This window comes from Chenopodium quinoa, unplaced genomic scaffold, assembly GCF_001683475.1.
Source record: "Chenopodium quinoa cultivar QQ74 unplaced genomic scaffold, ASM168347v1, whole genome shotgun sequence".
NCBI classification, from domain to species: Eukaryota; Viridiplantae; Streptophyta; class Magnoliopsida; order Caryophyllales; family Amaranthaceae; genus Chenopodium; species Chenopodium quinoa.
This window is the reverse complement of record NW_018742914.1, coordinates 6,267,335-6,338,926: the sequence shown is the minus strand read 5'-3', so window position 1 is coordinate 6,338,926 and position 71,592 is coordinate 6,267,335. Positions and strand designations below refer to the sequence as shown.

The window sequence follows — 71,592 nt, the reverse complement described above, 5'->3', positions numbered from 1 at the left end:
TAATACATTTAAGTCAATAATACATATTGAAAACTATGCAATAATAGTTATCTAAATTGTTGACTTCTTTAGACACATAATAATATGTGACTAAAAACTATGAATACAAGGAAAGCAATATGAAACATATATCAATTTAAAATGACTTGTCTTACGTATGTATCTCATAAATTCAAACACATAACAATAATGGTTATTCCAAATATATTTATTTAGTGATTCACTATTAGCATCCTAATTTTGATTAGCAAAATGGTGCCTGGTTCACTATTAGCATCCTAATTTTGATTAGCAAAATGGTGCGCGCGCAACGCGCGCGGAGCACTAAACTAGTGTAAAAAATGACGGAAGGAGTAACTAATTAATCATTGTTTTTTTTCACTATCTTATTCTCTTTATTAACCTTGTAAAACCACCAAATGTGACCTTCTTTTGAGAACAGAGGAAGTGCTTTTTCAATTTAATTATCAACCTATTACAAATTAGAGAAACATCATTTTTATCTTTATCACACCTACTTTCTCTATCGTTAACCGATCTTTATATCTTCTTTATCCATATCTCTATATGGCTAGCTCTGCTTCTGGCCTTCTTGTTCCTCATGGTATTTTTACAAGACACTTCATTCTTCTAGTCTTTGTAACTGAGTACACACTTAAACAATCAAGCACTTATTAGTTTGTAAGTAAGTGAGGTTATGTCATCATCAAAATCATTAAGTCCAACAATATTGTCCCTTTTTGATGATGACAAACAAACCAAACTTACTTACAAGGAAACAGAGATAAACCATTTTATTCTTAAAGAGAGGAAATGCAAATCTTTGATCGTAAATATCTTTAATCCCCCCTAGAAAATATTATAAAAAATAGATATTAATAATGTACTCATCGAAACGAATAAAACTAAATCTCATATCACTATATTTTTCCTTATATATAGAGAGAAATTTAGAAGATTCCCCCTTATTTTTTCTTATTTTTTTAATAGTTAAAAAAACATTTTGAAACAGAACGAGTATATAAAAAAAAGGCATTTGCAAAGGCTTTATTTTAACCAATAAATAAAATAATTTGTTATTTATATTTTATTAAAAAATTAAATTGTCAACTAAGCAAAATTAAAGAATAAGGTTTGGGATTTTAAATTCAAGCGCCACCTAAAATATTTTATCCAAATATGTAATGAATGATTTTCATATAAAAAAATCTTAAATTAATAAAAAGATTTATTATATCTAGTAGAGTTTTATATTAGGTTGTATTTTGACGGCTATAAATATTGAGAAAATACATATTGGTAACATAAACAAAAGTGTTTACATATTATAATTGAAGCTATAATCCGATCTCCAATTCTTGTTTGAATCGTGATGAATTCTTGTTGTCCAGACTTTTCCGATATGTATAGTTCTCTGGCGCCGGAATCAATGCAGTACGCGCTAATTCGATTCGTGTCGGTGGGCTGGGTGCTTTATTTTCCATACAAAGGCGGAATATAAGGAAATAAAAGGCGGAATTATGCAAGGGTGTACCTAGTTGATATCCATACAAAGGCAGAAACTAAGTTTTTACCATACATGCTAATTGAGAATCATTCACATTTTAGTTTTCTTTTCTGTGTATTACATTCTAAAGGACTCCTTATTCCATGAAAAACACACTTATTTGCAGTAAAAAATCATGTAAATGCTAGATAGATCCTGTGCTATGTACTGTACTATTAGTTTTGTAAACTCTCCTATATACTATATACTTATGACTTCCTGTAAAAGAATTTCAGCCAATCCCATCTGGTAGCATTAGAACAGTATGAATTCGGCTAGAGACATCATGAAATTCAGCTACAAAATTGATATCACCCGATTAAGGTTCCAAGAAGTGAAAGAGATCACCCGAGAAAGCCTCAAGTCCTTCTACTGAATTATTCTCACGCACTGGAATTTCCTGGAGTGTTGCCATCTTGGGATGCATCAGATTTCTCCTTGTCACCTTGTATTTCGTCTGATAACATTTCTGTAGTAGACGTTAACATGTCTGTATCAGTTGCAGATAACACTTCCCCTGCAGCTATGCTGACTGGCCTGTTGGACTCATCACCAGCAGTGGTATTTGCTGAGATCGAACCAGGATCACTCCCAGTTCCTTGAGCCAGAGGAACAAAAGGCGGCTTTGCATCATCAGAATCACCTTTGTTTTCACCATCTTGAGCTCCCGAGAACAAAACCTTAGTTGAAGTACTTTCACCTCCCTCATGAATAACTATACCAGTAGAAGGCAATGGATCAACTGATGGAATCAAATTCTGCATATTTTCTTCTGATTCTTTCCTTCGTTTTTGCCTCAAATTTATCTCAGTATTGGTTGAACCAACTTCACCAGTAGGAGACAAAAGATCGGAAGGCACCTCTGCATCATCTGAACCACCTTCGTTTTCACCATCTTGAGGAGCTATTGAGGGCAAAATATCAGCTAAATTACTTCTGCTTCTCTTAAGACCAACGTGTATACCTGTAGAAAGCAATTAGGTACATAATAGTACAGATCAACTATCAAACAGATCCCAAGAAGTAAAACATATGTATATATGTACATGCTTAAAAACAAATATAAATCTCTAGCTACCCACCATATCCTGTCAACCATAAACCTTACATAAAGCCGTGACAGCCTCAGATCAGTAGTAAGGCGAATATAAAATTTCAAAAGGCTCTCAAGCATACCTGCATCAGGAGATACAGTCACAGATCCCGACTCAGTAACAGAAGCATCAAATGGCTGAAGCTTTAGGCTTGGTGGTGAACTTGATACTCCAGATAATTTTAGGGAATCAAAATCCTTCAGAAGCTTCTTTGTTGATTCTCGATCAATGACAGGTTTTGGACTTAATCTTGGTTGATTCAGAGAACCACGAATAGGCTGTAACTGATGCAACGGGTCTGGATTAGAAGCAGAACGAGGCGACAATTGATGTGATGAGACTTGAATACTTGTTGTAGACCTTGTAGGTGCCACTAGCTGCTGTGGTGCCTGTTCTACACCAGAATCTTCACCAGCTTCGGATTTCTATTTCAAATGTAACAAATTAAGACAGCAAGTAATTCAAGTAAATCCAACAAATAAAGACATGCCAAGTTGAATAATCCAACAAATAAAACACCCATATACTTCTTTCTCTTAATCATTCATTATTTAGTAATTCAGAATGTACAATTAACCCATAAACCCATTAAATCAAAATACAGTAATCAATTTCATAATGTACAACCAAGATTCATGTATTCAGCAGTAAAACTAATACCCAGAAATTGTTCTACACTATGACAAAATGAACAAAACAACAAACTAAACACCCATTTACTTTTTCCTCATAATCAACCATTATTTAGTAATAATTAACCCATTAAATCAGAAAACAGTAATCAATTTCATAATATAAAACCAAGATTCATATATTAAGCAGTAAAACTAATACCTGGAGATTGTTCTAGTGGCAAAATGAATGAACCAATAAATTGAACACCCACTTAACGTTTCTCACATAATTCGCCATTAAACAGCAATGAAGAATGATAATCAACCCAGAAAATCGAAAATGCAGAAAATAATAGAGAGATAATCAAATAAACTACTAGCAAAATTGTAATACTAAGAGTAGAAATGTCAAAATGAATGAACCAAATTATTAAACACCCACTAAATTTTCTCTCATAATCTGCCATTAATAAGCTATAAAGAATGTACAATCAACCCAGAAAATCAAAATTGCAGAAAGTAATAGAGATAATCAAAGCAAAACAGCAAGATTGTAAATTTGTAATAACAAGAGTAGAAAATGTCAAATTCTTACAGCAGAGTTGGTGGGTTTAGATTCTTGATCAGTGTTGTCATCGTCTTCCTCCATCTTTCTCTTCTTGCTTGCCATTGAATTTACAATTCTTGGAAGATTTTAGAACACAGAATTTTTGTTTTTTCTTTTGTATTTTTTGAGAGCAAAGAAAATTGAAGTGGGTTTTTGAGCGGTAGAATGTATGATGATATATCAGGCCACTGACTCGCGCTCTTTTTCAAAATAAAGATAAAATTTTATTAAATTTTTTCATTTTAATTTTTGGCAATTATAGGGCGTTTAGGGCTGTTCTAGACTGAAATGAGCTAATTTGAACTGAATTGAACTGAATATTTTATGAGATGATGATATTAGGAACTGAACTGAAATTAATTTGAAGAGAACAAGCCATTGGTCAAGGGTATTAATCAAGGGGTAAATAAATCAATTGATTATTCTCATTGATATTTCCGTTTTTATTAATGAATTAATTTTACTCTTTGTTTGTTTAGGTGTAGAGAGAGGAAAGTAAGGTAAGGGATTTGAATTATTTTTTGTTTATTTAGTAGAAGAATTAGAAAATTAGGGGGAATAAGATGATGGAGTAAAAGACATTTCTAAAATTAAAAAAAAAAAAAAAAAAAAAAGAAAGAAGAGGAGAGTAAAGGAAGGTGGGTTAAGCATTTAGAGTTGTTTATCGCCTTATCGGTCTAAGATTCTATAGACCAAACTAAAACAAAAATTTGAATTTTAAGAATTAGAGATCCAATGACCAGATTGAAGATCGGAAAAATTTATTTCTCGATCCAATAATTAGACCGATTCTTATTTCAATCTAGAGATCGGGCTTATATTATTTTGGTTCAGACGGGTTTTTGAACACCGTACCCCTAGGCCTTAGGGCAATTAAATACAAAGTATTCCCTAGACGTTTCCCTTTAATAGTTCCATTTCAATAATTTTTTAGATTAACATAATTATTTGCTTACACATCTCAGCTCCTCATACATGCATATTTTCCATGCAACTATGTATCTCCATTAATCCAAAATATTTTAATATTCCCCATACAACTTTTCCTAGCTATTTACAAAATAATTTACTTATTCCCAATGTAAAATTCCTATTTTCAAAGTTAATTAAATTCTTAATACTTTATACGAATATATGTACCACCTTCGTCCCTTTATTGTATTTCTTTTTTCCTTTTTGGGTATTTCAAAATTACATTCCTACTTGCAAGATCAACACTCTTTTCAGGTCCTTCTGCACTACCAAATATCCCAAATTGTCCCTATTTTTTCTGTTTTGTAATTAATGTTTTCTCTATTTTCTCACTCTTATTTTCTCACTCTCACTCTTATTAATGCCTTTAAAAAATTCATAATCCATGTGCATCACTTTAGATTGGTCCTTTCATTTTTTTGATTGGTCCTTTCATTTTTTACCAAAAAATGTTATTGGTCATTTTTCTTTTTGTGTATCATTAAATATTATTCATTCTTTGTTTTATTCGAAGACATCAATTAATGTCTTGTAATTCCCATTGTACTTTGTTTTATTGTTCTTTGTTGTATTCCAAGATCCTTAATTCCCATGTAATTTTAGAAATAGAAATGTAAAAAAGGACGGAATGAGTAACTAATCATTGTTTTTTTTTTTTACTATCTTATTCTCTTTATTAACCTTGTAAAACCACCAAATGTGGCCTTCTTTTGAGAACAGAGGAAGTGCTTTTTCAATTTAATTATCAACCTATTACAAATTAGAGAAACATCATTTTTATCTTTATCACACCTACTTTCTCTATCGTTAACCGACCTTTATATCTTCTTTATCCCTATCTCTCATAACAAAATCCCAATACATGATTCACCGAAAAGAAGAACGTAAAGTATGTGGACAACTCTATGATTGCATTATGTTTTTTGATTGGTTTTCTTCGACTGCTTATAGTGTGCAAATCGCCAAATGTGTAATGCATGAAGCTATAGTGCTTGTAATTGAAAATGTCTTGTCTTAATAACTTTATTTTCATTATGTATCTCTATATATGTTGCTATTTTGGGTATACGAAGCTATATTCATATGCCAAGATGATAATCACACATTATGTGAATAAATTTTAATGACCACATAACATTTCGCACAACCTATGTATATAAAGGTCCATAATTACATCAATTTGAATACTTAGCTTCAATATTTAGTCTACCAAAAAGGAAGTTTTTAACAGTTTTGTTGAAGATAGCTGCATGTTGCCTGCTGCCAGCTCAGCCTTACTACAGCTAACAGAATCTTTATTCTGTTATAAAGCTTTATCCTAGTCAGCAAAGTTTGTTAGAGATCATAACAGAATTCTGTTAAAATTGGAATCTTCTAGTTTTCTTTCTTCTCTCTATATATAGTTGATTATGATGTCAGAATTATGTATTCACAAAATATCTCAATTCTTACAATCAATAAAAATGCTCTCATTCTATTTACTTATTTAGCACCTAGTTTTTCCTCTGATTTTTCGTCTGAAATTCTTGCTGAAATACTCTGCTAAAATCCAGAAATTAACATGGTATCAGAGCTTGTTCGTTCGATTCTGACTCGCTGAAGAAGTTTTCTGATCTTCATTTTGCTTTGATCCAAATATAGATCTTCAGGTGTGATCTGGAACTTTCTTTGTTGTTCTGCAATTAATTTTTGATTCTGCTGAGTTTCTGCTGGTTTTTCCTGATTGCTGAAAATCTCTACCTGTTGAACTGCTTGATTAATTGCTGTTTGATCTAGTTGATTGTGAAATTTGTGGCTCGTTTTTCATCTGAGTTCTTTCGTTGAGATTGATTGTTGTTGCTTGTTCTTCTGAAAAATTCTTTGAATATGGCTGGAAATACTGAAAGAATCTCTTTACCTTTGAATCAAGATCCTACTAGCAAGTTCTATATTCATCCATCTGATGCTAATTCTGCTCAATTAGTATCTTTCAAGTTTAAAGGTGACAATTATCATGACTGAAAGAGGTCAATGATGATTAATTTTTCAGCCAAAAACAAATTAGGTTTTGTTACTGGAGCAATTCCTAAAACTAATTCTGAATCTGATCCTGAGCAGTATGTTGCTTGGGAAAGGTGTAATGATCTAGTTATGTCCTGGATTTTAGTTAATCTAGATCCTGTTATTGCCAAAAGTGTTTTGTTTTTCAAGTCAGCTGAAGATGTTTGGAAGGATCTGGAAGAACGTTTTGGTTTTGCTTCTATGGCACAAGTTTTCTCTCTAGAACAGAAACTTGCTCAGATTTCTCAAGGTACTCAATCAGTGTCTGAATTTTACACTGAAATCAAGACATTGTGGGATATAATCAGTGATGCACATCCTATTCCTTATTGTACTTGTAATAAGTGCACATGCAACTTGACACAGAAGATTTTCCAGAGAGAACAGGAGAAGAATCTACTGCAGTTTATGATGAAACTTGCAGAACAATTCTCTACTATCAGGGGGAATATTTTGATGATGTCACCTCTACCTAAGGTGTCTGAAGCTTACAGAATTTTTTCTCAAGAAGAAAGGCACAAAGAACTTACACAGCAGACTACTCAGACAGAATCATTGGCATTTGTGGCTGGTAGAAGAAACACTGATCACCAGACCAGGAATTATAGATCAACTGGAAACAATCATTTTCAGAAACAAGGAATAGCTGGGAATAACAATTATTCCAACAGTAATTTCAGGCAACAATCTGGTACAGAGATTTGATAGACCAGGATCAAAATTCTTCTGTACACATTGTCAAATTCCTGGACATAGTGTTGAAAGATGTTTTGAGCTGAGTGGATATCCACCAGGCTTCACTGGTTTCAAGGACAGGAAAGTAGCTGCAGTTGGTTTTGGTGATGCTGCTGATATTCCTGATAATCAGCAAAGGATCAGTACTGAGTCTCTTTCAGCAGAAGAATACAAAGCCTTTCTAAACTTCATTGGCAAGAATAATGATACAGAGAAGGTTGACACTAACCATACAGCTTTAATGACAGGTAACATATGCCTTATTTCCTTTTTTAATGCTAGTTAGTTACTAGATTCTGGAGCAACTGATCATTTATGTTCTGATTTGAGTTGGTTTAAAGATTTTAAACTGATAAACAACCCTAATTTCACTATAACAGTTCCTGATGGTAGAAAAGTGATTGTTAAATACATTGGTTCAGTGAGACTGAACAATAATATTGTGCTGCATAATGTCCTTCATGTACTAGAATTCAAGTTCAACTTGATTTCTGTACACAAATTATGCAAAGATATGAACTGTAGAGTCTACTTTACTCATAGTGAATGCTTCATTCAGGGTCATACTCAAGGAGAGACTTCGATGCTTCTTGGTAAATTGGAGAGTGGTTTATACAACAATGAAGACAAACACTCTGAAGTTTAGTCTAGCCCTAAGTGTCTTACTGCCATTGATGATGCTAAGTTGTGGCATTTGAGATTAGGTCATATATCTTTTTCTCAGATGAAATTTGTTAAACCTAGTAGTGGTTACAATAAATTCTTGAGTGACACAATCTGTCAAATCTGTCCTGTAGCCAAGCAATCTAGGCTACCCTTTCCCACTAGTCAAATAAAATTTGTAGCTCCTTTTGAGCTGGTCCATTTTGATGTTTGGGGACCATATAGTGTCAACACTTATTCTGGTTGTAATCAATTTCTCACTATAGTAGATGATTTTACCAGATTTACTTGGGTACATTTGCTTAGAAGTAAATCAGAATCAGTTAAAATTTTTTCTGATTTTTGCACTTTTGTTAAGACTCAGTTTGACACTAAGATTTTGTATGTAAGATCTGATAATGCCTTAGAGTTAAAAGAGGGTGAAATGAAGCAGTTTCTTTTGTCTGAAGGGATCTTTCATTATACTAGTTATCCTGCTACACCACAACAAAATGGTGTTGTGGAAAGGAAGCACAAACACCTTTTAGAGACTGCTATAGCACTTTTGTTCCAATATCATATTCCAGCTAAATTCTGGGGTGATTGTGTTATCTGTGCTGCTTATCTCATCAATATAATGCCCTTACAAGCTATTCAGAATGAGATACCCTATGAGAAATTGTTTAAGAAGCCTGTTTCTTTGGAACACATGAGAGTGTTTGGTTGTTTGTGTTATGTGAACACTTCTAAAGTTCACAGGGGAAAGCTTGATCCCAGGGCAGCTTCTGGTGTTTTTCTTGGTTATTCTGTTAGTAAAAAAGGATATAAGGTGTTGATTCTTGAGAGTAATAAAATCACCATTTCAAGAACTGTCACATTCCATGAAAGACACTTTCCCTTTCACATTTATAACAAAAACAAAAACAACAAATCCACAACTCTTTCCTGAAATTTTTCTCCCTTCTCAGACTTTTGATCATTTTTAGGATGATTATACTACTCATCTAGAACAGTTTTTATCTTCCCAAGTTCAATCAGATGATTCTCTCCCTGCAACTCCTCTTCTTTCTTTCTCCCACTCATCAAATTCTTCCACTCAATCCTCAGATTCTTCTTCTCATACACACATTTCTGATAACAATCTTTCTTTCACTCTTGTTTCTTCCCCTATTCCATATTCTGATCCTATTCATGACCAGCAACCACCAAGACAGACATCCAGACCTCATAAGAAACCTTTTTGGCATAATGATTATGTCTGTAACACCAGTATTTCAGATCACTGGTGCAATTTGGTCAGTTACACAGATTCTTCTCCTCATTTGGCTCTTCTTTCTCATATTACTCATGTTCAAGAACCATCTTCCTATTCTGAGGCAGTTTCTGATAGACATTGGGTTGAAGAAATGGAAAAAGAGATTGCAGCCTTACAGAAGAATGATACTTGGGATTTGGTCTATCTGCCTAAAGGGAAGAAAGCTATAGGCTTCAAATGGGTCTATAAAATAAAACTGAAAAAAGATGGGACTATTGAGAGATATAAGGCAAGGCTTGTTGCTAAAGGCTATAATCAGAAGTATTTAATTGATTATGAGGAAACTTTTTCCCAAGTGGTGAAGATGGCAACTATAAGGTGTTTAATTGCTCTTGCTGCAAGTAGACAGTGGAGTATTTTTCAGATGGATGTAAATAATGCATTCTTACATGGAGACTTGAAAGAAGAGGTGTTCATGAAAGTCCCAGATGGCATCCCCAACCCAGACAACAAAGTTTGCAGACTCAAAAAGGCTTTATATGGGCTAAAACAGGCTTCCAGTTAATGGTTTTCCAAGTTAGTTCATGAACTTACTCTCTTGGGTTTTACACAAGCTGATAATGATCAGAGTTTGTTCATTAAGAAAGTTGGGGATCACATTACTCTTGCAGCAGTATATGTTGATGATATCATCATTACAGGCAGTGATCAGGACACCATTGAGTTATTCAAGCAGCATCTTGATGCTAAGTTCAGCATCAAAGACTTGGGTTTACTTACTTTCTTTCTGGGTATTAAAGTTGGGTATGTTGCTGAAGGCATAGTCTTAAGTGAACTCAAGTTTGTAAAAGAGTTACTTGCTGATCTTCCATTTGATTTATCAAGAAAGGACACCACACCTTTGCCTCAACATCTCAAGTTGTCAGCAGACCTTGGTGTTCCTATTTCTGATCCTGAGCTTTACAGATCTTTAGTTGGCAAGCTGAATTACCTTACCAACACAAGATATGATCTGTCTTACACAGTTCAATGTCTCAATCAATTTTTGCAGCTTCCTAGGTCTTCTCACTTGGCTGCTTTACATCATACTCTGAGATACCTAGCAAGTACTCAAACTCAAGGTATTCTATTGAAAGCTTCTGATTCTTTGACTCTTCAGGCATTTTCTGATTCAGATTGGGGTGCCTGTTCTGATTCCAGAATGTCTGTCACTGGTTACATCTTACTCTTTGGGAATTCTCCTATTAGCTGGAAATCTAAGAAACAAGGGACTGTTTCTAAGTCCTCAAGTGAATCAGAATATAGATCAATGGCTGCTGCTTCTTCAGAAGTTGTTTGGGCTGTCAGATTACTTGAGGAGATGGGTGTTTCAGATTTAAGTCCTGTCACTCTTCATTGTGACAATAAGTCTGCCTTATACATTGCTAAAAACCCTGTGTTTCATGAGAGGACAAAACACATCAAAATAGATTGTCATTTTACTAGAGAGAAGGTGCTTGAAGCTTGATTCAGTTGACTTATTTGCCTACAAGATCTCAGCTGGCTGATGTTTTTACTAAAGTTTTGCCTGCCTATCAGTCTAAGGAGCTGTTATCCAAGCTGGGGTTAGTTGATCTTGAAGATCACCCACCTCCATCTTGAGGGGGGGTGTTGAAGATAGCTGCATGTTGCCTGTTGCCAGCTTAGCCTTACTACAGCTAACAGAATCTTTATTCTGTTATAAAGCATTATCCTAGTCAGCAAAGTTTGTTAGAGATCATAACAGAATTCTGTTATGATTGGAATATTCTAGTTTTCTTTCTTCTCTCTATATATAGTTGATTATGATGTCAGAATTATGTATTCACAAAATATCCCAATTCTTACAATCAATAAAAATGCTCTCATTCTATTTAGCACCTAGTTTTTCCTCTGATTTTTCGTCTGAAATTCTTGCTGAAATACTCTGCTAAAATCCAAAAACTAACAAGTTTGGTTCGATTTTAGACCTGCACACAACCTATGTATATCCCAAACTCTCCACAAAGATAATAACATTATATACTATATTCGTTTCTTATTATGGCTATGTTTATGTATCAATACCAAATTACCAATACTTGATCTCGTGTTTGATCCTTCATCCTCCATGCATTTTATTTTCCTAAGCTATGGAGTGCTAATAAATTTTCCAAGTTCTACAATTGTCGTACTTACACAATGATGGACAGCTTGCACTCAGTAAATGGGAGAAAAGGCCCAGGAGAGTATTGGGCAAAGAGGGTAAATGGGCAGTCCATTCCTGAAGCTATAAAAGAAATTTATAAATATGAGATTCCAAAGTGTTAGGCCCAATTACTTTATTAACAAGAATTAAGGAATGCATGATGGATTTGATAGACTGTATTAGCATGTTATGCTTGTCTATGTCCTTAGGGACTAGGAGGGTGTGTGGGTATATTTAAGCTTATAAGCGAGACAAATAAAATAAGTAAAATTGTATTGAAAATAATACTTTAGATATGACGTCTTGATTATGCATGTTGATAGAATCTTACGATTTTACGATTCGATTCTGATAGTCTTTTCCGATTGAAAGTAGAATCGCGATTTTAATAATATAACCCCTGACCGACTGAATAACCCCTAATTGAGCAGCCATTGACCAACCGAGTAACCCCTGATCAAATAATCTCTAACCGAGTGAGTAACACCTGGCTGATCGATTAACCCATGACCAAGTTATAGCCTTTTCCGATTCAAAGTAGAATCGCGATTTTAATAACATTGCCCCTGACCGATCAAATAACCCCTAATTGAGTAGCTCTTGACCAACTGGGTAACCCCTGATCAAATAACCTCAAACCGAGTGAGTAACACCTAACTGATCGAGTAACCCATGACCAAGTTAACCACAACCATTCCTTAAAAAAAAATTGTGTATAATCTACAATATGCAATATAATAAAGCACTTTTGTTTTTCACACAGATAAATCTTTGTTTCTTCGTCTAAAATGTCATATGAGATTTTTTTAACCAAGTTGTCTAAAAAGGTGAATTTAATATACGATGTAGTCAATAGACCTACAGTTTTAACACAAAAGGAGTCCCAATGTTTGCTCGGAGAGTATCCGTTGGAAAAAAAAAAAAAAAAAAAGAGGGTCCGTGAAACACGCGCCTCGAGAGAGGTCAGACCAAACATAAAATCTGGAAAATAGGCCAAGTCATTGAAAAGACAATCCCAACATCAAAACCCAAAACCAAAACCCAGAAACTCTTTCTCTTTGCTATTGTCAGTTTAAATATAACAACGGCCCTTCCCTCGACCCTCGTACTATGCACGCCTTTTACCTCACCCTCTTTGGATTCTCTGCAGATTCTAGCACGCGCGCTTTGTCTTCTTCCTTTTCCCCTCTTCTACTCTATTTTTTCTTCATACCACGCGCGCATTTAGGCCACTTGTACTTGTACTTTAGATTGTGTTACATACGACTACTTCGGATTTTTTATTTATTGAATTCATAATGATATTATTACGTCGGAAATTAACTTTGAACATAATCGTACTTGCGTTTCAAAGTTTTGGGTTTTGTACCAATCAAGTTATTGTGTCGTCAATAGAAATTGATCTTATCAGTCCAATTGGATTTAACTTGAAAAAACTTTATTAAAATTTCAAGTCGTTGTATGGACATATGAGAAATAATTTATTAATATGACTAGAATTTGAAACAAATATGACCGATCTCACCGAGTTAGACCCAAATACTGAATTCACACCTCAAGTCATCAACCTATATATACATAATTACTAGAGTATTAATTTAAGGAAATTGGAATTGTTGATATTCATTACACTTTAAACTATACTTTCTTTGTTTTTTTTTTTTTTAATGTTTTTATATGCATCAGTTTCACCGGCACATTTGCCGAGACGCTATTTTGACCATAAATAATTTTAATTGTATATTAGTAAAAATTGTAACAAAATTATATTATGAAACTAAACATGGTGATGAATCTAATGATATTTAATATAATAACATTTATTCATTTTTTGGAGGTGAAAATATTAAGTCAACTATAGTAAGTGAATAGTGCAATTGTCAAAGTGATGCATATAAAAAAAAACGGAGGGAGTACTACACTTTGACTAGCTTTGATAGTTTATAGCTACGAAAAAATATAATCATGTGAGATCTTGTTAGATTTGTCTCGGTTTACACTATTTTAATATCTAACATGTATAATTTTTACATATTGCTAATTAAAGATATAAACGATTGAAATAATGCATCGGCACGCGTGAAGATAGAAGTGTTGCAAGTATAAAAAAAAAAACAGAGGAAGTATTTTGCAAACACAATTTTCACTGAAAAGATTACTGTAAATTTATTTTTCATAATATGTATCTTTTACAAATTCACGAATGCACCCGTTGGATAAGCTAACTAAATGCCTGTTCACATTTACATAACTGAACTAAACTGAACTGATTGGAGCTGAACTGAACTAAACTAAACTGATTGGAGCTGAATTGAACTGAATAAAACTGAACTGAACTGAAATGAATATTTTATGAGAGAGGGATATTAAGAGCTGAACTGAAGTGATTTGAACTGAACTGACTGAACTGAATTGAGCTGAAATGAATATTTTATGAGAGAGGGAAACTAAGAGCTAACTTAACTGAACTGATTGCAGCTGAATTGAGCTGAGCTGAACTGAACTGAACTGATTGAAGCTAAACTGAACTGAAATTAAGCTGAAGTGAACAGGCCCTAAAAGTAGAAAGATTAAATTAAAATTAACATTAATTCCACTGATCGACGCGTGATTATATCATGTTTTCCCAAATTAATACCACTTAAAATAATATTTTTAATGCTCATCCAACGCCCCGGGGGCATTTGTTAGCAAGATCCTACATATGAATGAATTAATATTTTGAAGAAAAAAAACTTTGCATGTTGATTTGTTGTTTTTAAAGAACATACAGTATAAATAAGGGGTTGATTAAAAATTAAGAATCAATTTTATCAACGTAGAATAGTTTTAAAAACATTAAGAATTTGAAAATAGTAGTCGTTAGGATTAAGACAGTATTATTAGGAGATCACATTCTAATTGTGATCAAAGAAGCAGTTTATTCCTCGTAATAAATAAAAAAAAAAAAAAATTAAATGTACAATAAATATATTTTCTTGACGCTATAATTGCACTAGGCTGTCAGGAAAAAAAGCTTAGAAACTTAATTAGAGTATCATTGGTCCAAACAGCTGATCCAGTTGGATTTTTCTACACTTATACAGATTTGTAATCTTCTTTCACTCCCTTTTTTCTTATTAAGGAAATAGTGAATTAAAAAAGAAAACAAAAGTGAAAAACAGTGAATTGTTGTATGTACTTCATGCACAAATGGACTGTATTATGGCACCATTATTAGTCCATCATTAACATATAGCTTTACTTAATCACTTAAGTAATTTTTATAGCTTGTTTAAAGTAATTATAGCTTCAATAGGGATTTTAACTGAATACTTTAAAGTAAACCTCATGTAAACATAATGCCTTATAAATAAATTTTCTATTACTCTATATGATTTTATAACTTTAATTTTGAATTTATTTTTATATTGATAAAAAAAGAGAGTTAAATAAACATATAAAGAGGTTGTACATGTGTTTTTTCTTTTTTAAACCGCCCTAATATCATACGGAATATCATTAATACAGTCATAGATCATATTAATTTTACTCCCCTCGTTAGTTTTTAATTGTAACAGTTTGACTAAATAAGTTTGTCGCTGTACAATCTTGACCATTAATTCTTTAATTTTATACCGTATAAATTATAAAATGGTGATATTATGGAAAAATACATTCAATCACATATTACATTACAAAATTTGTTTTTTTTTAAGCCCATTACAAAATTTGTTTGTTACACATTAGTTATAATTAATGTGTAATTTGTTTTTTCTACCACAACAATTTTTCTCAAAAAAAAAAAAAAAAAAAAAATAAATAACACAGCAATTAATACGAGTAACATAGTAACAGTAACTATGACCAAAGACCAAACCACAAAAAATGTCAACAACATTCACACACAATGACACAAAACGTACACTTCCAATTCTACCTCTACCATTGGTCCTCCAATTTCCTCACGCGCTAAACGCGTGTACTTAACAGTTTAAACTCCAAATATTTTTTTCAAAAATCCCATCCATTTTCTCTCTCCTACCCTCCATCCTCTTTCTCTCTCTACTGTCACAAGCATTCTCTCCTCCTCTGTTACATCAACAAAAACACCCCCATTTCATTTTCTCTCTCCTAAAACAAAACACCCAAAAAAAAAAAAAAAATGAACAACAAAGAAAAACTCATAGTTGAAGTAATTGGAGCCCATAATTTAATGCCAAAAGATGGAGAAGGTTCATCATCTCCATTTGTAGAAGTAGAATTTGAAAACCAGAGGCTAAAAACCCAGGTTAAATTCAAAGATTTAAACCCTGTTTGGAATGAAACCCTTGTTTTTCATCTCAATGATGCTGCTAATCTGCCTTATAGGACGTTGGAAGTTAATGTTTTCAACGAGAAAAGGTCCAGTAATAGCAGGAATTTTCTGGGTAAAGTTCGGATTTCGGGTTCGAGCGTGGCCAAGGAAGGGGAAGAAATGGCACAGTTATACAGTCTTGATAAGCGGAGTTTGTTTTCTCATGTTAGGGGTGAGATTAGTTTGAAGCTTTACGTTTCGTGTCGTAATGACCTTGTTGTTAACACCAAACAACTCGTCCATTTCAACAACAATTCTAGTGATAACAATTCTATGAAGAAGAATGGTGGCGAGAATAACGTGCAAATTGTTGGGGGTAACAATGTCAAGAACAATAATAATAATAACAACAACAATAATGGAAATCATATTAAGGGAAAGAAAAAAGGGGGAAATTCTTCAATGGCGGCGCAAAATCAAGTGGGGGATAGTAATGTTAACAATGGCGGAGTTCAGCAGAAAGGTGGGGAGATGAGTGAGATGAAGCCGGTTGTCGTAACAACCCTTCAGAATCCACCAATGGTTGGGGGTGGTGGGAGGGGTAATTTGGGGATTTACCCAAATGGGATGTTGATGACAAGTGAGTATTCGTTGAAGGAGACGAGACCTCATTTAGGAGGGGGATTACAGAGTAAGGATAAGACGAGTTCGACGTATGATTTGGTTGAGCAAATGCAGTATTTGTATGTCAAGGTTGTGAAAGCAAGAGAGTTGAGTTTGTTTGGTGGAGGTGAAGTGATTTGTGAGGTTAAATTGGGGAATTATAAAGGGGTTACGAAAAGGGTGAGTTATAATCATGCTGAATGGGATCAAGTATTCGCGTTTTCTAAGGATTGTATTCAGTCATCAATGGTGGAAGTGTTTGTTAAGGAGAGGGAGAAGGATGAGTATATAGGGCGGGTTTGGTTTGATTTGAATGAGGTGCCGAAGAGGGTGCCACCGGATAGCCAGCTTGCGCCGCAATGGCTTAGGATGGAGGATAAACGAGGGGATAAATCGAAGGCGGGTGAGATTATGATTTCTATTTGGTTTGGGACACAGGCTGATGAAGCTTTTGCTGAGGCGTGGCACTCGAAAGCGGCCAATGTTCATCTTGATGGGTTGGGTTCGATTAAGTCCAAGATATACTTGTCTCCTAAGCTGTGGTACTTGAGGTTGAATGTGATTGAAGCGCAGGATATTGTGTTAGGGGAGAAGGGTGGTTCGATTATGAGGTATCCGGAGTTTTATGTCAAGGTTCAGGTTGGGAATCAGGTTTTGAGGACTAAGGTTTCGCCTGCTGGTGCGAATAGAGCAGTGTCTAACCCTTTTTGGAATGAGGACTTGATCTTTGTGGTTCCTGAGCCTTTGGAGGATTATGTGTTGATATCGGTTGAGGATCGTATAATGCCGGGGCGTGAGGAGGTTGTGGGGAGATTACTTCTTCCGTTGGGGGCTATTGAGAGGAGGTGGGATGATAAGACGGTTCCCTCTAAGTGGTACCATGTTGACAATCAGAATTTTGCATTCAGTAACCCTTCTGATCCTTCCAAGAGTCGGTTTGGGTCGAGGATTCATATTCGAGCTACGTTGGATGGAGGGTACCATGTTCTAGATGAGGCGACGATGTATAGCAGTGACCTTAGGCCTACTGCAAAACAGCTTTGGAAGCCTCACATTGGTGTTCTTGAGATGGGGATATTAGGGGCAACAGGGCTTATGCCAATGAAGATTAGGGAAGGTAAAGGGGGATCGACGGATGCTTATTGTGTGGCGAAATATGGTCAGAAATGGGTTCGGACAAGGACTGTGGTGGATTCGCTTTCACCTAAATGGAATGAGCAGTACACTTGGGAGGTGTTTGATCCTTGTACTGTGATTACAGTTGGTGTGTTTGATAACTGCAGGCTTGATAAGAACGTTGCTGCTGCCACAGGAGCAAGAGATTCGCGTATTGGGAAGGTTCGAATAAGGCTCTCTACCCTGGAAACTGATAGAGTGTATACTCATTCTTACCCTCTTTTGATTTTGCATGCTTCTGGAGTGAAGAAAATGGGGGAGCTTCACTTGGCTGTGAGATTCTCATGTGAAAATATGGGAAATATGCTTCATATGTATGCAATGCCTTTGCTTCCTAAGATGCATTATGTGAACCCTTTATCAGTGACTCAACTAGAGAGTCTACGGTACCAAGCTATGAATGTTGTAACTGCTCGATTTAGCCGAGCAGAGCCTGCTCTGGGCCGTGAGGTGGTGGAATACATGCTTGATCATGACTCTCACATGTGGAGCATGAGGAAGAGCAAGGCCAACTTCTTTAGGCTTATGAATGTGCTTTCAGGTGTGATTGGGATGGCTCGTTGGGCTGAGGCAATCCGGTCTTGGCAGAGACCTGTTTACTCGTCCTTATTTGTGTTGGTGTACCTTCTGCTGGTCACTTTTCCGGAGCTCATCATCCCTACAATGCTTATTTACATGGCACTTGTAGGGATTTGGAGGTACAGGTCTAGGCCTCGGCATCCTCCTCATATGGACACAAGGCTTTCACATGCAGAAAACGTGTACCCTGATGAACTCGATGAAGAGTTCGATACTTTCCCCTCAACCAGAAACTCAGAACTCGTGAGGATGAGGTATGACAGGCTTCGAAGTGTAGCAGGGAGGATACAAACTGTGGTGGGAGATATGGCAACTCAAGGAGAGCGATTTCAGGGATTGTTGAGTTGGAGGGATCCAAGAGCTACTTTCTTGTTTGTGATATTGTGCTTGTTTGCTGCCATCGGGTTCTACATGGTTCCTATTAAGGCGGTGGTTGCATTGTGGGGGATATACTATCTCAGGCCACCAAAGTTCAGGAGCAAACTGCCGCCGCAGGTCTTCAGCTTCTTCAGAAGGCTGCCTTCCAAGGCAGACAGCTTATTGTGAGAAGATTTGGCTAGGTGATAATTAACTGATTATGTTCAGCTGTTTTGTAATGTGTAATCTGGATATTATATAGGCTTAATTTAGACGAGGGTAAAAGCTGACTATTATTTATCTTTTGTAATTTGGCAGTAATTAGAATTAGTTATGTTGGTGTTGGCTTTTGTTTAATGATGTACTAATTGCCTAGATATTGTATGTAATTATAAGTATGGTTTAAGGTAATGTTGTGCTTAAACTAAGAATTAGGCATCTAATTCCGAGCAAGTAGAGGAAATGACAAGTAGACCTTCATTGATATGAGTTTGATTTTTGAAGATTTCATATTGACAGTAGTATTAGTATTACAGTTTTGAGTTTTGCTGTCAATTCAGATTTCTGCTACTCCCCATTCCCTCCCTTGTGCTTGCTTGCTGGAATTTGAGCTTTCGTATCTTTCAGTCAACATATATTGTGTTTCTATATTCCCGTGCTTTCAGATAATGTTTTATGGGTCTGTTCTCAAGAAAATTCATGTTTCTATAAATTTCATATTAGAAGTAATTCCAAAAAAAACTGAACTGATCAGTTTTGGACATCTTCTCGTGCATGTATGATAAGTGGTAACTTTAGTGTTACTAACAATTTGGGAGTTGGTTTATATATATTATTACTGTCAGTATATTTTTCTGCTTCATTATGTTGAATTCACCAAAGAACTTTGTTAGCAGGCGACGTCTATTTTATAATTTTTATCTCAGGCAGTTGCAATGTTGCATGCTCAACTGCAACTGCTGTGATTCTGTTTCAGAAAGATATTGGCTTAGCCCGCTTAGGATTATGCAGAGATGAACATATCAAACCGGGTAACTACAAAAGTGTTCCACGAAGGAGTTGAAATCACACCTTAATTACCAGGCAAAGGAAGGATATGAGCAGACTGTCACATAGAAGGCAATCAAGCAATAACAGAACATCAGCAGGACTAATTTTAAGTTCTGATGTAAGCCCTTAGCGAATGAATTGCAGATAGAAATTACCAGTAGTATAAAGGGGGAGACAACATGAGTATGCTGTCTTAATAGATTGGCTAATTTATACATTAAGATGCAAGTGAAACTCACAAAATCACAATCACAATACTAACAAGGAAAAAAAAAAAACCAAAAGAGCTACCTGGTGTAGATCTAGAAAGGTCTGACATAATCCCTATCAAGAATTCAAAAGAGAACTGGTAGTGCTTCCAATGAAAAATGACGAACAACAAAATAAGAATATAAAAAATTACGTAAAAGAGTTGACAACAGCAGCACAGATGATCACCATACAAAATCAGCCGATGCATTAATAGAAGTCAGTAATTAGAAATGCCAATTTGGGGCAAGTTACAACATAGTTATACAGGGTGGAAATGCCAAGTTGGGGCAAGTTACAAAATAATACAGGGTGGAAATGCACATTTTCTTGTAAGGTAATAAGGTATATACATTCATGGCACCAGACCAGCAATTTCTGAACCCTCGTGTAAAAATGGTGCAAGACGAGTATCTGAGTGACGGGGAAGACCTGACCGAGCTCCCAATGCTCTACAGCTACAGGCAGCCTAGTAAGAGAAATGGAATGCAGGGTGAGCATGTAAGTTGTCTATTTGGTAAATCTAACTTACTATGTTATTAATAGTCGGTACATGTTTTGACACAAAATAACAAGTCAGATATTAAATTGTTGAGACAACATGAAGAGTCCAAGTAACTGTCTTTCTACTTACCACTTGCGAAGCAAACGGCAACATCCTCTCTGGAGGCAACTTCACACATGAAGCTGTGAATTTGTGAAAAAAAAATTAGTACAACGCATATTAATGTATTAAATCATATTGCATTATAATGAATGAGACAAATTGCAGTATGCTAGGGGTTTGGGGAGAATGTTCCTCAGTGACTCAATAACACATGTTTGTTCAGCTTATGTCCTACTTTACATTTTGAAACTTAAAAAAAGCTGGTCATAGAGAAATACGTATGAGTATCAGATATATACCATAAAGAACTGCTCCAATAAATGCATCTCCAGCGCCCGTTGTATCAACGAGTTCGGAGGGTGGAATCTTTTCAGCTGTCCCCACGTGTAGCCTCCCACATAGTGTCCCAATCCCATCTGCTTTCAATGTGACCACAGACTGGACATTGACACAACAGAGGACAAAAGAGTTCTTATCAAATATATCAGCCTTGAATTGAAATTATCTACATGCAAAAAAGAGTAAAAGCGTATTAAGTTAACTTAAGATCATCAAGGAGCTTTGATAATACACTGCCAACTTTACTCAGCAGGTGGAAACTAAGCCAGCGCAGGAAGTTTGCCGGAAGGGCAGGGAAATTGTGCAAAGCTGAGACTTAAGTCATGCCACAGATAGCAGGAGCAAATATCGTACTTTTGGTAGTTCAACAAGTAGCAAGGTGGCCAAGGTCTGAAGGTGGACCTGGGGCAGCCGGGCAGGCAATACTATGTGCATCAACCATACAAACAAAATAATTCATACTTTATTACTTGACCTAATTTGACTTTTTCACTATTCACATGTTCTCTTTTGACCGTCTTTTGTTAGTTATAGTTAAGGAAAAACACTGTTAAGTGAGATCTTGCTAGAATCGTCTCAATAAATACTTTGATAATATATATATTATATAATTTTTACTTATTGAAAATTAAAGATATTGATGTTTGAAATTATGCATTGACAAATGTAATAAATGAAACAGTAAGTAAAAAAGAAAGAAGTAATAAATAAAAAGACATGACAAGCAATTGCATAAAGTTTTGTGTAACAGGAATATTATTTATACCGATGAAACACATGTTGGCTTGGAATCGTCATTGGGTGCCTTTTGCTTCAGAGATTCAAAAACTTCGTCAATACACATTTCCTCTGAATTTGAAGCTTCTGCATGATGTATAGTATAAGTTTAAGGCTGAAAGCCACAAGTCTAAATCTTATATGTTGGTTAAACTAATATCATCAGAATTCATTTTCATGAACCCAATTGATAAAGATTTGTTCTAAATGTAAGAAAGAAAAGACTCACTGTTGTGACTTCTTTCAAGCATGATACATCCATCTTCACCAAGAGTCACAATCACAAACTTAACTTTAGGTAATTTCAACAGCATGGAAAGAAGGGCTGTTGGTACAGAAGAAGCTTCTGTCCATACCTGTAAAATTGATGCAGGAAATCTCCTGATAAATAATCTAATAACCTCAAACAATAAACTTTAAAGTAGATGTCATTGTCAAGCAGAATATATCCTAATATTTTTTTTTTTTTTTTGGGGGGGGGGGGGGGGGGGGAGGAAGTCCCAAGTCTTGCCTGTGGAAATTTCGCAGTGCACACCACATAAGTGGCAAAACTCAAAAGCTCGTCCAGCCCATCTCTTTTCTTTTCTGCATCTACTAGAATAGGAATATTTCTACTAGTTGCCTGCGCTGGAAACAGATCAGACACTATGAAATGTTGATGTCATTCATCTTATGTGAAATTTTCGAGAGTTTGGAGGATGAGAGAGGATAGTCTTTACATCACATTCTACTTCAGAAAGATGTAGCACATAAACAAATCCATATCCCTCCTAAATTGCCATAGTCTATTTCTATGACAGTAAAATGAGCTCTACAGTAGAACTTAGCAAGTATCCTCAAGAAAGTAGTAAAAACACATATGACCCCATCTTTTGTAGTTCAGTCTATTAAGAAGCCACAGAAAGTTGTTAATTTTCCATCAGCATGGAAAACAAAGATATGTTTATGAAATACAAATCCTAAGACCTTTTAGTTACCATTATTAAATTTTAAACAGGCTTTTGAAGGAGTAGAGCCCAATATATCAATGATCTTAACATTTGGAACACTAAATTTGTTAGGAATAGAATAAAGATATCCTTAAGATTTAAAAAGCACATTGTACTTCCATAAACAGTGGGAGGGGAAAAAAGAAAGAAAGAAAGAAAGAAAAATTGAATAAAATAAAATAAACATCTGAATAAAAAACACTGTGAACAGACATTACTAGTATGAAGTAAACCAAGCCAAAAACTCTTTTAGGACCTCAGTTTCAGTAAAAGTATGCATTGTCCCTGTAACTGAATAGCATAAGGCTGACTATCCACATTCCAGAATGGAAACAAAACAATTTTGTAATTACCTCTTTTGCAACTACTAAAGCAGTTTCATGCAGCCTAACATCAAAATATACAAGCCCTGCTCCATCTATAGCAGATTCTAATTTTGACCGGGAGAGTTCTTCTGGTACCAATGGGGGGTACCCAGGAGTATGAATGCACGTGCGAGTCTTCCTAAAAATATCAAAATATTGGATACTTAGATATTTTTAAGAGTAACTATTACAACTTACAAGCACTTTAATATATACTGTATAACGTATACAAAGATTTTCTGCTGACCCGGTCATTTATGTTTATATAATCAGACAAAAAATAAAACTGCAAATAGTCTTGTTATGGCTCAATTTTGATCATCACTTTATACTTACAGTCTGTAGGCAATAGAACATTCAGAATTATATTTGGATTCAGAAAGCAATGAAGAATCTGATTTTCCTTTTTTACCAAATAAATTTATAAATATAAAGCTACAAAGTTCTATGTCAGATTATAGATATAAATTAGCTTGTTCTTAATAAGTCAACTTTTCTTTTCTCCTAATATGCAAACAACATTGCCAACAGATTAAAAAGTTATGAGTAGAACTCACGTTTCATTGTCGACAATGATATAGGTAAATGGTGAATTACCCTCTGGGGAGACCTGCAGAAAGAAGGGGTACGAAAAACAGATACAGATTAGAATGGCTTACATAGTTTTCTTAGTACTTTCATATGGAGTATAATGAACTTAAGGACATTGTACAAGCATAGCACAGTATTGTAGATTTAAATTATAATCATGATTTAAGGAACCATTACCAACAGCCAAGACTCAAGAGAAGGGGAGTTACAGAACAAAGGACCAAAAGTTCTTCAGTTTCTAGAACAGTGAAATTTAAGAAAATCCTTATCACATTTTACATTAGAAAAAGACGATCCAAGGATATCTCTGTGATTCTGTATGCATGAGAAGCTACAAACACTACTCTGAACTTCTTTACCCGGAATTTAAAGACACCTGATCTTTTTCAACCCCCCACCCCAAAAAAAAAAAAATAAAAAAAATAAAATGGTGCCTAGATTTATGATTATGTCATTACTTTTTTCCCTGGATCGCCTCAACAGAGGGATAATAAAATTAATATATATATATATATATATATATATATATATATAAGACTAGAACTGACACCTATACTGGATCAGAAAACAAAGTAAGCTGCTGGTACTTGTACTTTGAAACCCCAAGATATAAAGGGCTAATGGGAGTTTCAACAACTGAGCACAAATGAAAACAGTTTTTAGTTCCTCTGATAATGAATATATTATACTACCAAGTTGGACAAATTATCTGAAGAGGATTGGAAAGAAAGCATACTTATAGCTAAATAAAATAAATAAAAGTTCCAAAACAAAATTGGACAGAAATGCATGAGGGATTGAAAGGACAATTCTTTTGTGTGAAGTATACTGACAGTAAATATGATGAAGATGGAATCTAAGGCTTATCCTTTGTTGGTCACTAATAGTTGATAGCACCATATTTTCACAGGCTTTTAGCTTATTCACCCTTCTCACCCAAACCATTAAAAAACTGATACCTTGACAATTGATAGCACTATAGTTTCAGCCTTACAACTAGGGCACCCAAACTATTAAATTGAACTTTTAAAAAACATCATCCCTTTACAGAAATTTTTTTTTGTTTATTTATTTTATTAATTTTTTAAAGATTGAAACAGTGTTTGAGAAGGCACACTTATGCCCAAGTTCTGAAGCCCAAGCACTAAGAAAGTCCTGGCGAGGCATTTTCATGAGGTGTAGAAGCACAGTGGCTGCATAAATTTCACTCCAATCCACTTCTCCAGGCTTCTCTTACACAGAATCTTTGATGAGGCATGTACCACCTAAGTGCGCATTTGCGCCTTGTATCTACGACCCCTATTGCCCAAGAGCTCTTTGAGCCATTTCAAACATTGATCAAGAAGAGCAACAGTAGGTGCATTGGGATATTGCATAAATCAAATATTAACATTTTGAAACACTGTCGAATTAGGAGCCTTTTTAGTCAGAATTGAGAATGATACAAGTCTATTTCCTATTGACCCAAAATATTTACTCCAGCTTCAAATTTTAGTGGACTAATTCAAAATGGCTCATTGAGCTATTTGAAGTTTTGAACTTCTTAGTTAATGTGAATAAGCATTATTTAGTTGCATTAGAGAAGTCAAAAGTCAGATCTAGGATGTCATAGAAACAAAAACCTCCATTACTGAAGCGGTAAGGCTCCCTTTAAAACCCCCTAGCCCCCACCTTTTCTCACTCCTGACGGAGCCTCTATAGAGTTTTTCTGACTTATTGGCCAATGTTGATGTTAATCTAAGTTGAGTTTAGAAGGATAACAGGGGAAAGAAATGATAAATAAATATAGCAAAAAATTGTTTGCATAGTAAGCCAAAGACTGATCGTTTTAGAAAGATATAGTGTGTGTGTGTGTGTGTGTTTTTTTTTGGGGGGGGGGGGGAGAGGGGGGAGGCAAACATAAGAGGAAGAAAATCAATGAAGCAGTCTGGATTCACATCAAACACTTAGATATTCATGCAGATTATATTCTTCATTATTATGCAACAATAGCAAAATACATAATTAAGCAAGCAAAAATGTGATTAGATAAAAGGCAGTAACATTTAATTATATCAGCTTCAATCTGTATAGACAACGAAATGCGCCCATTGACCCTTCTTATTAAGCTATGATCCAACCACCCATTATTTTTATGGGTCTCTTTCTTTATACTCGTATGTAGCAGTTATCTTACTGCCAGAACACTCGATTTAAGAAACTGAAAAGTAGCAAAATAATAAGCTTACAACAAAGAAAGAAGTATCAACACCATCAGCTTCAAGCTCTTCAAGTATTCCTCTACCTTGAGCATCATCAGCAACCTAAAATAAAAATGTTACAAGTGCATTAAGATAAATTGATAAGATAAAACATCTGCTAAGCTAATCTATTACAAACAACAGTTTGAATGAGAGAAATGCAGCAAAAGCACATTAAAGACCTTGGATATTAGCCTTGTATGTAATCCCAGCCGAGCAGCACATGTCAAGGCATTTCCAGCATTACCACCTCCTTGAACCTATGAAAATATTCATCAGTGCATTTACAATAATATCAACTGGAAAAATTAACGTGGTAAAATTTTTTTTTTTTTTTTTTTTTTGAAAAACGTAGTAAAATATTTTAATATATACTAATATAATATTTTAGAAACTATCCTGGCAAGAAACAATTCCTTGACAAAATTGTTATATATGAGAAAGCAAAATGAAGCACAATAAAGAGATTGATTGAAACACCATTTAGACTGATGTATTAACAAGTATTTCAGTTGCAACTGAATGTTTTTCTGCCAAAGTCTGGGCAATGTAATAACAAATTAACAAAAGATCAGACACTAAAAAAGGAGAGAAAACAAGCACCTAGAAACCAAGATATGATGCAGTAGACCATGTATAGGACTGGTAATCACTGAAAACAAGCACCTAGAAACCAATAAGATATAATGCAATAGACCATGTATATGATAGTTCAAAGTCCATAAACGCTGTATTCCATCTTCCTTACCAAATAAGCCCTCCAATGGAACAAACCATCATCGTAGTTACTCTCAACAGATGCCTGTTGACTTTTGTTGACCGTCACATACCATCTTTTAAAAATATTCTAGAAAATAGTAACTTTAACTTTTGCAGTGAATTGGTGATTAAAATTAGTGCATATATACCCACTTCCCAGACTTATCTTTTGCTTAGTGGAGTGATATGTATGTCCATTGAGTGAATAAATATACAAATTAGTGAATTACGAGGAGATACACAGCATAGGGAAACCAGAAATTTGCTTTTGATTTCTCATAGAGTCTCACAATCAAAGTCCCTATTGCAACAGAGAAATTAAGTGAAAATTTGTTCTATCATTACGTACAGCTTAACTCGATTTTGCTCAAGATGTTCTATCTTTTATGTACAGCTTAACTCGAGTGTGGACTATAGAGTAACTTGCCTCGAGTGATTGCTACTTATTAATTTCCATACTAAATATTTCCAGAAAAAAGACTTGTACAATTTGTCCACAAAAAGGGTTATCCTTACACTAATCTACTATCCTCTAATATAACTCCCTCCATTCTGCAGAAAACCGACTTCCCGTCGACTGTCCAATCATAACCAATCAATCAAGCATAAAAAATTCTACTTGATTCAAATTCCACAATCTACATCAATTTCCTACTAATTCATTGTCCATAAATTCAATTTCTTGGTATACTTCCCAACTTCAAATTTACTCTTAAACAGTTAAAAGCTCATTAAATCTTAGTCTTACCATAGTCCACAACTCCACAATCCATAATAGTATTCGACAGTAAATCACTAAATCAACCAAAAATCATGATCACAAATTCACAATCTAAATAATGGGAGCATTTTAGCATTCATAAATATACAAGTCATCAAAAATTGAATAAAAAAAGTCAATAATTACCTGAAAACTGGTGCTTCTAATCTTGTCATCTGGCTTAGGATAGCTTGCAACAGCAGCTAACAAGTCCACAACTACACCTCCACAACCCAGCTGCTAACATGAGCATCAGTCTTAGTCACACTATATCATTTCCAGATTAATTTTGCTAACATACACACCCAAAAAATAGGGAAAGAAAAAAAGGTGAAAAACATACAACAATGCGATTCTCTGGTAAAGAAGAAGACATCATTTTTGCCCTGCATAAACAACAAAGTTTGAATTTTTTAAGCAATTTTTGCTGAATTAACAAATGGGTATTCACAAAATTGATTGGAATAAAGAAATTAAAAGAGAATAATTGGATTATTGACATAAATGGAAGAAATTTGACCTGGGATTGGAGGTGGGAGCTTGAGGAGAGAGAAAGTGGGGGATTCTGAGTGAAGTGTTGGGAACTGAATTTGTGAAATAAGTTAACATTTTTGCTGGATTTTTTGTTTTGGGAGTTGTTAGACAGGCAGAGAAAAAGAGAGAATTTTTCTGCCAGTTGCAATAAATTATTGTGCAAGAAGATTGCAATGAAAAGAGCCAAGGGAGAAAATGCTAGTTTAGCCACATTTTTTTGTTGTTGTCAATTATCGAAATTTGTTGTGAAATATTGTTACTCCGTAACGGCTACAGAGTACTTACAGGAAAAAAAAAATGGAATAAAAAAATAAATATTAAAAAAAAAGTTAATTAAGGAGATGAAGTTTATTTAAATAGTAAGCTAATACCTAGTTATTGGAGCTGAGGATCGAAACCTGGTTACATCGAGGTGAGATGGAGGCATTGGCAGATGCAAGCTTGGTCATGGTGGGTCACCATTTAAAAAAAAAATACTACGTATACATTTTTGATTTTTTTATTTTTTTTTTGAAATAGGTAATCTAATACTATATAAGTAGATGTGATCATCATTAATCACTATAAACTTGATTATTTAATCTAATTCAAATTGTTACTATGGAGTATAGTATCTATTAATATGATAAATTGGATTGTTCAATCTATTAAATTGGTTGTAATATGTACATTTTTGGTTCCTTTTACGTATTCGGTTTTGAGCATTTTTTAATTTTATTAATCCTTTTATAAAACTTTACATAATACTCCAACCTTACGCATTCATACTTTCCCTAAAAAATGTCATTATTATTTTACATATATTCATCTAGTTATATATCCCACACTTTACCTTTTTTTTTTTTTTTTTTACAAGAAGGTAATCATAAAAGTGATACTTCGTATTTAGGGCGTCCTGTTCTCATTTACTGAGCTGAAATAAGCTGATTGGAGCTAAATTGAACTGAATATTTTATGAGAGAAGGAAATTAGGAACTGAATTGAAAATGAATTAAACTGAACTGAACTGATTGGAGTTGAAATAAACTGATTGGAGCTCAACTGAATTGAAATGAAATGAAATAAAAATTAAGCTGAAAAGAACAGATCCACTCTTCGCTATAATTCTTTCTTAATCATCACGAATAATACCAAATGTAAATAACAAAAATAACAGAGGGAGTAATATTTACTATGAAGTACTTTTATTTTTTTTATCTTTTTAAACAATGCATTATTGATGATTGGTATGCTATCAAGGCACAATAGTGACCCGTTACCCACAAAATCCTGGATCCGCCACTGGATGGAGGGACTAACTGTCCCTTCACTCCTTAATCTTCAAGTCATAGAGATTAAGATATCACTTTAAATATACAAATTGTAAATAAATAAAATTTAGTATTAGAAAATATAAAATGATGTTATACTTCAACCTATTTCTAACAATTTTGAGAAGAAAAAAAAAAAAAATTAAAGAAACACAATATCATTTGCTAATATAATAACAATAATATGAATTGCAATATTGAACACAATTTGATTATCAAGTTTTAAGACTAGACCAATGAACAACCTCAGGGGTCTCGACCCATAAGGACGGTGTAGATACACTGAAACGCAAATGACCTTCGTAACAATAAAAGATATGTTTGGTAGATAAACTATAAACTCCTATATCATGCCCACCTTCATTTAGATAATAATATTCCAGCCAATCATCGGTGAAGTAAATGCAATTACCCTCACAATAAGGCAATTTGTTCCTAAACAAATTTGATACTGGAGACTGTTCTATTACCCTACAAAAAGAAGAGTTAAACCCTACAAAAAGTGCTCTATTACCCAAGTCATTCACCTTTGTTAGCAACCCATTCATGACATTCACCTTCCACACATCAAAGTATTTAGTCTTGTATGTGTATCTTATCTGTTTCGAATCGAATACCACATTCGTGTAACGACACACAAGTAGCAACATGCCATCTGATTCCACCAAGTAGAATTTCTTAGCATAACCGTTTTTTGCAGTTCTGAGCTCTGAAACTAACCTTGGAGTCCAAGGACAAGTTTTCCCACAAGCCATTACCTGAACATGACTAATATGTTTAGAATCACATACATCAGGATGAACAACAGCATATAATTCCTTGTTATAAAATGTGACATCCCTGTATGCACCAAGATAATGTCTACTGTCGACAGTGTTGACTGCAGTCCACTTACAATCACTGCTATGCCAGAAAGCCAGAGTATTAGTGATAACCATTGCAACAGTATAGTCCTGAGTTACTGATGGACTTTCTGACAGCGCGAATTTGTAGAACATATGTAAATACTTCCGATCATGCCATAAAAGATCCATTGAACGCAAGATGTTTCCTCTTATTATAGGGGTTTGAACTATTTCCCCTGACAAGGGATGCATCAGACTGATATTTAGACCGATTTGAGTTACACAAATCAACCATCCACGCGAAGAGAAGTACCTCCAATCACTCTTTCTAATTTTTTTGCACTCCTTGGGTGGATAAAGTTGCCTCAATAAGTATTGATTGTACAAGATACTATATGGTGGTGGTGTAGGTGGTGTGGGCAAATCCACACGACGAATCTTGCCATTGTAGAGACTATAGAACAAACGCTTAGCAGTATAAGGTGGTTGTGCTAGCATCAACCATGGGGTTTGAGTCGTCGATGATGATCGTTTACTAAGCTTTGCTGCACGTCTCCAACTAGTACAAACCCCTGCAAAGGCCTCAACATCTTCATAGTATCTTAATTTTTCGGCGATTATGATGAGCACGTCTAATGGAAGTTCCCATTTTGGAATTGCCATGAAAATTGGCTGCTGTTAGTAACAAATTATAAATATTAATAGGATTATGATCAAGAAATCTTTCTAACAAATCTTTCTCTAATATACAACATAAGACTATTTAGAAATACAAATCTAGCAAAACACATCTCCTGAAATTAATATCAGTAATTAATTAAACCTTGCTATATTAATTTTGCATGTTTGTTTAAATTATCAATCAAATTGAATCATACAGTATAAATCAATTTTCAGTAGCATCTGACTTCAGAAAACTATATTGCAGTTTTTTTTTTTTTTTTTTGAAACTATATTACAGATTTTAAGTTAAACAAGAACTTGATTAGACTAATATTTTGCAGCTGATATATACGAAGTACAAATTTACCATACCCCGTAAAACCCCATATAAATTACATTAGAATTTTTAAAATTTCAGTACAACTAAATTATGTGCACAACATCTTTCAAAAAAAAAAAAAAAAAATTATGTGCACAACATAATTGTCCGCCATAAATTGTACTAGCAATATAATTTGCAAACTTTTTTTTTTTTGTTTTTTTTTTTTGACGAAAATTTGCGAACTTGATCAAAGCATAAATATTATATATGTGTAGAGACTTATAGATACAATAGACGGAATTTCTAGAAACAAATTTTGTAACGTCTAATGAAGATGTAATACCTTTGATGCGTGTTCTCCCTTAAGCGTATGTTTCGTAGTTCCTCGAAAATCAAGAACCTCAATTGTGTCTCCAAAGGTAGAATTGCTCTTAAGAAACATTGTAACAATAATACTAATCGAGTCTAAACATAACCTTAAAACCTATGTAATTGTTAGATAAATAGGTTTTAAAAAAATAAAAAAATAAAAGAAAAAGATAAATAGGTTATGGAAGAATCCTATTTGCACTAGCCTACTACCCTTTGGTCAGCCACATTAATTATAAAGGACCTGGTTAAAGTTAGTAGTTAGCCCAAATACAAGACCCGCATCAGATGGTTGATTCAAGCAAAACACTACGACCCCTAAAATAACCGAATTAATAATCTCTTTAATTAACCCTATTTATAATGCATCTTTTTTTTTTTTTTTTTTTTTTGGTGTTCCACCCGGTTCACCCTTTGGGCTAATGATCAATTCTGAGTAGTTAGGTTCCAGTCACCTCCCGATTGTTGTTGCGGGGGATCAAACACGAGTCCTTCCCTACCAAGTGTAGTCCCAATCATCACTACACCAACAACCAATTGGTTTATTTATAATGCATCTAGATAAGCAAGTAAATCATAATATGGAAAGGCTTCAATGGAACCAAAAAAATCACTAGTATAATGTCTACAAACATACAAGAAAAACAGTACAAAGTGACTTCTTATGAATTCGCCGGAGCATAAAAACAACAAACCCTGATGTATTTTCCTTTAAAATGAACATGACCCTATTGATCATATTAATATACAACATTACAACGTATCAAATACATAGTCTTGAACAATTTACAACCTAGCCAGGATGATTTGGGAGGAATGTACATACATACATACTAACCGTGCTTAGCTTTAGCAAGCAAAATATACAAACCATTTAGGGAATTGGCTGAAGGCCTGAAGTTATACTTCATTGTGCTGATGATGTACTTGGATTTTGATCTAGGAAGGGTTGCAAGCGTGGCTCTGTAATATGTGGAAGACCTGTCCGAGCTCCAAATGCTCGGCAACAACCAGCTGCCTGTGATGAGACCACTCAAGCAGAGTCATAACATATACTTTTCTTCTCAACAAAAATATAATGACAAACCCAACTTAGTAAATCCTGACTACAAATTTATGTATGGACCGATTAAAGTGCTACTCACCACTTGAGCAGCAAATGGCAGCATTTTCTCGGGAAGCATATCTGTACACAGAGCTATAAACAAAAACAATTTAGTAACTTGATTGTACTTGGGGTGAGACATTTAACAGACGTGTTTCCATTAGGTGTTTAAGATACATTAACCTAAAAAAAACACACTGATAATCATACTATAGAGACACATTAACATAAAGCAAGATGGGTGTTTGATAGTGCAATCCTACTCCAAACTAAATAAATAGCTATGGATATTTAGTTTAACTAGTCCAAAGCAAGTGATTTTGGTATCAGATTTTCAAGGAAAAGACCATATCAGGCAGTTTACCTTAATCGTCAAGTTTCTAAGATCGATCAAGCCATTTAACATGTATATGCAAAACCCAATAAAACCTTCTTCAACAGTATTAATCCAGTGGTCTATGTAAAGTTTGCCTTAACTTGATGGCACTAAGCAAGGGAAGAGTTAAATGTAGTTGACTAATCGCAAATAGGACTTTCTCCCCCTCTCAAGGGTAAAATAGAAAATTTTAGGTTGCAGCATATCTACAAAAATGAGGTGAGGAATGTTGTTCAGATTTCAAGGCTGACAAGCTTGCAGCCAACAACACCTTTTTTTTTAATGCGAGGAAAAAAAAAAAACATTAGGAGGCCCTCCTTACGACAAAAACGCCTAATGCAACATATTCTCAAATGCCTTCAGATTTTTTATACGAAGAAAATTGATACAAGAATCTTGAGCATTATTCACATACGCACTTATTTAGCAGTCACAAGGACTTCCAAATATTTGTCAGTCTGTTTCTTAGGATCAATACAAGAAGAAGGATACGGATTGCCTTCTTCTGCACCATTTTGTTTTAACTAGGAAGTAAGAGCCAATGTGGCATACTGGTTTACCCTACTAATAAAACATTTTCATAGGCCAGGATATTACTTTTATAATTGAAAAAAAAAAAAAAAAAATGATCACAAAAGCAAAGGAAGTTGCATAGCTTTTCAAGCAGTTTTGAACAATTTTTCAAGAGTTTCTGTTAGAGATATCGGAAAATATATGTGTGATATATTTTCCGTAGATATCATTTAAGAGAATAATATATTTAATTAGGATATTTATGTTAAGATATTATTTTGAGAATATATCTTTAAGGTTTATGGTTAGACGTATATCTTTTAGGAAGATTGTTTTCTATCTTATGAGCTTAGGTTTTGTATAAATACTCAAGCCATTGATGAATAATAATCAAGTCATTCTATTCTATTTCTCTTTAATTTGTCATGGTATCAAGAGCAGGTTAAATCTTGGGACCGCTCAAAAAAAATTTCCCCCCTGCCGGTGGGTTAGAAAATTATACTCACCCGAAAAAATTCCGCTGTGCAAATTTATTTTTTTGTGAGTTGATTCGAGCATGATTTTGCTCTTTTGGATATGAGTTTGGTTTTACTCTAAAAGACCAATAAGAGAATTGAGTGTGGTTTACTCTGAAAGACCAATAAAATATTTGAGTGTGGTTTACTCTGAAAAACCAAGATTTGAGTGTGGTTTACTCCGAAAAACCAATAAAAGATTTGAGTTGGTTTACTCTGAAAAACCAATAAAAGATTTGAGGGTGGTTTACTCTTGAAAAACCAATATTTGATTGGAGCTCGGTTTTGCTCTAGAAAAACCAAAAATTGTTATATTTACAGGTTCGAAAAGAATGACGTTCCTGTTTGATTGAAGACTGATGAGTTCGAAAAGATGAACGTTCTCATCATTGAAGATTTTTTTTTTTTTGAAGGGGGCATCACAAGAGTGTGCATCTCGACTTCAACAAAGTGAAGAATTTCCAATCGCAACGTTCGTGTTACTGCCGTTACGATTGCGGGAGGGTGTTAGAGATATCGGAAAATATATGTGTGATATATTTTCCGTAGATATCATTTAAGAGAATAATATATTTAATTAGGATATTTATGTTAAGATATTATTTTGATAATATATCTTTAACGTTTATGGTTAGACGTATATCTTTTAGGAAGATTGTTTTCTATCTTATGAGCTTAGGTTTTGTATAAATACTCAAGCCATTGATGAATAATAATCAAGTCATTCTATTCTATTTCTCTCTAATTTGTCAGTTTCAGTCTTTCAAAGCATCTGCTCTCCTCCAACTCTTCTCTCATATCTACTGTCTTGTTTCTTGGGGCCGCTCTAGAAGTTGCCTTTCATTTTCTAATGATGACTAGCCTTATATAACACTAAAATTCGATACACAATAATTCATATTGAAACCTAATTTAGCAAATGACATATCAATCAGCATATAAGCTTCTCAAATACTACGCATGAGATCTATTATTTTACATACCATAAAGAACTGCTCCAATGAAAGCGTCACCAGCTCCCGTTGTATCAACTAGCTCCAAGTGTGGTATTCTCTCAGCTGTTCCCACTAGCAACCTTCCACTCAGTGTTCCAAGTCCAGGTGCTTCCAGCTTTAAAACCGGCTGGGAGGCGATGCAGAATACATACAAACAGTAAAAGAAAAAATAAGTATCAAACATGAGGGTAAAGCAGTACACTGTAGCTCTCTAGGGAAAAGAACAATTTCATGGCAATACCATCAGGTTCTCTGTTCAATATACAGCTCTTCAGTTCAAGATTAGCTTCAAAATCACTCAAAAGGTAAAGATGAAGATGATAATTTACACCACAATCAATGCTATCCACCAATCTCAACAAAGCATGGGCGCGACAATAACAGTAAATCAAACGCTGAATAAACTTAACAGACAAAACATGGCAATTAATGACATCATCAATATATGATTGTCCAGATATAGACAACCCTAAAACCATGGTCCATAAAAAAACCTAGTTAGTATTATCCAACCCCTTTGATGATGTAAAAAATATATTGGTCTAGTAAATTATCAATAAGAAGTACGATGTAAACATATATCAGAAGACAAAAACTAACCGATGAAATACATGTTGGATAAGTTTTATGGCTATCTTTTTTCTTGTATAGTGATGCTAAACATTGGTCCGCATTCATTTCTTCTAACTGAGCATCATCTGCTGCAGAGAGAAATTCAATGAGATATCCATGACACCATATGCATATTCAATTTAATCAACACATTTGCAAGCAAAAATATACTTCTTAAACACAGCATACAGCTCATGCATCTAGATGGTGATTAGATCAAGATTGTAAACACACATATGGATACCAACATATATATTTTTTGTAATTCTATGAAGGGAAACAGTAGCAAATGACTTATTGTATTCCTCACCTTTATGACTTCTCTGTAGCATTATGCACCCCTCTTCACCAAGGGTAACAATCACATATTTCAATGATGGCAATCTTATTAGCATAGCAACAAGTGCAGTTGCCATAGATGGTGCATTTGTCCATGCCTATCACAGCAAGAGCAGCAAAGCAGTGTGTAATTCATATAGTGTCAAGATAGAGTTTACGAATGATAATGTTTCATAAAAGAGAGTGAAAACTTCCAGCGAGACATTGATGGTCAGATTGTTTTACGGTAGATGCAAAAAAGCATCAACATTTTGGAGAAGAATGAGGATATTTAGGAGGAAACGTAACCAAAAAGACCTCAAATAATATAATATAGTTCTGTACAATGTGCAAATTACAAGAACAGAACACTATTCAAGCTCTACAAGTACCCTTATTTCTTCACATATCAAAGCGGCAATGAGAGGTGCCAATAAACCTGATCTATGTAAAGCATCAAATCCTTAAAGCAGCAAATAATTACTGAATCCAATTAAATATGCAGCAATGGGTAAAGTTCGTACTCCTCGGCCCACATTAACAATAAAAGGGGAGAAATTATGCTCTGGTCTCTAATTTAATCCCAATTCTCTCTTTCCAACTAAAGGAAACAAAAATATCTTAACTCTCGCAAACGGATCCAGATTATTCAAGACCTTTTTTAGCATTCCATGTGTAACACACAGGAATGTCGGCCCTTGTAACTAGTTTCAATATTATCTATTACATCACTCACTCTAGTTCTCTCAGTTAGTCGTTTGTTACGTACAATTCTAAGAAAGGTAAAAAGGAGTTCATCTTCAGCAGGACAAAGTAGAGAAGCTGCAACTGTGGTAAGTGGTAAAGCTAGTCTTTCACTCTTACCTGAGGATATTTTGCTGAGCAAACAGCATAGTCTGACATATTTAAAAGATTATCAAACCCTTCTTCTCCCATTTCTGCATCAACCAGAATTGGAATACCTCTACGACGTGCCTGCAACAGAAGCTCACAGCAACGTCAGTAATTCAGTCCACCTCATTGCCAGAACCTTCAGGAGGAATCATGAGAGAGAGCAAGCTAGTATGTGTGTGTGTGTTAAAGAGAGAGAGAAAGAGAGATCACGGCACCACATGAAAAACAAAACTGAAAATAAGACAAGATGTTTACAGCAAATCAATCTGACAACAAGTTATGTATGAACAGAAACATGTATCCAAATATGCAGGCATCTCTGTATCTGTATACATATATGTTAGGAACATTTTCATTGCTACAAACCTACCATCACCAAGTGTCCAACCCATATGTATTATCATTGCTAGAACAAAGATGTATCTGCTTTGAGTCATTAAAAATGAGCAGCTGGTGAACCCACAGTATCTTCATATAAGTGCCTTACAAAAATAAGGATTATCTTTGACTCAGATAAAAGAATTTCTAAAACTCAAGCCTAACATAAGCGTAAGTAGTAGTAATAGTAGGTGGTCTCTTAGCAATATATTGAAGTCTAGCAACCAGAGCAAAAGATAACATGGGTAGCCACAGAACCTACACCGAGAAATTAGGCAAAAGAATGTCCAGAGTATCTAGGTTTACAATACCAACCTCTATGGACTATGGAAGTGCTGCAATAGCCAAAAGTATTATAGGAAATGTAAGGGTGAGAATGACTGTATATCTCTGGATTAAGCACATATACTAACCAGACAAATGAGAGGAAACTAAGCAAAAACAAAATTAAAGAAAAATACAAGATATTTACCTCTCTTGCAACAGCTAAAGCCGTTTTTAATGAGAGTCCATCAAAATAAACAAGGTTGGCACCATCTAAAGCAGAAGATAAACTAGAGCCGGAAAAGTCAGTAGGTGTCATGGGAGGATATCCTGGATAGTATATAGCAGTCCGGGTTTTCCTAGAAGCATCACAATAAGTTTAAGTTCAACACATATGCAAAAGCTAAAAAGTTTAATCATGAGTCTAGGTGGAATTATGAGAAAAACAAAAGCAAAAAACTGAGATTCAAATTAAATTGTGCATTTGAAAGAGAAAATGAGGATGGCAATAAATTTAGAGGGAAATAGAAAAAAGTGAATGAATAATCAAAAGTAATATTAATGGTCATAGCTCATGAGAAATCGAATAATTATAATGATGCAAATATTAAACAGGAAACTCACATCTTACTGTCAACAATCACATAGCTGTACATTGAACGACCTTCCTCGGAAACCTGCATAGGTGAATTGAAATTTCTTAAAATACGACCCTTTGACACATAGAAAAATGTACGGAGTAACAATGATGATAGAGAGTAAAGGAATAGAAATGCTTTTGAACGTAGACTACAGGTGATACAATTGTCAGATAGCTGTTGTTGATTCTGCTATGAATTATCATAGATTGAGCAGTTGAGCATCGTAAATAGCAAAAATTAGGATAATGATGTTTATTTCTGATTAATAAACTGAATTGCAGAACTATGATAATTCCACTTTCGAGAGATGGATTCTCTCCCAATGTAGCTGTCTAAAACTAACCCATAACTTTCAACAGTATTCCACATCCTATCTGTCTAATTAGCTCTATTTATAGAGCATTTCCCTAACAAACTAACTAACTTCTCTTTGAGGCTACACACAACTTTATTATAACTCTAGTCCCTAAATTTCCCTCTTTCCTAACATCAATTCATAGCAGATTCCTTGTGGGAATTGCCTAATATCCAACAAAGGATGCAAATTTATCTACAGGGTTACTATTTAGTTTAAGATAATAGCAGTAAGAGATAACTATCTTAAGGATAAAGACACATCTCTTGAGGCCTAAATGAATTCACATACCTTTCAAATGGAGTTCCGACTGAAGCTAGCATAATCACATTTGCAAGTAATATAGCACTTGCTTACAAACTCCCTAACTCATACTTTTTATCTCCTAATATCTAAACAGGAGCATCTACAGTTACAAAAAGCAAGTAATCACCACAATAAAAGAAGTATCCACACCATCAGCTTCAAGCTCTTCTAGTATGCCTCTTCCCTCAACATCTTCAGCAACCTAAAGCACTAAAGATATGTGAACCAACAAATTTTCTGGAGTTCTTCATTAGTATAATATATGTCTAGAGTTCTAGATTCCCAATTTTTATTGAAAAGTCACAAAAGAAGAAGAAGTTTTTAGCTACAACACAGGAAGACCTTGACCTTGGCAATTATTCTAGGTCGTAGCCCCAAACGAGCAGCACAAGTCAAAGCATTGCCAACATTGCCGCCCCCTTGAACCTACAGAAATCATCAATCAGGTTATCAGGGTAATATTATAAGGTCTACTGATAACTATACCAAATTTCAATGCAGAATATATTTATAAGATGGCTGACTTGACATAAATGAAGAACCATAAACTTTGAGGAATAAATTTTTTCTACTTTCCCTTTTTTTTCTCCTGAAAATAGAGTTAGATCCCCCTCCCCAAGTCTAAAGTCCACATTTCTCGTATCATGAAATAGTCTAGCGCAATAGACCCACAAAATGACAATCTACTGTCGAATACTAGTTTGAAGCAATGACCACTGTCTCATGTCCACTTGCATGTTTGTGTGTCTTAAAAACTACTTTTAAAGGCAATGTGTTCTAAAGATGGCCAGTAGCTAGTTACATGGTGTTTCATATGCATGATAGAGTTATCCAACATGTCAACATCTTCAGCTCTTCCATTCCCAACCCCTCCTCCACCTTCAATTTTACTACTTATCCCACTTCCAATATTATCTCCCAACTTCCTTCAACAACTTAATCTAATTAATTCAATGTGTTCATATCATCATTTAATCGTCCATATCTCATTATACATCATCCAAACATTATAAATACATCCTCTCCTTCATCATTAAAAATAGAACTTGCACAGATGTAATTAAACAGTAGTCATTGAACTTTGAAATATATAAGTTTTAATGATCTAAATTAGTATACTGAGAATAAATAAAAAATCATTTGGCTCATACACAACAATGTACCTTGGAGGAAGTGCCTCTGATCTTTTCATCAGGCTTAGGGAAGCCATCCACCATTAACAGATAATCCATTGTTGCACCCCCACAACCCACCTGCCATCAGCCGCACGCAATTACATCATTTTTAATAATAGCCATTGATTCATATTCCATTAATGTGAAAATTCACTAATCTATAGCCTTTTATTTGTGATATTTTCCTTTTCACCTCCTATGGCTCCTTGTACAACAGTACCTTTTGATTAAAAATTTTCAAATTTTTTGAGAAACCCTTTTAATTCAACCAAAACAAATCAAAACCTCAAATAGTTGGTTTTCATTTAAATATTGGAAACTAACTACTATGAATTTTAACGATGTGTATGCAAAGATTGAAACAACCCCATCATTGACTCAAAATCATCTAGAAAAATCCACCAATTCCCAACCTAGCTACGAACTTAAGTTTGCCTTCTACTCCCACTAACTAGTTTTTTTATATGTCAATCCATTGCATGAGCCTACTAGTTATACAATCAATCCTTTAGAGAAGAAAGCAACCTTAGTTTGTTATTTTAGATTTAGACTCCATATCATCACATCTAACTTACAAAACAAAGAGAATTTCCAAAATCATAAGCGAGGTGACAATTGTTATTAAAATATTTTTCAAAATGATTTAGGATTAATTTTGAGTCATTGATGAAATTGCACCACTATTTGTAATAACTCAAGTTGAATTAATAATGTGACAACTAAATCCGAATAGAGTATACTAGCAATTATCAACAGTTACCGGTATGAGTTAGTAATATTGAGCCTCAACCATTAGATAAAAAATAAAAAAATCAAATTTTTAATAAACAATAGGAAAATAACAAAAGGGTCTCACTACGATGCGATCATCAGGAAGCGGAGAATTTGAAGAATGAGCAGACATCATAATCCTGCCAAAATAATAAATAAACAAATTCAGTGATTAATGATATAAGTTGAGATAAATGCAAAAGGGGGGAAAATAATTTTAAAAAAAAACCTGGTAAATTTTGAAGGAAGAGATAAATGGAAGCGAAGAAATGAAGGAGAAGAAGATGGGAATGGAGTTGGACATTGTCGAAGAGAGATGAAAATGGAAGTTGACAGCATTTTTGGCTATTTTTAGTTTACAGACAGAGTGTAGTTGATTGACTGTGATTCTGTGAATGAGGATGATGCCCAGTTGACTCCTATTTGTTTTTACGGGTCCGGATGCCCACCTAACATTCTGCCTCAGATCTTGTAGAGTCTTGCTAAATTCGTAAATATATGCTTTTGGACAATATTTTGCCAGAGTTTGTGAGTTACTTGAACTTTATAGCACCTTAAAGAGTAAGGAGTATTTTATACCAAATTAATACGGAGTATCTTGAATTACAAGTACGTAGTATATTAAATGAGTCAATTTTTCGGGGAGCATACCACCAAATTGAAATTAAGATAGAGGATAATTAACATGGGGTGCCTTCTCAAAAAAAAAATTAACATGAGGTGATATTATGACTTTCTCTGTTTGGGAGAAAGCTGAAATCTGAAGCTGATTGAGTTAGCTTATTTAGTGTAATAAGCTCTTTCAATAAGCTTTCTACCAAACACTTAGGTACTGTTTGGTAGTAAGCTTATTGTGGGTATATTAGCTTATTTAACTAACTTTAGCTGATTGACTAGTCAAACAAGCTAATACAAGTGTTTTAGGAGCTTGTATTAGCTTATTGAAAGAGTTTATTCCACTAAATAAGCTCTTTTTGAAAAAACTCATTTTAGGAGCTTTTTCAATTAGCTTATTCATTAATTATTGTGAAATGACATTTATAACCTCATTTAATTTAAAATCCTATCTAAACTACCTACCCCACAATTAGCTTATTGGTCATTTCGCATACTCAATCACTTTTAAGCTATCAGCTATTTACCAAACACTTTTATATAATCAGTTAATACAATAAGTTATTCAAATCAGTTAATAAAATCAGTTAGTCAAAATCAGCTAACTCAATCAGCTTCAGCTTTCAGCTTTCTCCCAAACAGGGCCTTATATTAGCTTGTTTGACTAGTCAATCAGCTAAAGTTAGTCAAATAAGCTAATATACCCCCAATAAGCTTACTACCAAACAAGGCCACTCTAATTGACACCAACTTTGTGGTATTTTATAATTATTAACACCAACTTATATTACTTGTTGGATTGACACCAACTTGTTACAAAAATAATAAGATTAACATAAATGACATCAATATAACCATTCTACTTAACTTTAAACCCGCATACAAGCATAAAACTCCTTTTCAACATTCATTTGCTTGCAAATATTTTTTATTGTATTGGAAAAAAAATTATACAAATGATTGATATGGAGTATACCCGAGTGTTTAATGTCTTTATGTCAATTTTAGTTATTTTTTTAGCAAGTTAGTGTCATTTTTTTTAACGAGAAGTTAGGGCCTGTTCTGAACTAAACTGAGCTGAAATGAATTGTTAATGAGAGAAGGAAATTAACGAACTGAACTGGACTGATTGAACTTGAACTGAACCGAATTAAACTAAATTGATTGAAGCTGAACTGAAAACAGGACCTTAGTGTCAATTCAATGAGGAATACAAGTTAGTGTTAATATTTGCAACATGATCTAAAGTTGGTGTCAATAGTGTATTTTTGCCTTCTTTACATTGCTTTATCAGAATTATCACCATTTTCAAAAATTTATTTTATCAATTTCCCAAAACAAAAGGAAAAAAAAAAAAGAAAAGAAAAAACAAGACATGAAATAAAAATATGAAGCCGCTATCGTGTTAATTTCCCACTCCCTCACTAAAACTCCTCTTTTCACTCTCACTTCCCGCCGTCAACGCCGCCGTCCGTCGGTAAACTTCTCGTTTTCTCTCTCTCACATATTCGAACGTTCTTCATATTTTCTTCTAATTATCTTCATTTCCTCAATTTTTTTCCAATTCAAAAAAGTTGCTGAATTTGTTGCATTACAATTTGTAATTAGGGTTTATCTTCAAAAATGTTTCTGCGAAAAATTGGTGGGAGAATTTTTTCGGCAGCTGCAAGATACGAACACACAAGTGCAGGTGGAGCAGCTGCTGCTTCAACATCAGTGCGTAATCCTCTTGAGCAGTTCTTTGAGGTTGATAGATCAACTGATGATGATAAACGTGTTGTTTATGGTGCGTTTAATTTTTCCCCCTTTTAATTATTTTAATTAATTTCTTGTACTTTTGATTGTATTATGATATATGATAATGTGAAGATGACCCAATTGGTTTTTGACAAAGTTGGTTTTTTGTAATTTGAGGGTTTGGTTAACTATGTTGACATTGGTATTTTGTTATTGATTGTTGAATTTGGAACTTTGTTTGTTGTTTACTAGTTGATTATTGTTTGTACAAAATACTAAATGGGTTTGTTAATTTGGTGATGTATGTCATTAGTATGTTTGGATAAATGGAAAATTGCTTGAATTTGTGAGGAGGGTATGGCATGACATGCAATTTTCGCAGTTGAATCCGTAAAAACTCTACAGTTGACAAATACATTGGTCTGTGTTTAATGGTTTTTATTTATTCTTCCTTGATAGATAGATGAGAGTGTGCTGGTATGCTTGTATCTGCATTTGTTTTGAATCATGAACGTATAATGCTCTTGCTTTTTTGTCCGGGTGGGGATGGGGAGACTCTGTTTATGAGCTTGAATTGCTGTTATTGAAATGATGTTTTATTGTGAAATGACATTAGAGATTTAATCCATTTAGATATGTGAACTTGTATCTCATACAGCGTTTACTAGAGAAGTGATCTATCTCAGAATATTCATATGAGAATATTTCCTTATAAGTTGTAAAACAAGCGATTTTTTTTTTTGTGGGTAGAACTGTAGAAGTGATACAGCATCCCAGACTATTTAAAGCTGTCCATTGGCACTTCACTTAGCTTCATTAGACTAATGATTTTTGCTAACTATTATCTCGTCTCAAAATGAGAACCTCTCAATTTTAGACTTTAAGAGGTGTTTTTTAAAGCTAGCTTGTTCTATGCAACCGTTTAAGAATGTGAAACAACACTGAAGTACTAGATTTGACTCCTTCAGATCTCAAGAAGTACTATACCTGTTGATCACCTCCTAAATTGTGCAAAAAAAAAATGTATAAAAAGCAACCTCTCCCCCATTTGTGATTCTGTTAAGAATAAAAAAGCACTTCAATGTAGCTGACTGATCCTAGTTGAGGCCAGAGAAAGTTAATTCATGATGTAGTCATCTCTAATACGGGGTAATGGTTGGTTCCCATTTTATAATTTAATTCACTTGCAGTTTGTCTGCTGTGGGGTGAGATAAAGTTACTTTTATTAAGTTGCTCTTCATGGAATTTGGTCTGCTTATACAACTGCCAAGATTAGGTTTGTAGGATTTTGCTAGTGTATAGGGGTTTGGCCCTTACTTGCTTAGGCTTGAACGCATTATAATGGTACAACTATTTAGTGACAGAGGAAGTAATACATATTCAATAATTTCAATTAGTGTGTAATCCTGCTTTGTACAACCTTGGCTTCAATTATTTTGGAAACAAATCATTATTTTGTATGCCCTAATCAGTATTCCATGCATGACATTGAAACTTTAGACAAAGTTAATTTTCGACAAAGATAAAGAAAGATGAAGTAATGAAAGAAGTAATGTTGTGGAGCTTAATGACATATTGACAGTTAAGAATGGTCTTAATGGAGGATTCACCCACCATCAGCAAGCTTGTTTATCCTTGTTGGTGCCCCAATGTAATTTCCATGGCCCTGTTCCTCACTTCTTCTTACAAGATAAGTGCAAACTTTCCCCACCTCTCCTCCAATGCCAGCTGAATTGAAATTGGCTCCTCTAGCCCTCTGTGATTTCATCTATCCACAGAAATACTATATTTGACACCTCCTTAGCTTTTGGACTATGTTGATGAGATGGTTTTTGTAGTATAAGTCCTGGAAATAGCTGGGCTTCATGGTTGATGGCTGAGATCAAAAGTTGGTACTAAGTGTTGGCTCAATCAAACCAGCAATTCCGTGTTCTCCCTCTTTCTATGTGCCGAGGGTGGGAGATTGGTGGTGAGGTTTGAGTAGGGTTCTAATCAAGGGGAATAGAGTTCTCCATGGATAACAAAAGTACAAACTTTTATAATTGATAGATGGTTAGGAAATTATGGTTTCTCACCTATCTGGCACTGAATAGACTGCAACCATATGCCACCGTAATGTTTCTCTACAGAACTTTTTACTTGCTTATCGTCTTGGTATTATTCAAACTTTGTGAGTTACAAAGTGATCTGTATATGTATTTAAATTATATTTGTGGAGTAAATAGTGCTTACTTGGATGATATCTGACTGAGGTAAATCATGAATGGATCTTAGGACGTGGTTGGAAAGCTTCTGAATTGCGCCTCAAGTCTTGGGATGATCTCCATAAGCTTTGGTATGTACTGTTGAAGGAGAGAAATATGCTAATGACACAGAGGCAGATGCTCAATGCTCAAAACCTGCGATTTCCTAATCCTGAACGTATATCAAAGGTAATTATGGCCAAACTCTTTTGATAATCTTAATGTGAAAGTGACTTCCTAGTTTAAGCTAAGAAATTCTCCTACTTAATCTGATGTTACTAGTTTGGAAACTAAGAGTCAAAGACAATGCTATTTTGGGTATTTTTCTGAACTTACATCTGGCAATATGCTTTTACTGATGTGTGACTGGTTTTGTTGTCCTGTTTCTGCCAAGGATTATTTTAAGAAAGAAATATACACGAGAATTTTCATAGGTTTGATTAAGTGGAATCAGCCACTATATCTGGTTGTGTGTAAGTGAGCTGTTAATGCAACCATAATTAAAATGTAGTATAGATCCTGTGGTGGTTGGGTGTTAGAGCTCACAGGAATCTAAATTCTAAATATATAGTCATTAGATTTAAAAGCCACACGTCGTAGTGAGGCTAACCCTTTCGCATTTGAGGCACCCTTTTTCTTTCCTTATTTTTTTTTAAAAAATAAAAATTATAGGTACATTCTGTTTTGGACTTTTAGGCTTTGTACGTGGTTGTTTTTTTTCTACATAATTTGGTGATGGGTAAGAGGGTACAGGAGGAGATCGAAGAACAAGAGAGAGATGACTATCAGAAGAGTACAAATGTAAAATGAACTAATTTAAATACGTTTAACAGGAGATGGCCACTGGGGCAGATAGTGCCAACAACAAAATCTAGAGAAGTCTAGCCGGTAACTTCTTCAAAAATTTGCCTATCACTTCCCAACTTGTGCTACATTACTGATTTTTTTTATTTGTTTATTTTTTTTTAATAAGGCATTTAATAGTATATTCATGCAATAAATTGAAGGCTTTTACTTGAATTTGCCTCTTGAAGGCTACTTGGGATTTAATTTTAATTAATTTTGGTCTTTTTTTTATTTTTAATTTCTTGATGTTGTGAGGCGTTTGCCTTCTAGAATGTGCTTTGCCTTTCAAGGCTAATGCATTTTGTCCCGCGGCTAGACATCCTAGTGCAAAGCGTGCTTTTTATAATTAAGATGCCTAACTAGTCTTAACTGTAGGGAGACCGTCTCCTAACGACTTGAGTACCATTAAATGTCAAAATAACCTTGTAAGCTACCAGCATTTTAAAGTATCACTGCTTAATGTATTGGGAAGATCTGCATGGTTCCATTCTGTTTTTGGACTTTTGGGCTTTGTACGGTTTTTTTTTTTTTTTTTTTTTTTTTTTAATTTATTTTTTATTTCTTGATTTTTAATATCACATGATGGCATGGCGCTACTAAGGTTACAATTACACTTAAGTGTATAAACTATCTGTCATGTTCTTCCTTTATCCCACTGTTTTAGTGTTAAAACCTGTTGTCTTTTAGTGTGAATTCTTTCATGATAGTGTGGTGGGTTTTCAGTTGTAGGGATCAGCTGTGCAGGGTTGCAGACGCTAACCAGTTGTGATTTGTATTTTAAAATTAGGTTCAGTCCTGTACTCTTCTTAGGCCATAGAAGAAAGTTTTAAATTGCATAAAATTGGGTTTGTACATAACATAAATTGATGAGCACTGAGAGCATGTGTATGGCTTACACACTCAGTGGCTCTTGAGGCCATTGAAGGAAAATGTTAATTAGGGGCTGGGCATACGTTCAGTTAGTTGCTAGCAGCCACATTTAATGTTAATCCACCCGACAGTATCGAAGCTTCTAATTTTCTCATTTTTTTAAAATCCTCCTAAGAAAAAGGTGAGAATAATCTGCTCAATGCTTCACAGTAAGCTTTTATACCTCACATGGATTAGCATAGAATGTTACCATTAATATCATTAGCCTTAGGCTATTTATTGCTTTGCAACATTTTGTTATTTCTACATTTTCTTTGCTGCCTAGGAGAGTAGGAGGGGATTTTTAAACGTGACAATATTTTAATATTTCTTTGTGCTTTTTACATGGTTGAATTTCTTCTTGAATTCACTAAATAGTAAATACCCTTTATAGTAGTTGCCTCCTCTCCATCCTATATTCCTATCTCCATCACTCCATAGAATCTAGTTCCATATTAGATAAAATGTGAATTTTTAATAAATATACATGACCATTATTTCTGGACAGGGGACTATTGTTTTAATTGTCATTGCATCTTTTGCAAGAATGGTGTAATTATATTGTTGAAGCCATTCAATGTGTGCTCCTTGAATATTGTCACCTATTTAGCTTTGTGCTCTATTGATGTATGCAAGACATCTCATGTGATATGAAAAACCTAATTATTGTTAGATTGCTATTCTGTTGTCTATAATTTTTATTTGAGACTTTAAAATCTTTACCTGGGATTCTTTTCTAGGGCCTCTTGGTCTATCCTTTTCACCATAGTGTTTTTACTTTCAGTATGTCCTTATTTATGTGCTGTACTAGTGTCTGTATGTGGAACTTTCCTTTTCTGTATTTTAATCGTTAAACACCCACCATACAACATTACATTCACAAGATTGCAATTTCTGCATTTTACTTGTCACTAATAATTTAACCTTCATTTGAGTGCAGGTAAAAAAGTCCATGTGTCGGATCAAACATGTGCTGACAGAGAGGGCCATCGAAGATCCGGATCCCCGCAGATCTGCCGAGATGAAAAGGATGATAAATGCCCTTTAATATGTCCTGGTCACTCTTTCACCTTCTTCCCCCCACCCCTAAGAAAAAAAATTGACATGAAATTGATCAGTGGAATTGAATTTTTTGCCTCTCATAATAGTTTTGGAGTTCATTAATGAATGCCAATCTTAATTTTCACTCCCCTAGGTTTTTCCATCTTGGTAACATTTTTTTCCTCTCAATTATCAATTTATAAATGCGAGGTAATTTATAAATGCGAGGTTTTTTTTATCAGGTGTCCATAGTACATCTGGATGTAATTTTACATCCTCTCAAAAATTTATGTGACACATTTGGGACTATTGGGATAAGGGGGGGGGGGGATGTAACCAGACACCTTTACGCTTGAGGGAGTTGTGAGCCATCTTCGGAGATTGTAAGAGGAATTTACGTCTTTCGGGTGGCTTGAACATGGCTGTCATGACAGCTAACTGATTCTGCCCCTATAGCTGTCTCTCTTTTTATTTCTCTTAGTGGCTGAACACCACAATTTCTGCATGTGCTCTTGTGTACTGATTTCCCATTTTATGCCATCTGAATCTTAGATGTTGATTTACATAAACCTCAGTTACTTCTTCCAAAGGATTTAATTGTCACGTTGCTAGTTTGATTAAATTTCACCGATCACATGACAACTAGTTTCGAACAGAGGGAGTTGTGACTAGCGAGTAGACGACATTCCTGAGTGTTACTGTATGTACATTCTCGTGTGTGAATAGTTGAAGCACACAGATCTAACTCCACGTTGAGATGCAGGGAACATTTGGAGTAACTCTGTGCACATGTGACTTTGGGATTCGTGTATGATGTGTACGGATGCATGAATTTGCGTGCTACTCTTTTCTGCGATTGCCACCTCTTGCATGTGTGATGTATGTACAGTTGTTTGATCCATTTTAGTCAAATTGTTTGACTTTGGTAGTCAATAATTTTGCTCAACTTGGAAATTATTGAAGTGTAGCAACAAAATTGAGAGTTTATGTATAAATGGCTAGTTTGTCCTTGTACCCTTTAGAGGGAAATGAATCCTTTTAATTATTATTTATGCCTATAATGTTGTCGTATATTTAGTTAGATACCCGAGGTTGAGGTTGAGGTTGAGGTTGAGGTTGAGGTTGAGGTTGAGGTTGAGGTTGAGGTTGAGGTTGAGGTTGAGGTTGAGGTTGAGGTATTTTCCTCACCTCGTGGTATAGAATTAAATCTGGTGCGAGTCATTTGAGGGATTTTCTTTTATCTTACACCACAACTGATTCTCTTTCTTCTTACCTTTAAAAATAAAAAGGAAAGATTACCTACAAGTAATTGTGAACATATTTGTGTTATTATGTCATTGTTAACTTGATGGTAAGGCCTGTACAAAACTATCCGAGAATCCGATAATCCGATCCGCAACCGATTTGAATTTTGGATATCCGATTTGAGTTTTCATTTCGGATCGGATATCCGATTCGAAAAAGCGGATATCAAATGCGGATTTGGAAAATTTCGGATATACGATATTCGAAAGATATCCAAAATATAAAGCCTAAAATAGTGAAATATATATAAATTTTTTAAATTGTTCATATAAAACTAACCCTGTATTATTAACTTATTATAGTATTCTTAATATATTTGATGATAATATTAATTGCAAAAGGACTACTATTTTTGTTATAATATTTTGTACAACTTAGCGATAAAAAAACGGTAAAATTAGTGAAATTTAGAAAGTAATCATAACAATTTTACTTAATATTGGATAATGGATATTAAAAGCATCCGATCCGAAAATTTTGGATATCCGAATATCGGATATTCGAATTTTTCAAATCAAATTTGGATATCAATTTTTGATATCCGAGTCTTCGGATATCCGTTTCGAAATCACATTCGGATCAGATATCCAATCCGAAATCACATTCGGATTGGATATCCGATCCGTGAACAGGCCTTTGATGACAAATGCATAATTTGTTTGTTGGATACATACAAATATACAATGCATATACTTGCTCTGTTTATTTTATTTGTTATGTTTTGATTTTTGCACAATTTACATTTGGCGATTTTACTTTCCCTGTATTTGGCGATTTAACTTCATCTATATGTATAGTATTTTTCTAAGAAAAAAATTCAAGAGTATTATTTTTGTTATTTTAACATATTAATTTATTTCAATAAAATATATATATATATATATATATATATATATATATATTTCCTCCGTTAACTTTTATTGACAACTTTGAAATATTTTATGTCTCACAAATAATACCCCAAAGTTGCAAATAAAAGTTAACAGAGGTAGTATTAATAATTAGATATATTCATCATAGAAATTATACATTGACAAGTGTAAAAAGCAATTAAGAACCACTATTTGGTAAATACAATATGAAATTATGAGTAGCAGTCCAAAATGGTAACAACAGGTGTTGCATCCAAAATCAAGTGCACGTAAAACCTAAAATAATACTTACATTATGTAGTTATGACTTATGAGTAATTGAGACTTTTAAAATAATTATGAGTAATTAATAATCAAAAATCTATAATGTAAGGTTGTAGTGGTGCTACATCTACATCTACATCTACATCAATCCCTACATTTTGTTAGTTGTCAATTACTGTTTTTCTTGTAATTTCTTTCATATGTAATTTTATCCTTTTATTTTTTAAAGCCTGTTGGTTTGACCTATTCTAAGATAAGATCACTCCTTGTCTGTGAAAAAGTTAGTGAATACAATTTTATTTCGTTTAGAATTAGTTGTCATATTATCTAATATTCGAAAATAAACATCTCCAATTGAATTAATCTCATCCCTTGATTTTAACCTTTTGCCATTGATCAGCCTACATATACTCTCTACTTGTTTTAATAATAGCGATTATGAAAAAATATTCCAAAGGTCCCAAAGCAGTCGACATGCCTATAATATTCTAAACAGAGAGTGGAATTCAATGAGTAATCATAGTAATATAATCTGTATTATAATTTATAAGTAAAACAAATATCGTATGGACAGATATCCCAAGTTGGATGAGTCGATCTCCATCTATTGAATTATTATACTAGGACAAGTCAAGGAGTACATAAAGATCTCAGACAAGACATGTGTATTAGATTAATTCGATGTGATCTCCTCTCCTCGATATGCAAATAAACTTCCTATAATCTTGTATGAGACGGAGTTACACTAATTGATCACTACTCAAATTGCAAGGAGCAAATACCTCACTCATACAATTTTTAGTTATTTTTTTTTTTTTTACCTATGATAAGTTTTTATAAGTCCACCTTATCTAAGACGTGTAGTTTTCCGTTTACACAAATTCTCACCATCCCATTCCTACCGTTGTTGTAATTGTGGTCACTTGTCAATGACTCAATATGTCCCCCCTTTCAACTTATTTAAATTTCCCATGTCTTTACCATTAACACCCTCATTTCCATCCCCTGAAATTCAGTATATATATAATTTTTTTTCCTGCAGCATCTTTGTTTCAGTCCACCCTCAAAAATACAGCTGTTGCACAGTTTCACTTGCTCCACCATCTTCATATTTCCCACAAATTTAGGTCCACCCTACATTTCTTCATCACCCAAAAAAAAAAAAAAAAAATCATATCCAAAAATCAAAAACCCCACAATCCAAAAAAAAAAAGAAAAGGAAAAAAATAATGAAAGGGTACTCAAAAATCAAGGGAAATCATCCATTCATCTCAAGATCAAAATCCAACAAAGAGTTTCTTTTTATTGATACAGATTTTGAATTATTATCTACAAAAAAATCCCAAATTCATGAACAACAAGAAAAACAACCCAGAATTATTGTTCATGAAGATGATAGTTTGCATCATAAGAAGAATGAATCTTTCTTCTTAGGGAAAACAGAGGATTATGAAGATGGGAATGATCAAGGTGAAAAATCGAAATCGAATGGCGGTGTTTTGAAGCGAAATAGCTCAGTTTCATACCAAAAGAAGAACAACAATGTTGATCATAGTAATAGTAATCATAAGAATATTAGTCTTGAAAGGCAGAGTAGTACAAGAGCAATACAAGCAGCAGTGAAAAGAGCATTTTCAATTAATAGATCTTCATCTGTTAATTCTGACAAGTACAGCAGGATTTATGATCAACCCATTTCAATAAATGTTGATGATTATGATAATAATAATCATGATAATGATTATGATAATCAAGATTATGACTTTGAGAGAATTGGATCATTAGAAACAAGATCTATGAAGAAAAACCAAGATAGTTATGGAAGAAGACATGTGGGGTCCAAGGTTGTGAGAGCTTGTAAACGCCTTTTTAGCCGTTAGATTTTTTTTTTTTAGTTCCAAGCTTAATTACTAGTGAAACTATCAATGAAAGCTGGGACTTTTTGGTTGCTTTTGGATTATGGCTTTTGTTTTAATGGTGAAAATAATGTCTCTTTTGGCAATCTTTTTCTACGTTGTGGTCCATATTTTGGTGTTTTTCTTTGCTTTCATTATCTCTACAACTAGATTTTTGATTGTTATGGAACAAAAATTTAGAAAATGTTGGTTTCCCTATGGTTTAGGGAGACTTTTACTAATGCTCAATTTGAGTACTCCTTGGGAGTATAGCTGTCAAAACTAACTCGACTTGAGATGGTCTATTTGAGACTCGAGAGTGTTAATTGATGATCAAACTCTCCTCAAGTTGTAATAAATATTTTGATATACATAGGAGAAAAAAGTGTCAACTATACCTAGAAAAGCAATTAAGATTACGACTAATTTGATATTAACTCGTCTTCAATTCATTTGCTGTATTTTTTTCTCTATAAACGTCCTATAAATCATGTGCGAGGACATGAAAGAAACAAGTCTCCATTATCGAATAGCATTGGAGTAGAGGAGAACCGGAGAAGGATTTATGTGAGTGACTCCTTGGCACGACACCTTGGTTCATATAGCCATCTTTAACGTACTGTGATTCATTAGTGATTGGTAACAGTTGAGAGAAAAATATGCTACCAGAGGTAAACTTTCGAGTTTACAGGGGTTGGTGCTTTCTTGTGCAGGCAGTGGATGTCTGGTGTGTAGAAGAAATAAGGGTGCAGTATTGGAGCTTTGAGAACAGAGGAAGGAAGATACTAAAAAAAGGAAGGCTGGACTCTGAAGTGAATGATTATAGAAATTTTAAATTTTTAGTAGCTACTTCACGTTTTAAAACAATACAACACAGCTATACAAAGTCTGAAGGTAGCCGCCAGAGCGGCCAAGAGTTACAGAGTTTAGCAGTGATAATAATATGAATCTATGCAGGGCAAGATGATCAGAAGTTCCTGCAATCACCTAATTAAGCAGGGTCCAAAACATTGTTGCATCACAGGATTGATTATTCATAATAAAGCCAAAAAAAATTCCTACTAAAGTTAGGCCCTGTTGATGCTGGTAAATACTTGTCAAATTGCTGCAGAAATTTCCACACCTAGGCTAAACGACTCAACAATAAAGCAAATAAAACAAAGCAATTCAGACTTTCTTGCAAAAATCCAAGCATACAAACAACCACCAAGCACTGATTAGGGACATCAACATCATCAAGAAATTAAGATGGAAATTTATATACTTCAAAGAGGGTTCAATCGACTTACAAATGCCAGCTCTGTATGGTAATGAATTGATTTCCAAGTTGAAAACCATGGTTTTCCTCAAAATATGGTTTACACAATAACACCAGATTCCTATCCTAGCTAAACCTGAAATACCATTTTCTGCGACAATCAGGTCCTCCAAACTGTACATTTAGGAAAAACCTTTTCTTTTGCATTATAAAACCCTCAAACCCAAAAGCCATCACTCCGGCCTCGTCTAGAGAGGAAACCTGCATGTTCACTCATACTACCTTTCAATCGGTAGAATGATGGCTTGCTTCTAATTGTTCTTAAAGGACCAGATCTATTACCATGAGTTATGGGCAAAGATACCCGTTCTCCACCCAAACTTGAAGTTGATAATGGTCTGTTATCTATCTCGTCAAGAGGACCAGAACTATAGTCCATGGTTATGAATGATGAAGCCTGTCCATAAATCAAACGTGGTGTACCACCACCTGCATTCCACCAGCCGCTGTCTGACTGTCCAATATCACTCTTGGAATCCAAATCTGGAACAGAAGAATCCTTTAGACTACCACAATCTTCACAGGTCTCATCATTGTCATTGTAGATCAGTTTAAGAGCCTGTACGACTTCACCCATGAAGGGCCTATGAGTAACTTCAGGATGGACACACATGGAAGCTATTGCTGCAACCTTGGCCATATCGTCAAAATTATAGTTTCCAGCCAAGGCAGGGTCCACCAACTGCTCCACGCCTTCTCTGCTGGTCAAAAGAGGCCGTGCCCATGTCACTAGATTCTCTTGTCCCTGAGGCTGGGACATATCCACAGGCATTCTTCCAGTAAGAAGCTCCAACAGAACAACCCCATAACTGTAAACATCACTCTTCACAAGCAAATGCCCAGTCATTGCATATTCAGGAGCAACATACCTGCAAATATACAGTTAAAATAAAATATCAAACCTCATGAGCGTCAGGAAGAAAATCAGAATATACAACAAATTCATGAAATGAGGGACCTAACAGTATTCGATACAACACCAACAGGGCCAGGTATTAGAGTACTTTCATAATGTGTATGAGAGCATCCAAATATGAAACATAATGATTCAAGTGCAGAATTATGGCATTTCAGAATCAATTTTCACACAGAGAGATGTCAGAGTAGTGGCTTTACATAAGTGGTAAGACTACGACATCAAATCTTCCTTTTCTTTTTTTTTGGTTGAATAATCTTATCCTCAAAATTGCGGCTCAGGAATAAGGAAAAGCTGATCCAGAGTTTTAGAACACTAATTACACAAGGAAAATAGTGCATACCCAAAAGTTCCCATAACACGGGTAGATACATGCTGACTTCCTTCTGTTGCTTCTCTTGCTAATCCAAAATCTGACACCTTTGGAGTGTAGTCATCTTCAAGTAGAACATTGCTAGCCTTAAAATCCCGGTGAATAACTCGAGGATTAGAATCCTCGTGCAGATATGCCAATCCTCTTGCAGCACCCAAAGCAATTTTCAACCTCGCATCCCAATCTAGAGGCCCCTTTAACTTATCAACACCTGCAAATTTTTTGTTTAAAAATAGGAATCACAACCTAAACACATATAGCTCAGGAAGCAATCCAACACAAGGGTTAGGTTGGCCATTTCCTTTGTAAGAGACAGAAACCTTAACCCTTAGTGGGAAGAGAATAGACATAAACTTGAATGCTGATAAAAGAAACCGTACCATGCAAGTGAGACTCAACACTGCCATTATGAACAACCTCATACACCAAACAGCGTCTGTGTCCTTCAATGCAAATACCGATAAGTTTCACAAGATTTCTGTGATGCAATCGGCTCAGCATCTCAACTTCTGCAATAAATTCACGATCTCCATTCTGATTATCCCTAGTAAGCAACTTAACTGCAACCTCAGTGCCATCTTCTAGGATGCCATGATAGACGCGTCCAAAACCTCCTTCACCCAGAATTCTCCTTGAACTAAATTTATCTGTAGCCTTCTCAAGTTCAATAAGTGAAAAAGCTTTTACAGAGAGAGCACAAGTCGGAATTGATGCAAACAGTGACATGGACGTCGAGCTTGCAATGCTGCTCGATAAAGTTGAGCCAACACCTGCATATAAACAAGCAGAGAAGCTAAAAATATTGGGAAGCAATAGCAATTGAGTTATAATGACTCCAGGTAAACAATAGCATTTGCCACAATCAGTTCTAAATTGTTGAAAAACATTCCAATATATAATTTGTTCACTGTATAATGGACATTCAAGGTGATGATTAAGCTAAAACAGATTGACCATCTACAATCTCAATATCAATTGCTAAAGCCTCACAAACTCAGTATATTGAATATGCATGTACTCCTCTGTTCGAGTCAAAAACTTTAGCTGTTAACTCCTCTCAAATATTGATAAATACATCTTTCTAAAAAAGTTCTTAACTTCCACTTTTTTTTCACTTTTGGGAAATTTCTTACCACTTGACCCTCATCTCCCACAATATTTAAACCTTTCCATCTCTCTCAATCTCTCTTTACTCTATCTGCCTTTTTTTATTATACCTACCTACCTTTTTACACTCTCTTTATCCACTTTTTTCATACAACAAGTCACCACACCAACACTCTCTCTCCAATCACATTAATTTGCATGCAAATAGTAAATGTTAAGAGCTTTCAGAAACAGATGAAGTAAATGTAAGAAAATAAACCCTGTGTGTAAACAATAACGATAAACCAGTACTCCAGTAGGAGAAAGAGGCTAGTCAATAAGCAAGTAGCAATAAGCCCTTCATGAAAATTACACAGGTAGCAGTGATTGCCAGTGGAAAGTATACTACCTCCGTTACATATTATTTGCAACGATTAGACATTTCTCCTCTCTACTTTATGTCAAATCGTTGCAAATAATATGAAACGGAGGTAGTATATTATTAGTCTCACTAGAGTAGATAGATTAATCACTTGTAAACATAAAGGTTGTAAACAGCTGTGAAACCATGAAAAGAAAAAGAATAGAGATACAAGTAGAACTATATACATTGAAAAATCATTCTACAAAAATTACCAGATTTCTTATTGATAGAAGGTGTGAATACAGGACCAATTGCATTGAATGACTTAGCTTTTCTCCATTTGATGAACACAGCAATTGCTGCGAAGCAAGCCACCAACAGAACCAATGCAGAAAAAACAATAACAAACACAACTCTGGAACTTAAATTCCGCCTTTTCTTCATAACTTCAGCAGTAATTGGATATTGTGGAGGTCCATCCCCAAGAATTTCACTTGGACTTCCCATCGGAGGAGAAGGAATCCCTGTTAAAACAGTTTCCTCAGAAATCATCACTGCAGAATATATAACACTAATATGGCTCTTAGTAAGGGAAAAGTACCTGGATAGTTCACATATACCACGTCATAGGTACCAAAAAGAGTTCTATTTATATGAACCTTCTTATGCTTAAATCTATCAGAAGTCAATACAGCGGTGGTGTTATCAAATTTTTCGCCCAATGGAACCAAGTTAATATCAACTACTGTCCTTTCCTGATTCTGCGAATCAGCAGTTGCACCTACTATAATGACTTGACAGTTATTGAGATATGTGCCAGATGCAATCTCATTTGCTAGCTCATTTACTTCCGAAAAGAGAGCATAAACAGCTACACTAAGCAAAAGCCTGACTTTCATTGGCACCACACACCCACAAGGAGTTCCAATGGGAGTAGTTGTATATGGATCAGAGCATGTTTGTCCACAATCTGCAACATAACATGTGGTAGAAACACTTAACCGGTATTCAATCCAACAACGAAGGAGAAAGCAACCACAATGACATTTAACTGGAAATAAAGTGTACAGCCTGTCATGCACCATAGTTCCATCATCATGTCCTTATTATCTAATAACGGAGTATTTCATTATAGCAAGTCCAAACAGCAACAACAGTTCGTCACTAACTAAAAGGCGAAAAAACATGCAGTGACTACACAGCTTACACATTGACAAGGTAAAACAGTCAACATACTTCCTCCATTATTTTTTACTTGACGTACTTTGACTTTTACATTATTCACAATCCCTCCTTTTAAAATCTTTTGTGTGTTTTATGCAAGGAAAAACATATTCATGTGGGATCTTATTAGAATCGTCTCAAAAAAAATACTATTATAATATCTAATATTTTAGAATTTTTACTTATCAAGATTTGAGGTTATTGATGATTACAATTATGCATTGGCATACATGATAAATGAAACGGGTCAAGTAAAATGAACGGAAGAAGTATAGTACGGAGTATAACCCAAAAGGCCAAAAGAATCGAGAATTTATACGTCTCCAGTTCATGTAGCCAGTCATGAAATCACTTTTTATCTGACACCTTGACAGTCTAGGATAGAGTCGACAAACATTTACTCTCTAAAGTCAATAAAAGTTCTTACTTTTTCTAAATTCCAAATTTTGTCAAAGAGTAACCAGAAAGTACCCACTTGCAATAGTTCAATCATTTTCCTTGGTATGGGGATCTATAGGAAAAGGGAAGCAGTTTGTGGAAACGTAGAGAGTGTAAAAATTAGAATTGTCCCAAAAAATCTCAACATATCAGCTCTTTTCCCCTGGAAGCAAACATAACCGCCATATATGGTTTCATTGTGGCTGAGATCTTTATATCTTTACTAGAACATATAAATTAAACATCTGCCTTCTACATATAGCAGATGCAACATGACAATGGTGGCATGTGGCAGTTATAAGTTAAAAGTCACTAATCTTCTGATCCATAGCAGCACTTTGCTAAATGCTTTTGACTGGTCATATAGGAACAAATTTATCAACCATACTGAAGAAAACTTAAATACAGATTACTCCATTAGCTTACAGCCTTACAATACTTGATGGCTAATAAATTACCTGGTGCAGCCGCAGGGGGTGGAGAGGGGAGGTAGGGCCTAGGTTTATGATGATGCCCGCGACGTCTTGGGGTGGGTCTATGATGAGGAGCGGCAAAAGGTCCTGGAAAAGGAGTAAGGGTCACAAATCCACAATAGCATAGTAATAACTCACTCCCGAGTCACTTTGATATAGCATAAGTATGTTTAAGTATAAGATTCAGTATTAAGACCTTGATATGCTGGAGATGGCGAGGGTGAGGGTGAAGCTGAAGGCCCTTCAGGTGGCTTAGTCTTCCGTGTTGATCTCTTCGCTCTTGGAGATGATAATATATCACCAGAATAGGCTGCAATCAATATTAGATAGCAGTAATTATTTCAAAGAAACTTCTGTACAAGAAATATTCGTATAATCAAAAGCTAAATAATCTACCACAGTCTATAGTAAATATCTATTAAATAAAGATGTTTGAGTTTTTATGACAAAAACAAACACCCCTAACGATATCAAGTTATTGAAACATAACGAACGCAAATACCAGAAGCAAACATATTCTTCCCTTCTTATCCTCCTTAACAAATTGGAAATGACACTTTAGCCACCATGCAGCAAATTAAGTAACAGGAACAACCTCCCTCTGCTAGAAAGGTAAGGTTGTGTGTGTGTGTGTGCGAGCGCGCGCGCGTGTGTGTGTGCGCATGTGAGAGCATGTGTGTTGCATATTCACTCCTTAATTTCTCCTTTATGTGTGTGTGTGCATGTGTGTATTGCATATTCTCTCCTTCTTACTAATTTCTCCCTAACATATTGAAAATAACACAATAACCATCCAGAATCAAATTAAGGACAGGAAGAACCTAATTCCTCTCTCTATTAGAAGGGTGCTTGTAAAATTTTAAAAATTAAAAAAAAAAAAAAAAAAAAAAAAAAAAAAAGCAAAAAAAAAAATTCATGTTTCGAAAATACATATTCAGACAAATCTAACAAGATCCCACATGACTAACTTATAAATTTTACAAATGATGATCAAAGTAGAGTTTGTTAATATAGTCAAAACAAAAAACAAAATGTTAACATTAAGAAACTAAGCTAGTATGCATTTAATAATTATAAGAAGCTTTAAGAAAGGCTTTAATCAAATAAAAAAATTACCAAACTAGACAAATTTAAAATAGCCATCTATATTTTTAGTTGCGATTTGTAATAGTGTAATTTACAGAATTAAACACTTTCATTTAATTATTCTCAACTTGTGATTTCTAGTGGATTAGGAACTATTCTAGAAAACAAAGTATATCATATTGAAACATTTAGCTCAAAATTATTCTTCGGAAATGTGATATGAGTCAAAGCCAACCCAAATTTAACCTTAATCAACTCTGAGTTGTGGCTTTTTATAGTATGATAAATTATTTCCATAAACATAATAGAAACTAGGAAACTCATAAAAACTATCAAGGGAGGCATTAAAGAGTAGCAACAACTTCGATTGCAAAACTCGGCGGTGAATGCAGATGAAATTTTTCATAACAAATATCAAAGACAGCAATGTTTAAACATGATAATGACATAAATAGCTAAAGAGATCACCTTCAGACAGTGAGACTTCTCTGTTAAATAAAAATTGGCTAGGCAGCGCAAGAGGAGATAAGTATATGTGTGCGAACTTGAATCCTGGATGAAGGCAAGAGAGAGAAAGTGACAATCAACATTAATGCACTGGATTTAGCAACACAAATCTGAAAACGCTAGTTTAATTAATGAGTCCAACTATCTATGGAAGTAAGACAACCAAACAAAACTCATAGTCTCATACATACAATGAAATATTTTACCGCAAGTAAGCCCCCAACTACAGGCCATAAAATTAGCTCAAATATACAAATTAATATAAATAAATAAAACAAATATAATAAGAAAAACAAATAAAATTACTTTCGTGGTGAAAACTAAGGGAACAATAGCTTAAATTTGAATAAAATAACTCATATCAGGACTGATCTTGCTTACAAGTTGCAATTAATGTATTAAGAAAAGGTATGTTAATAATTTTAGTCCAAAAGCAAAGTTAAGGTTTGCCCAACAAATGTATTATATTCAATTTAAGCCAGTTGTATGGTGGGACAAACTTATACCTCAAATTGTGTGTAAGTAGAGAACTGAAACATAAAAATTATCCAAGTTAGGTATGTGAAGTTCTTTTATAACAGGATGACATTATAAACAAAACAATATTCCCTCTGTTTTCCTACAATGTACCATCTGCATTTCCAAACTTTTAAATGCGCTTTTTTAATCGTGAATATCTTTAACTCCGTATCATCAAAAAATTTAGGAAAAAATATACTTCTTGGAAATTACGAACTGATACGATTTTGAAAAGGCCCTACATGAAATATGAAGGTGATTTTTCTTGTATATTAGTGCAAATTCACGACCAGAGCTCTTTAATCGAGACTAGTGTATTTGGGTACGTTTCTAAAAATTTAAGAAATGGAGGGAGTGCTACTTTTTTAGAATTGATGCCTTGTTTAAAATTTGACTGTCCTAGATAATAACTTTTAGATGAAGTTAAAATTTGTAGAACATAACAAGGATATAACTTACATGGAGATACATAACAAGTTATTATGAAAGGGTCATGTTTGGATACTAGTTTTTACTTGTTAGGAAGGGCAGATTATATAAATTGATTTGACTAGCTTTTTGTAAAGTTGATTGCCTGATTGCAATAGCGGTTACATAAAGCTTGTTTTGTAAAATTATCCAGTAGCAATTAGCAGATGTCTTATAATAGGTACAAAATAACATAAAGCTTTTAATTTTTAGAATTTGAAATGTTGTGTTTGCAAACTCATTATCAGTCCCCTCTACAAAAATTATAGGGTAAAAAGCTTTTCCAAAATCAATGTGTTACCAAGTAGGGAAAAATAACAGCTTGGTTGGACAATCGTCAATATGCTTTGATCACTAAAAGAACAACACTTTATAGAGTTTGGACAACCTAAGTTGCCAAACAATGTGACTTTCGTTTCTTTGATGGAATTCCAAAATTCTAGGGCTACTTGCAATCAACCAAACAAGGACAAAGTCCAAATAAGCAAAAAGTAAGAACATTAGGATAACTAATGAAGATCAAGAAAAGAAGTTGGTGTCAGATGATATAGAATTTTCTCACTATCAAACCCTTACTTTACCAGTTCACCGCATAAATATTTCTAGTTAATTTGATGAAGAACGATGTAGATAGGTCTAACAAATCTCCTACCAAATACTAAAATGTGTATAGATAAACCACATATGGATCATTGAAGGGGAGAAGAAAAAAAAAGGCATTATGGTAACAGATATCTAATGGAACCGTAACTAAAATAAAGATCTCATTCAGATTTCAGATATAAACATGTTAAATAATTAGAGCTTCCTTTTTGGGCATTATAAGGACAATTTATAGCACAATAAGTTTAAATGACATCCTAATTCGCTATTTATCGTATACTCTCCTATATTTATTCATTTAAATGTGGTTTCTTTTATTATTGGTTGAGCCTTATCATGAATTAATATATAATTATTCCTCTTAAATGCCTAATTAAATTATATCATATATTCTTGCATAAACGAATCATTAATTGTGCTATTTAATCGGTACTAGTTTAGACATATTTGTTGACTTGAACCTAAGATCAATTTATAAAAGCAAACTAGACTTAGATGGTTGTAATTGATCTGTAAGGACATGAAATTCCCTATGAAAATAAGTAGAACAAATTATTAGGAATTTACAATACGTGCTTAATGTCTATAATATACATGAATGATGAACCCATGAAAAAAGGTAGAATTGCATTATTATAGAATTCATTAATTGATCGAAATCAAATCATGATATTATATAGGGCGCTTGCGCATTCTTCTTGTTTTTCTTTTTCTTATTTTTTTTTTTTTATATAATAGCATGTTTATGTGGGGTAGAGATTATCTTATGTTAATTCCTACTAATGGGAATACTTAACTTTAGAGTTTTAACTCTTTATTATAGATTTATTAGTTTGCTCATATTTATTTGACCCAATTATTGATTAATTAAACTAATTGTAAAATTTCTGATTCAAAGAACTCCAATATATAGTCCAGCCTTTTTTGTGAAATCAGCCCTAAACTTACCCTACTACATAATTAGGGGGATTAGTTAGGCTCTTATTTTTGTTAGGTGTGCGACTGTCTATTAACAATCCAATCCTCAAAGATCATCTTTGAAAATTAATTGGTTCACTCTAAGAAAGAGGGTAGACAACTTGAATTGAGAATAGCTGAATATAAGTAATAGTGAAGCCAAACTTTCAATGTGTTCGTAAATGATGAAACTTAAAGATCAACATATTATTAGGACAGAAAATAATTACTTTTATAACTAGAGTATATCCATGCAATGCACGAGATATTAGTCATATAACATTTAAAATCATAAGAAATAGAAATATATTTTAAGAAATACTCATAAGAGAATTAAAAGTTCTCAAGGTTTTTTTTTTTTTTTTTTTTTTGGTAAGGAACGAACAGGTCATTTGCAATATTTAGTAAAATGTAGTTGATTATTGGCATAAAAAAGTATAATTGGGTTGGCTAGAAAGAGATTCGGTAGATTTAGGCTTTCTATTTTCGTTGACATCCATAATTCTATATTTAGATTCTAAAATAAAATGCATGCAAATAGAGTAGTTTCAGGGGAACTACATACATATGCTCCATTGGGTTTTTTTTAGTATTTTAGAGAATGTGTGTGTTTAATATTTCCCTGAACTGGTTTTTAACAAGGGCAGTCAAGATCTGCATAAGATCGGTGAAGAAAATTTTGTTACACTATAACTTCCCCATGTCAATTGGGTAAGAAATTAATCATTTCTCTGTTTGCTAATCGGGATATAACTTCAACCTTTAACCACCTATTTCAAGTAGAGACATTACAAATGTTGAAGCTCACCCTTAAAACCAAACTCATACCAATTTACATCGCAAAAATTATGTGGTTAAATAATAAAATAAATTAAATTAAATTAAAAAAAATAAAATAAAAAAAAAAAAAAAAAACCATCCTAGCCAATGATCTAGTTAATTTTGTACTTCGGTTCATTTCCCCTACTCAAATGGGCCATCTATCTGCTACAAATTGCATTCTACACACAATCCAAGATTCCTAAAATCGGAAGAACAAAAAGCCTACAACACTTTTTTACAAGAGCAATTCTTACAAAATGGAAGCTTACTACAGCAGCAAATCTACCTACTTACTTTATTGACAAGTAGTTTAGTCATCAAACAGCCCTCATAAGTGAATTAGCATTCCCTCCATAATGGAATTACAAATTACATCCTTTCGCGGGACACTCATCACAATTCCACTTCAATACTTACATACAATCGCCGTCTTTATCAAATTAACCATCAAAATCCAAAAGAAACTAATTTAGCATCACCAAATTAATAATACAAACAACCTACTATTACTTCTAATAGAGCACAATTAGTACAAAACAACAAAATTCAGCACAAATGACAAATCCTAAGATTAAGTCAACATCCATAATCCATCCAATCCAACAAACAAACAAAAGATAACACCAAATTCAAACAAATTCCAAATCAAAAGTCATAAAAATAACTCAAAAAAATCAAAACAAATTACCTTGAGAAAAATCAGCAAGGTAGAACATCGAAACAAAGAGGAACAACATCACTGAAAGTTGCATCTTCCACCACCAGAAGTAACACTCAATTCCAGTCCAAAATTCAAAACAACAGTCATCTCAAAAATTCCAGCAATGTCTGAACTAAACATCCAAAATTCCAACACCGACAACGACGAAAACACAACAACGCCATTGAAATTAGGGTTTATCTCACCACATTTTACCGAAATCCAAATTCAAAAAAACCCTAACTTCGATTTCGGCGCAATTGAATAAAACCCAAAGCAAAAACAAACACCAAAACGAAAACTCCTCCAGCAGATCCACAAAATGCGCCTGGAAATCCGGAAATGAAGAACACCGAAATCGCAGCAATGGCGGAAGAGAGAGAAAGTTGAGGAGAGAGAAAGTGGAGGATCTGGTAATGGAGTAGAGTAAAAAGGAGAGAAGAAGAAGTGAAGGAGTGAGGTGAGTGAAGGTATTTATTGCTGATGGGTGGCTGCTGCAAGGTCACTCACTCTGTCAGTTAGTCTCACAGTAGTCTACTTCATTTTTTAGCCACGCGCTGTTATGGATTGTGAGTGCTACACCGCTTTTGTTTTTATTTTAAGGGGTTTGTTTTTAAGATTTTGAATAGGGTTTTGTTTTGTTTTGTGATGGTGTTAGTATTAGATTAGATTGAGAGGTGATTGATGGATAGGTATAGGTTAGCTCATGCTTTAGTGGATTTCGATATATGGTAGGATTAGTTTTGTGGATTGTTAAACACCGTCAACAAAAATGATTATCGCCGCCAACATTTGGTGTAAATGGACGATCGTACCCTTACTAATTCACCACCCTTATCCTCCCAGCAACCCACAACCTCTTCCGATCAGCAATGACCACCGCCACCTTGATCGGCGACTCATCACACCCTCATCTATGACGACCCACCACCTCCCCTCGCTGCGCGAGAAGGTGGCGGTTTAAATTTTTTTTATTTCAAGCAATCGTTGTGACCGAAGCACAAAACCAGTTATCATGCGCGGTAACCGGAGCCCAACCCACCTCCGGTTACCGCGCACGGTTGCCCGAAAAACCCACCACCTTTCCACCAAAGAGGAAAGGAGGTGGGTTGTCTTTGAGGGGGATGTGGTGAGTCGCCAGTCAGGGCAGTAGTGGTGGTCGTCGTCGCCGGTCAATGTGGTGGCGGTGGTGTTAGTCGTCAACTGGGGTAGTGGTGTCAAGGTATTAGTGATTGGTGGCGAGAGAGAATATAGTGGTGAAGTATTAGGGGTATGGTTGTCCATTCACATTAAATATTGGCAGTTTTGATCATTTTAGATGGCGGTATTTAACACCCCTCTTAGTTTTAGTTCCTTGTAAGAATATTACGGCGTATTTGGATAGTGGAAAATTTTGTGTTTAGAATTGATGGATTTTGCTATATGTTAAGTTTAGTTTTGATTCCTTCTAAGAATATTACAAGCTTATATATGGCCCTTGTCTAATATAAATGATGCATTTGGTAATGACTTTTTAAGGAGAATTATTTCCATGCTGTGTTTTTTTTTTTTTTCATGATTACAATTTAAGATCTTTCTTCATTCTTTGGAAATTCCTTATAAATGTGCATTTTAAGAAATTATAGCCCCTCGAAATTAAAAATCTACAAACATGGCAATTTTGTTTTACTTTCACAATTGTTTTTTTAATTATTACCTTTTACATTGTCTAATAAAAATCCATTTAAAATTATTAAAGATTTTATTTTCTATACGGCAATAATACTTTTCAAATTATGATTTATATCATTCTCTTTTAAAAAAACACTAAACTCAAAAAATTACTCCGTCATACTTGTAGAACTATTTGGGAGATACCAACATTCCTTTTTGGAGTTATATTCCAAATTTGTCTAACCGAAGAATATCATAATAATTTGTGAATGTCGCAAAAACACTTACTTCGACGAGTTAAGGGTGAATGTGGGTACTAAACTTTGCCTAAAGTTGCAAATTAGGTACTCAAGTATCAGTTGTTGCAGTTAGAGTACTAAACTATGTACTCTACCTGATTAACCTGTTGTAGCCGGTAATAGAGATCAGTAAATACAATTTTTTTTATTATTTTTTTTTTTGCAGCTGTTGAAATTTATGAAATTTTGAGAATTTATTCTTAAAAGATCTTGCAATGGAGCCAAGACCACCATTAATGAAGCTGCTGAAATTGAGGCTTTTAACAACAAACTCAACAATCATCCCAACAACAATCTCAACAATCACAGGCTGTGCAAGATACAATCAATGATCGACAACCACCACCACCACAAACACAGCTACCATTCATGCTCTCTCCTCCACTACCACCATTGCCTTCGCCTTCGCCACCGCCTCGACTGCCTCCTCCGCCTCCTCCTCCAATTTCCCCACCTCCTTCGTCTCCTCCGCCTCCTCGAGTGCCTCCTCCTCCTCCACCACCACCATTGCCGCCTCCGCCATCGCCACACCCTCACCCGCATCGTGTGTAACTGATGAGAGCAGAGATTGAATTGGGGAAAGAACTCCAACTCGTTGCTCTGTATCAAAGGCATTGTCATGATTACTCAAGATTCGATTTTTATTACAATTTTTTTTTAAAATCAAACCGGTTAAAAAGGGTAAAAAAAAGGTCACCGGGACGGAATATTCCCTCCGGTAAGTACTCAGCCATACTTCAGTACTCAAAGTGCAACAACTGATACTTGAGTACCTAATTTACAACTTTAGGCAAAGTTTAGTACCCACATTCACCCTTAACTCCTTACTTCGACATACACATATGCAAAATTTAGCAAAGTGTCACTTTCAAAGTATGAAGATGACGCATGATTGTAGTAATTGATATAGAGATGTTTTTTTTTATTTCTTGGAAGTTAAAGCTCATGTTTGTTTTTAGGATTGTTAGGAGATATCATGTAGTGAATAAAAGGTTGGGTGTTTGTCATGTTAGTCACCACATACAAGGTATACATGCTATATATATCTGTGAGGACTGAGGAGTAGAAAAGACATCCATCATGTTGGTTTATGGGATCCTAGACCAATTGTGGTTTGTCCTTTAAGCCCTATTAATTTTAATGAACATTTTGAGTAAGTTAGTGGTTGTGGTTTCATCCCTCTGATAATGGCCAAACAATCATGTTGCTAGATTGCATTTGGAAAATTTTAAGTGGTTAAACAGAAAAGGCTATCAATCATAGAGACCTGAATACTCTAGCATAGTGCGTTGGAGAAATCGCATATTGGTTTTAGATTGTTGTTCCAAACTTTCAATGTTTTTCCGTCAATTCTATCGTAGAAATAAGAAGATACTTATATTGCATTAAATGTGAGTCATTGAGTTCTCGATAAATGTGTAATAAAACTCATCATACAAACTCATCTATGACAAGGGATGTCTTATTTTTTAGGTTGTTTCGGATCTTCTCGTAGTTTCATCCCATGTAAGCTTCATCCTGGTCATGGATAAATCACCCAGGTTCCCTCGAGTGGCAGTCAAATGATAGCTCGCGTGAATGTGTGACATCCCTGATCCCTATAACTCAAATTGCTTGAACGACCATTGTTATTGTGGCTTACGTACTGAGCTATTTGAAACATTTATTTTTTTCATACTTTCTTATGGTGCATGCTAAATATAAATCACATTCAACAACATATACAAAAGAAAGTCTTGATTATCATTAACTCATCATTAGGCCAGTCTAATGCCATGTTTAGGTCATCTTATTTCAAGACCTTAATTTTTCAAATAATGAAAAAATTTAGACCATATCACATCAGAAAAAATAAGTTTCGATCTCTGTTTTTTAACATAATTTATCATTTTATATGTTATTTTTCTCTCTAAGTATATATCATAATAATAAAATATGAAAGCTACAAATATTAGTAAAATATACATTATTACGAATCTAATAATACCATATCATTAAAGGTCAAAGTTTGGTCAAATAATAACAATCAAATCTAGCTAATCAGAAAAATAAGTTCATATCATAAATATAAATAATAAAAAAAAAAAGGTGAACAAAACAGTTGGGTCTAAATGTTGTACATATGCACAAAATTTGAACAAGAAAAGTTGGATGCTATCTATGCAACATATTTTAATTTTTGTAATAGCTTGAACCCAAATTTTCCAATGGAAACTTATCTATTTGGTTGGTTTACCATAGCTTAGCTTGGTAATCCTCATGAAACTAACTATGGATAACAATAAGCAATGGCTCACAAACTTCAAATAATAACCCATATACCAAGCCAAGGCAATTAGACGAGTTCTAATCTGTGTATATTACAAAGTACATTATTACAAACAAACTTCAATGTGATTCTTGCATCTTAATTATTTCCATACTTGTAATACTATACTTAAAACTTTTTTTTTTCACTTGTATATCCATCAATCATTTCATAATTATTTGGCTTTTTTTCCCCTTCTTTTTCACTACACCGTATTTTAAAGTTTAAAATATGAAAGCACCTTCATTTTAACTTCTTATTAAATTTTTACAACTTCTTTCATAATCACTTCCTATTATTTTTTCCCACCAACCATTGTAACCAATTAATTAAGACCTTTAAATGTACATTGTTTACATATAGCTCATCATGCATTACATAATCCAATATTCCAATACACGGTTTACATTATTTTAGTATATCTTTTTTAAAAACATGTATAGTACGTAATAACAACTTACCTCGTTAACCAATTGTATTATTGATTGTTTTGTAAATGAACAATAATGCATAAGAATAGTAATTAATCTAATAATGTGCAACTAACAATTCCAATTGAATAACACAACCATCACATAACTAAAAAACAAAAAATGCATCAAATAATTTGACAAAATATGCTTTAACATAGAAGACAAACAATAATAAAATGAGTTTAGTAGTACTTGAATTTTGTTTTATACTATATCTTGAAAATATATTTGGCAATATTATGTAATATATCCACCAAATTATTCCAGTACAATCAAATTAGATACGCGTTGGTGAATCACGTGGGCCCCACCTTCCTATAAGTTTGACCTTCTTTCTTGACTCTTTTACACGGTAAGAAAGGTCTCCTATCTTCACGTGATTATAATTATGGTATATAATTGGAGTATTGAATTAGGTGTATGTTTAATTCTGTTTTTGTTTGTGTTTCAGGATTGAAAGCTGTAATCTTTCCGGGTTGATTGTATCTGGGTATTTGAGATTTTTGGTAATTGTTATGAATTTTGTTGATTAATTGTTGGTTTGATAGTATTCTGGGCATTCCTTGATTTGGGTTGTTCTAATATTCATCATATTTCTGGGTTTTATTTATTGCAATTTGATCGGGTGAAGAGTTTGAGTTTTTATTGTTTGGGCATTTGGATTTGTTAATTTTATGGTAGGAGTAGCCGAGTAGTTTCTTTGATACCTAAGAGTATGAGCAATTGGGTAGAAGTGATTTTGGAGAATTAGGAAACTGATGGCCAGGTGTGGAAATGGGTATCTTTGAGTGTAGGACAAGGGAAAGTTCGCCGAAAAGACGAAAGATTTGCAAGAATTCAATGAAAACGGAAATTGATACATCTTCTAGGGTGCTTGGTTCGAAAGGTCTGATAAGGAAGCATGAGTTTGTGAGGATTATTATTCAGTGTTTGCTGTCATTGGGGTTTGCCAAGTCTGCTTCTTGTTTAGAGTCGGAATCTGGTATTTCGTGTAAATCGAAAGAGTTTGAAGTTATAGAGTCGGAGATTTTGAATTCTAAGTGGGATGAATGTATAAAGTTTCTTAATGGGATTAAGGAATTGAGTGATGAGACGCGATCTTCTGCCTTGTTTCTTGTAATTAGACAGTATATCATGGAATGTTTAAGTCATGGGGATGACTCAACAGCATTGGCTTTTCTACAAAAACGAGTTTCTGCCTTAAAATTGGGCACAGAAAAGGTTCATAACCTTGCTCTTGATATGCTTATTTATAAAGACACAAGTTTCATTGAGACGAATGGTGATGTTTATGAGTTGCGGAAAAAATTATTGGTTGAGTTGGAGAATTTGTTACCCCCTCCAATTACACTGCCTGAAAAAAGATTGGAGCATCTGGTTGAAACTACTGTTTCTTCCCAGATAGACTCTTGCTTGTACCACAATGTCTCAGGTGCAGTTTCCATCTACGAGGACCATTGCTGTGGTAGAGATCAAATACCAAACGAGACTCTCCAGGTGTGGCTCTAGCTGCTGTTTTGATTAGTTATTCTTACTCTGAAAAATTCAGATTATTTCTTAAGGTGAAAAATGAAAGATTTTTAAATTCTTTTTGTTTACTTTTCAAGCTTGAGCATAGCTGGTTGTATACTTGAAGGTATAATTTTTATTGTCGTGTGGCTATGTAATGCTTCTGAATTGGATTGGGCAATATAATGGAACTGTTATTAGGTGTATAGTGGATTAGTTTGCTCCTTGGACAATCAGTGCCTGAATGTCTCAGGCGTCTGGAAGTCATTTGTGTTTGTTTATTTGATAAAGGAATTGGGCATAAACAATTTTGAAGCTTATGAGCAACCTTTCACTTGTACGTAGTGGTCACCTTCATTTATGCTCAATTGTTCTTATCAATTAGCTGGATGACGAGCTGGTCCATAATCATTAAAAAGATCTTTTGATATTACTATGTGGCTCATTTTTGTGGTCTTACTTAAGACCTCCTAAAAATTTTTGTCCAATTGTTGGGCTGTTGTCAATCAAATGTATATAAACCTTTTGATCTGATAATACAGGGACATGTATGAGGTAAGAAAAAAGTTCAAAGTTGTTGTCTTAGGTAGACTTATAATCATCTCAGTTGATTCAATGCTAATATAGATGACCTTGACTAGTATGAGTGAAATTTATTTGTGTATGAGCTCTGATGAATAACAATTCTAGTCATACATCCATCTCACGCTGAGCTTGAGAAATCTCTTGAGCTCAGAGGCTTGATTTTGACCTAGCTCAAGGTTGATTATGAGATCAAGCTGCAAGCTAGGCTGAGCTAAATGATTTTGGACATGAGCAATCTAATAATCAACTATGTATACACAGTATACATCTCTTTTCTTGAATTTTAGTTTATATTCAGCTTTATGGATAAGGTGTGGCTTACCCTTTTTTTTTTTTTTTGTTATTGAGAAATGTTAAAAGGAAACAATACAACAAATACATGAGTTTCAACCCTTGCTTTTGACAGAATTTATGTATTTGAGTAGGGACAAGGAA

At 34.3% G+C, this 71,592-nt stretch overlaps 7 protein-coding genes across 10 annotated transcripts in view; 3 read left to right on the top strand and 4 right to left on the bottom strand.

Annotated features, from left to right (window-relative positions):
- Positions 1-15,165: 15,165 nt before the first annotated feature.
- On the top strand, positions 15,166-19,351 carry LOC110728050 (FT-interacting protein 1-like). Its single transcript, XM_021907666.1, has one exon. The coding sequence runs from the start codon at positions 15,856-15,858 to the stop codon at positions 18,949-18,951; it is 3,096 nt and encodes a 1,031-aa protein (XP_021763358.1). The 5' UTR covers positions 15,166-15,855; the 3' UTR covers positions 18,952-19,351.
- Positions 19,352-20,241: 890 nt separating this feature from the next.
- On the bottom strand, positions 20,242-28,266 carry LOC110728049 (ribokinase-like). Of its 2 annotated transcripts, XM_021907664.1 has the most exons (13): positions 28,009-28,266; positions 27,832-27,874; positions 27,636-27,725; positions 26,152-26,229; positions 25,958-26,032; positions 23,696-23,748; positions 23,127-23,277; positions 22,296-22,406; positions 22,014-22,140; positions 21,774-21,871; positions 20,968-21,106; positions 20,696-20,748; positions 20,242-20,530 (listed from the first exon to the last, which is right to left on the bottom strand). In XM_021907664.1, exons 1-13 carry the CDS (start codon positions 28,095-28,097, stop codon positions 20,417-20,419), a joined length of 1,221 nt encoding a protein of 406 aa, XP_021763356.1. In that variant the 5' UTR covers positions 28,098-28,266; the 3' UTR covers positions 20,242-20,416. The 2 variants fall into 2 exon arrangements, with proteins under 2 accessions (XP_021763356.1, XP_021763357.1); XM_021907665.1 differs by lacking the exon at positions 22,296-22,406.
- A 1,281-nt stretch (positions 28,267-29,547) lies between these two features.
- LOC110727698 lies at positions 29,548-30,840 on the bottom strand. Its single transcript, XM_021907277.1, has one exon. The coding sequence runs from the start codon at positions 30,838-30,840 to the stop codon at positions 29,548-29,550; it is 1,293 nt and encodes a 430-aa protein (XP_021762969.1).
- Positions 30,841-32,114: 1,274 nt separating this feature from the next.
- LOC110728048 (ribokinase-like) lies at positions 32,115-41,262 on the bottom strand. 3 transcript variants are annotated; one of them, XM_021907661.1, is made up of 13 exons: positions 40,979-41,262; positions 40,835-40,889; positions 39,967-40,056; positions 39,152-39,229; positions 38,931-39,005; positions 38,126-38,178; positions 37,710-37,860; positions 36,830-36,940; positions 35,958-36,084; positions 35,636-35,736; positions 35,024-35,162; positions 32,677-32,729; positions 32,115-32,549 (listed from the first exon to the last, which is right to left on the bottom strand). In XM_021907661.1, the coding sequence occupies exons 1-13, from the start codon at positions 41,086-41,088 to the stop codon at positions 32,439-32,441; spliced, it is 1,254 nt and encodes a 417-aa protein (XP_021763353.1). In that variant the 5' UTR covers positions 41,089-41,262; the 3' UTR covers positions 32,115-32,438. The 3 variants fall into 3 exon arrangements, with proteins under 3 accessions (XP_021763353.1, XP_021763354.1, XP_021763355.1); XM_021907662.1 differs by having other exon boundaries at positions 35,636-35,733; positions 40,979-41,261; XM_021907663.1 differs by lacking the exon at positions 38,931-39,005 and having other exon boundaries at positions 40,979-41,261.
- Positions 41,263-42,548: 1,286 nt separating this feature from the next.
- On the top strand, positions 42,549-48,288 carry LOC110728047 (39S ribosomal protein L47, mitochondrial-like). Its single transcript, XM_021907659.1, has 4 exons — positions 42,549-42,841; positions 42,973-43,150; positions 45,376-45,533; positions 48,040-48,288. Exons 2-4 carry the CDS (start codon positions 42,988-42,990, stop codon positions 48,145-48,147), a joined length of 429 nt encoding a protein of 142 aa, XP_021763351.1. The 5' UTR covers positions 42,549-42,841; positions 42,973-42,987; the 3' UTR covers positions 48,148-48,288.
- A 5,405-nt stretch (positions 48,289-53,693) lies between these two features.
- LOC110728046 (receptor-like serine/threonine-protein kinase ALE2) lies at positions 53,694-65,280 on the bottom strand. The gene is made up of 9 exons (XM_021907658.1): positions 64,319-65,280; positions 60,223-60,306; positions 58,865-58,978; positions 58,654-58,755; positions 57,135-57,503; positions 56,806-57,057; positions 55,464-55,853; positions 55,054-55,294; positions 53,694-54,663 (listed from the first exon to the last, which is right to left on the bottom strand). Exons 1-9 carry the CDS (start codon positions 64,380-64,382, stop codon positions 53,952-53,954), a joined length of 2,328 nt encoding a protein of 775 aa, XP_021763350.1. The 5' UTR covers positions 64,383-65,280; the 3' UTR covers positions 53,694-53,951.
- A 3,820-nt stretch (positions 65,281-69,100) lies between these two features.
- LOC110728045 (WD repeat-containing protein 26-like) overlaps positions 69,101-71,592 on the top strand; it is an 8,669-nt gene continuing 6,177 nt past the window's right edge. The window contains exons 1-2 of the mRNA XM_021907657.1: positions 69,101-69,415; positions 69,515-70,560. Of these exons, the coding sequence (XP_021763349.1) occupies positions 69,838-70,560 (723 nt within the window). The 5' untranslated portion in view covers positions 69,101-69,415; positions 69,515-69,837. The remainder of the gene's footprint in view (positions 69,416-69,514; positions 70,561-71,592) is intronic.

Coding starts and splice junctions, on each gene's coding strand:
- LOC110728050 (XM_021907666.1), top strand. CDS start 15,856: ATGAACAACAAAGAAAAACTCATAGTTGAAGTAATTGGAGCCCATAAT.
- LOC110728049 (XM_021907664.1), bottom strand. CDS start 28,097: ATGTTAACTTATTTCACAAATTCAGTTCCCAACACTTCACTCAGAATC. Junction 22,407..23,126: donor CTTTAGTAGTTGCAAAAGAG/GTAATTACAAAA, acceptor TTTCCAGCGCAG/GCAACTAGTAGAAATATTCC. Junction 21,107..21,773: donor AGCCAACATGTGTTTCATCG/GTATAAATAATA, acceptor GTCAATGTCCAG/TCTGTGGTCACATTGAAAGC.
- LOC110727698 (XM_021907277.1), bottom strand. CDS start 30,840: ATGGCAATTCCAAAATGGGAACTTCCATTAGACGTGCTCATCATAATC.
- LOC110728048 (XM_021907661.1), bottom strand. CDS start 41,088: ATGCTGTCAACTTCCATTTTCATCTCTCTTCGACAATGTCCAACTCCA. Junction 40,057..40,834: donor TTCCTGATGATCGCATCGTA/GTGAGACCCTTT, acceptor GGCTGATGGCAG/GTGGGTTGTGGGGGTGCAAC. Junction 32,550..32,676: donor TGCCATTTGCTGCTCAAGTG/GTGAGTAGCACT, acceptor GTCTCATCACAG/GCAGCTGGTTGTTGCCGAGC.
- LOC110728047 (XM_021907659.1), top strand. CDS start 42,988: ATGTTTCTGCGAAAAATTGGTGGGAGAATTTTTTCGGCAGCTGCAAGA. Junction 43,151..45,375: donor TGATAAACGTGTTGTTTATG/GTGCGTTTAATT, acceptor AATGGATCTTAG/GACGTGGTTGGAAAGCTTCT. Junction 45,534..48,039: donor ATCCTGAACGTATATCAAAG/GTAATTATGGCC, acceptor ATTTGAGTGCAG/GTAAAAAAGTCCATGTGTCG.
- LOC110728046 (XM_021907658.1), bottom strand. CDS start 64,382: ATGCAACTTTCAGTGATGTTGTTCCTCTTTGTTTCGATGTTCTACCTT. Junction 58,756..58,864: donor GCCATCTCCAGCATATCAAG/GTCTTAATACTG, acceptor CTCCTTTTCCAG/GACCTTTTGCCGCTCCTCAT. Junction 57,504..58,653: donor ACCCCCTGCGGCTGCACCAG/GTAATTTATTAG, acceptor GTTATGTTGCAG/ATTGTGGACAAACATGCTCT.